The following is a 72,089-nucleotide window of genomic DNA, read 5'->3' as shown; positions in this document are numbered from 1 at the left end:
TGGGGAGGGGCTGTTCACCCCGTGGTGCCCTTATAATTCTCAACGTTTAACCTACTCACGCCGGCTTGTGCCCGCCCTCACAGTCGGCCATATTTTTGCGGAATACACCACGCCGCCGTTGACCCTGGACATTGACCGAGCAACCCAACGTTCCTACCAGCTCCCTCCGCAGGAATGTGTTATGGGAGGAAACAGAAGTGTATTGCACTTAAACTCCATACAGATTGTCGTCAACCGACTTGCTGTACTGCCTACCATAGACACCTGGTGCGTAGCAGATGGGGTTTGCCACTGAACCACGATGCATGGGTTCACCAAAGCGCCCCTTTTTCAATAGCTGTGGATTATTGGCATATGCCACCGCATCTGCCACCAGTCCACACGTGTTGTTTTGTTAGCATAATTAGCAACTTCTAAATCAGTCACAATCTTGTTAGCCAATCATTCGTGACGGGGGCGGCGGAGTGCAGCTGACATTTAATTTCAAGAACACAGAAGCATCCCACACGTGTGTAATTTATGGGTAAAAATTGGCCCTGGTTTTAGATATAAATATTTCTGATGATGTGATTTGAAGTTTTCGTGACTGCAAGGATCCATACTCTTTGGTTCTTTCGGTAAAGTCACGTAGATGAAAAATAAAATTATAATAAAAAATAATAAAATGAAAATAACTAACTTAAATCACGACGTTTCGGAGGCAACACCAGCTTCTGTCATCAGGTGGAACAGCTACTCACAACAGTAAATTTTGCGGTGGCTGTTCCACCTGATGACGGAAGCTTGTGTTGCCTCCGAAACGTTGTGATTTAAGGTAGTTATTTTCATTTTATTATATATTATTTTTATTTTTCATCTACGTGACTTTACCAAAAGAACCAAAGAGTATATTTTTGATGATGTGATAAGTTTGACCTTTAACCCGAGGATGTAGCCGTGGGTCGTTAGTCCTTATACAAAATATTTCACGTATTATTACAGAAATTGATGAACAGGCTACATTTCTTCTGAGCAAATATACATTACAGGAGAACTCTTTATGCAAAACCGATTTATCGTGAATCCTATTATTCATGGCAGTTAGTGGGTTTGAAAAAAACCCGTTATCTGCAATCCTATTGTTCCTATTATCAACGATCATCCATGGATTTTCCCACCATGCTTTGCAGATCTGCTTCCTATTATCTGCAAAAGTTTCGTGAATGACTGGAGTCGCGTGGCATATTCTGGATTCTCATCTTGGATTAACACACGGCCTATGCGGAGGGTGGGGGGGGGATGCGTGACGTCACAGGCACACTGCGTGACGCTACCGCATGCGGGTGACATCACAAATGTGACGTCACCGCTCACTTGCCATGCAAAATATATCCATTATTGCGCCCCCCCCCGCCCCCCAAAATACAAAAGTCTATTTTTATACTTTTTGCATTGTGTACAGTCTGAAAGCTACCCACATGCCAAATTTCAAGTTTGTTGCATGTTGGCAAGTATGATAAACATTTCAAACAGACACACACATTCACAAATTTCCCTTTTATTTATAGATTACTAGCTGTACTACCCGGCTTCGCCCGGGACTTGTATCCACCACGGCCGGCCGCCTTTGTCTCCCCAGTGGCGATGTTAATACGCTACAGCAGTTACTCGTTTGAGGCAGAGTCGACCTAGGGGAGGTTCAAATAATCGTCACCGGTGGTGGCCGTGAGCGGGAATGGAACTGGGTTCGCCGGGTTGGTAGCGCAGCGTAGCGTTAAGCACTACACCCACCGCTCCTCACACACCACACACGCACAGACACACACACAGACACACGCAGACACACACAGACAGAGACACACACACAGACATCACGCTAACCACTACACTACCGCTCCCCACACACCACACACGCACACACACAGACACACACTCAGACACACACACAGACACACACACACAGACACAGGCAGCACGCTAAGCACTACACTACCGTTCCCCCTACACAACACACTTTATGCGCGTCCATAGGTACACATACACGCGCTTGCTGCAGACACACACGACTTTCAGGGTGCGTACTGCAGTAAACGACTAAAATAATAAAGCGGCAATGATGCGCGAGGAACGCCTTAGACCTGCAACACATTTGTGTAATGCGAGCGTAAACACACAAACACATACACAATACACACACACATGCAGACACACACATAACACACATACATACACACACATACATACACAGAAACACATACACAGAAACACACACACATACATACACACAAACAGATACACACACGTACATAGACACATGCATACAGACACGCAGACATACACATAAACACATACAAAAAAACCCACATACATACACACAAACACATACAGACACATACATACACACATACATACATACAGACACACAGACATACACATAAACACATACACACATACACATGACCCGGCTTCGCCCGGGACTTGGATCCACGATGCCCGGCCGCCTTTGTCTCCCCAGTGACGATGTTCACACACGACAGCAGTTACGCGTTTGAGGCTGAGTGGACCTAGGGGAGGGCCAGGTCCGTTTCAAATAATCGTCTGCGGTGGTGGGCGTGAGTTGGAATCGAACTGGGGTCGCTCAACCAGCTTATTGACTATTTGTACAAAGAACATATAAAGAATCGATTATAATAACCAGGCTACAGTCCACATTATAGACTGCCAGTACACGCAGTCAGCTTCATAAGCAGGCTAGAGTGTACATGATAGAGTGGCAGTACGCTCACCGAGTTTAATAAGCAGGCTACAGTGTACATGATAGACTGGCAGTACGCTGACCCAGCTTAATGACTATTTGTACAGTGAACATTTAAGTAATCGATGTTTGGCGCGTTGGGTTTAAAAGTAATATTAATTGCACACATTGTGGTGGGGGTGGAGTGAAGAGTAGGAAAAACTTTAATGAATTTACCTCAGAGTGGCGTGGTGGGTGTCGAGGCCTTGTAGCGTGCAGAGCCTCCGGCCTGGCCTAAATTGCCCACCCGGCAGAGGCAGGGTACGGGTGGCGTGCCTTCCCCCCCCTTCAGCGCTCCAACAATACTGTGTAATGGCTATTATTTAATTATTTACGGAGCCTATGAAAGTGGCGAAGGCGTGGCTAGCCGTTGGCAGGGGCAACCGCCGTCCAATGAAACTGCAGCCCTTGGCGAAGCCGTGGCTAGCCGTTGCCAGGTCCAATGAAAGCGGCGAAGGCGTCGCTATCCGTTGCCAGGGGCAACCGCCGTCCAATGAAAGTGCGTATGGTCCGAAATCCACACACACACACACAGACAGACAGACATGCACGATTTTATATATATAGATTTGCAAACAAAAAATTCCCGCGGATGGGCGGAAAAACAATTTCGCGTAAAACAGAATTGGCGATTGGTCCGCCACGTCACCATGAATGAAAGGAATTCTCCTGTATGGCTTGCACGGAACTGGCAGACCCCACCATGGAAACACTGCAGAATATTTCAGAGCTGCATCCTTGAGTTAAGATCCATATCAACTGCGCTGCAAGTTAAGCACGATTGGCTACCTACGATTTGAAAGAAGTTCAACATACATACATAATTGCCTGGAACATTATGCTGTGCAAACAGGAACCCCCCCCCCACACCCCCTTGAATTACATGACAGTGTTTGTTTGGAAGTGGTGATTAAATCAGTTTTGTTGAGTGTGGGAATGCAAACTGAGCGTTGCTTGGGCTGCGTGAATGCATAGCAAGTGACTCACTCAGCTTGGGATGGATTTCTAGCACGGGGCCTTCCAGGCACTCGACAACTTCCAGGCCCAGTGGGCAGCCCCCGGGGCCACGTTTCAGGCTGACTAAAAGTCCCAATGCTACTACTGACACAAAGAACTTACTACAAGGGTCGAGGTCTGGGAACGCAAATAAGCCGCATGGAAATCATCGGTGTCAGCCGTGGTCGATCCACAGCTGGAGGAAGGCCTCCCCAAACCGTTGTGATGCCCCACCGTCTCGCAATGGAATCATAATCATACTGACATTTATAACGCGACAGATTTTGTAGTCAAGTCAACAACTCAGAGGGGCCGTCCATAAATGACGTCACGCACCTAGGGAAGGGGGGGGGTCAGACATTTGTGACGAGGGGGGGGGGGGGGTTTGAGAAATGTGACGTCACATCAAAATGCGTAACTTTAAATAAATATAGAATTGTGATAACAACACCACATTAAATACGCACTACAATAACAATAGTTTAAAGCGATTTTAAGCATGTTTTATTTTCAAAATGGAAATATGGTTTTGGGGGGGGGGGGGCAGAGCTTTGTGACGTCATATTTGAGGGGGGGGGGGTCAAAAATTGTCCAAAATCGCGTGACGTCATTTTTGGGCGGCCCCAGAGGCGTGGAGCCCGGCTCAAGACTGCTTCGGAAAGCCTGACCCAACATAGCTAAGGGGCCTTTAGACGCTTCTTAAAAGTCAGAGTGCATTTGATGTTGCGGATGTGCAAATGTATAGAGAAGAGAGTTCCACACCGAGGGTGGGGGGAGGGGGCAGCAGAGAACCGACGTGAGGCTGAAACAGTTCGAAACGGACAAGTAACAGAGGTCGGAAGACCTGCGATTCCTGAACCGCGTGCGGATCTTTAAGGACCTGGTCCATGACGCCATCCACCTGCAATGCGGCTCTTTATATATATAGATTTATTTTTATAGTACCGAATTCGAAAAAAAAAATTGTCTGTTCTTGTTATTTTGGTTGCCGATATCTTGACCGAGGGGCCTGCATGCGAGATTGTTTAATCGCTCCATCTCCTCGGTAGAAGCCCCCTTGAAAGTGTTCTATTCATCTTCTTTGTTCTTTCGGTAAAGTCACGTAGAATGGAAATAATAAAAAATATAATAACATAATAAAATAAAATTTATTTTATTATGTTTTTATTCCATTCTACGTGATGACTTTACCGAAAGAACCAAGAAGATGAATCCCTGCATTCACGAAAGCTTTAAATTGTTCTATTCATGTGTGGATATTCTATGGTTCTTTCGGTAAAGTCGCGTAGATAGAAAGAATAATAACAATCAAAAAATAAAAATAAAGTTAATAATAATAATAATAATACAAATATCACGACGTTTCGATTGCAACACAAAGCGGTCGTCATCAGGAACTGGGAGGTTATAGCCTCTGATGACGACCGCTTGTGTTGCGATCGAAACGTCGTAATATTTCTATTATTTTATTCACTTTATTTAGATTTTTATTTTTGTTATTTTATTGTTATTATTTTTTCTATCTACGTGACTTTACCGAAAGAACCATAGAATATTAAAGTCAAAATTCACGTGTGGAGTTTGCGGGGGGGGAGGGTGCACTGCCCTCTCCCAAGCTGGGCACCTTTATTAATTTATTTTCAGTAGTTTTCAATTAAGATTCAAAAAAATATTCGCACCCGCGATTCATAATGTGAGGGACAAAGCGAACCCGTGCCCCCCCCCCCCCCAAATATAGAAGTCAAACTCCGCCTCTGGTTCTATTCCTCAGTTGCCACTCTGTCGTTATCGTTCGATAATTTTCTTTAAAGTTTGAATAACGTCACCTTCTCTACGCTTGCGAAACGTGCACCCCCCTAATGGAACATCTTCACCGGTTAGAAACATTTAGGCTGGCCTGCTAACGATCCATCCTGGGTTTAACCATATATATGTGTGTGTGCGTCTAAGTCGATGTGTTTCTATGTGTGTGGGTCAATGTCTGTGTGTAAGTCCATGTGTGTGTGTCTGCCTTTTTCGCCCCAGCAACGCCGGGTACTTACCGCTAGTCGTTCAATAATTTTCTTTAAAGTTTGAATGACGTCATTAACCTGCGTATGTTTTCTCATCAATGTGCTCCTCCACCTGCCTATCAAAGCAATTGCAAGTACACACGTATAAATGTAACATTCAAACATAGAATATCAGTGGTCTGGCACATCCGTCTGGCTCGCTGATAGCTAGATGCCTGCTTTATTCACATGTGGCTAGCTGGATCATTTACAACTCAGTATCTTGGCAGTGCTGTCCTCGGTGCTCTTACACGTACATTGAGGCACCTCTGCAATTAACAGGTGTCCTCTATCAACCCAATAGGGTCACCTTTTTTTAAAAGACTGGGGGCATAATTGTAGAGGAGGCACGTCACAATTTTAAACGCACTTTAATGAAATATTAAACGATAACAAACTAAAATAATTATGAACGAGAAGCTGTATGATGTTGTCCGTCGTGAATTCTGCTCTCTCACCCCGCATGTATTCGATGAAAGCTTGCGGTGCCCGTTGCTTAATTTGACTCCTTTTTGGCCATTTTGTCCGGTCCCCTTAAATGATTGCAGAAAGTTTACATCTCAAATGACAGTACTTCACTCTAATAATACGAGAGGGTTGAGCTTTCAGTATTGGGGAGGGAGGAGGTTACCAGTGGTGGCACAAGCCTATTGGGAACCCTCAGCGAAAAAGTGTTGTTGGGTGCATCAGCTGACTAAAAACGTGATGTGCTGCACAAGCTATGTGAGCATTCCATAACAAGTTGAGTGAAATCACTCAGCTAATACGACTCGTAGCAATTACATTCACTATTTTTGTATTAACAACAATAATTTAAATGTATAAACCGCCCGTAAATAAGTGTTCTCAGGGTGCTATGCATGGAAAGGTGGAAATGATTAACATCAACCAAGGAAAGAAGCGATAAAGACGTTTGAAAATAAATAAAGAGAGAAAGCCATTTTAAACGGATACATTTTAGTTTCGGAAGTCCCCTGAACTCGAAGGGCCAAGGGGTTCCAGAGTTTAGGTGCCACAATTGCAAACGCACCATCACCCCAAGTGTGTAACCTCGACCGTGGGACGGTGAGCAATGGATAATCTGAGGATCTTAATGGTTTTGATGGAATATTCGTGGCTGAAGGAAGTTATGAATGTAGGGAGGAGCAAGTCCATTTATGGCCTTGAATACCTGTAAGATAGTCTCTAAATCAATGCGGGTACAGACTGGGAGCCAGGTGTAATGTGCTCCTTAAAAGGTGTACCTGTTTTACACCCTGGCGGCCGCATTTTAAACATTAGAATTACGAGGCATTTAATTGTTATCATTCATTTGAGCACCTGAATTCACCCTTGAGCTAATTGGGACCGCCCAAGCCTTCGCTTCGTAACCCTGTACCCAGCGCCTCCAAGTGAAACTGGCCCCCATTGTGAGAGGCGTGTTGGTGCCATCGGCTTCAGGGAGGTTCGTGCGCTGTTTGCCTCGAGATTAATGTTTCACGTTCACACGCACGTGTGCGCTTCGAACCCGGCGACCCGAGTTTGTATTCCAGCTCATGGCCAACACCAGTGACGATTCTCTGAACCGGTTCTGGGGCTCCCCTAGGTCAAGTCAGCCTCAAATCATTGCCGGATTAAGCTAGTGCGGGACCTAAGGGACCCTAAATAAATAAACACATTAATATTAAAACACACATTTTTAACTTGCAGGGTAAAGTCATTGTATTTTTTTCATCTGCTATACAGCCAGATAATACGACAAATCTCCAACCTTAAATACCCAGTCGTTCATAAAAGTTGAAGGCAGTATAGTACTATAGCAATAGAGCAAGTGCAGAATCATTGAACCGAAATTGATAGCTTGACATATTTCGCGCGGGGCCCTTTAAAATTCGGGACCCGTAGCTACATATATGTAGTAGCTACATATATGTAGTAGCTACATATATGTAGTAGCTACATATATGTAGTAGCTACATATATGTAGTAGCTACATATATGTAGCTACTTTGCTACTAGGATAATCCGGCACTGCCTCAATTGAGTACCTAGTGCGGTGTGTAAACATCGCCACGAGGGAGACAAAGGCGTTCGGGCGTGGTGCTGGCCACCCACCCCCTCGTATGCCGTCCCGGCCTTCGTAGGTGCTCGCTAACAGCACTTGCCCCAACAGTCCGTTGCAGGCCATACGGGGAGCTTTGTCTCTGTGTGTGGCCACGCCATGTATAGCGCACACGTGTGCCTCGCGCTGTGTCACCAATTTGCATCGCGTTTGCATGAGAGCTCGTGAGCACGTGTTCCCCGTGCTCCCCGCGGCTTCTTCATGTCGCACCACCTGCCGGGGAGGTCCCCCTGTAGCTACGTCCGGCAGGTGTGGCTAGAAGGGGGCTCAAGATGCGACTGAAGCCTCAGCCCAGCACCCTCCACCTCCATCAGTTAAAAGCTCAGCACCGCCGCCCACGTGTCCTTCTTTTAAATTGCTAGCATAAATTTGATTGACGACGTTTAAAGTGATTGCTTGTTAAACAATGGAAGTGATATTCTTATTCTTGGTTCTTTCGGTAAAGTCACGTAGAAGGGAAATAATAAAATAATAGAAATAAAAACATAATAAATACAATTCTCACGACGTTTTGGCCAGAACGCAAGCAGCTGTCCTCAGGTGAAGGGACAGAGCTGTCGGAAAGACAGCGTCCTAATGAACACTGCTAAGCTTGGCAGCGTATTTGGGAAGTGAAGTGTTGCTCATCTCAAGCCATGGGTAGACACATTCCATCTTCCCGTGGCAGCGGCGAGTCCCATGCATCGGACAACTGCTGTTCTGTACTTTTGACTCTTTCCACAAAGTGCCCCCCCCATTTCATACACTCGCGGAGGGATGATAGGCTGAGTAACCCCCCAAACTGTCCGCTAAACAGTGCATGGCGAGAAAGGGCTGGACAACGTGCAGAAAAATATGCAAAAAGCTTCGGGGTGAGATCTCGAGCAGATCGCACGATAGACAACATCGTAAAGCGTTTTACTGTATCAAGGCGAAATATGTCGGGGGTCTCTGGCGTGCTGGGAGAAGTGAAACTTGACCGGTAGTAGCCACGGCGATGGATGTGGTGTATACTGGATGTGATGTGCCGGGTGGAAAAAAACGAAACCTTTCACGGGTTGCAAACCCAAGCAGACCGTGACTGGAATTAAGTCCGAGCACGTCGTAATCTCGTTCACACAGCTCCTCCGTCAACCACTCTGTTTTTGTACTTATCCCTCTAAATCAAGTCACACAACGCGGTCACCTTCAAGAACACGTGTACCGCGCCCATGTCTGTGTGTGTGTGTGTGCGTCCACAGTGTCTGCGCTATGTATATGAGTAGCTGTGTGTACTTGGTGTGCCCGTGTGTTCACCGTGTCTGCAGTAGTGGCCCAGTGTTTACGTGTATAGACAGTCCCTCGATGTGCCTTGGTGTATCTGCGTGTGGATGGACACTATGGTCCGAATCTGTCCTTCTCAATACTTGTGTGGTCACTATATTCCTTCGCTTACCTGTGGTGTATATGGATACTCTCTCTCTCTGTTCATGTGTGTGTACACTTCGATTTGCAGGGCTTAATTTCAGCCGGAGGACAGTCAAAATATTGTGGGTTATGCACTTACGTCCCTGTATACCAACCACTGTGTCTGCACTCTGTTCCTCTACGTCTGTATGTCCCTCTATGTTCCTGTGGATGTACACGATGTTCTTGTCCTGTGCGTATATCCCTGAGTTCCTGTGGGTGGACGTTACATCCTGCCCGTATCTGCGTCCCTGTGTCGCCGTATGTTCACTACGCACCCCTCTATGTACACTAGCTATGCGTAAGTATTTACACGACTGCCTCCCTCTCTGTGTTAAGTCTCCACACGCGGGGCCACCACGCGCCACACCCCTGTGCTGGTGTCGTAATCACCATCATCATCACCACCACCCATATTCAATCCACTGCTGGATGAAGGCCTCCCCAAGTCGTCGCTGTCTCTCCATGTCTTGCGGTGCCATAACCTGCTAGCACACGAGCTAATTCAAGTGCCCTACCTGTTCCATTCCTCGGCTTGCCACTCCGACATTATTCTTGACCACTGGTCGTCATCATCCCCTTGAGCGACGTGTCCTGCCCAATCCCACTTCACGTTTCGTAACATGTTGCATTGTGTTCAGCTTGCGTGGGTTCTCTCATCCACGCGTTCCTATTTCTGTCTCTAAGCGTACATTGCGAGAATGTATTTCTACATAATTCTCTGGGAACTTTTCGGGCTTAAAAAGAAAAACGTCTTCGTTATTGTCCACGTTGTTGATGCACTCGCCACAGCAGGAAATGCGCATTGATAACCCCGTATTCGTTAGACACATTGGTATTTTGGTATGTGGAGAGAAACGTTGGACACTAAGTACGTGTACTTTGAACTTCTTTCGCACCGTATGTAACCAACCGTGTTAATCGGAGGTGCGGGGGAAGGACAACAACCTAAACACATGCCGAACAAGATACGGGAAAACAGCGAAAACATCCTCAGTAGTAGGTAATACAGGTCAGTATATACAAACTCAACGGATTCGTCAACAACATTGCCCTTTAAAGGGAAACGATAATAGACGACGTTTTAGCCAATGTCCCTTATTCTGCTATGAGTGTTGATGAATACGGTGAAAGTGTTACGGGGAAAATGTGTTTATAGTGTTTTTTATTTATTTGATACCAGTAGCAAATTCAGTATCACACATCGTTCGCGGTAGCTTGTTAATTGGTGATATTGCTGTTTTCTCAATCAAGCATGGGCTGAGTGGAGGAATTGTGTCTCCCTGACACGATCAACAGGCGGACGCGCACATCTAAATGGAAACAACAAAGGCACAAGAGCCGCTTCAAGTCGTGAGATTGTGGCCATCCAACCCAAAGCCATGGCCCACACGCATCGTAAAACCACCGTAGTCTGCACTCCGTTCACGGAGGAAGAACAGCAAAAGTCCACGAACTCTTAACTTCCGAAAGCCCTCTCGTCGCATTCAGCAGACCGTCGACGATTGACATCGACCTCTTGACCTCGTCGCTGACATCCTCGGTAAGAACCAGTATATATACAAATACTGTTTCTTGGAATTTCTCTCACTTGATACAGCTAGTCGTGCTGTGACGGTTCCATCTGAATACGGAAGCTTGTGTTGCCTCCGAAACGTCGTGATTTTTATTTTATTTTTATTTTACTTTTATTAATTTAATTTTTTACCTACGTGACTTTACCGGAAAAAACCTAAGAATAAGAACAGGAGCGTGAGCTCGCAATCATCGCCGTGCGTGTACACGGCTCGTCCCTTTGTGGGAGTCGGGGGCCTGGGGGGAGGATGGGGGCGGGATGCAGGTGCAAGAAGACTTCTGCCCGCGTCCGCATCCAAAGCCGCTGCCACTTTGCATGAAGTACAGGTGCGGCGAGCCAAAGTGTCGAGTCAGCGCAGCGCGGCCGCAGTGCACACGCGGGCACCGAGTCACGCAGCCACCGAGTCACACAGCCACCAACACGCGGCCACCAACACGCAGCCACCAACACGCGTGAGAAGTGGCGAGCTGCAATAACAACCACGACTGCACACGAGCTCCAACAGCACATGAGCTTCACCACCATCACCGCCGCCGCCAAACGAGCTTCAACATCACCGCCACCACCACCACACTAGCCGAGTTCTATGTTTAAGGAGTGTTTTGCATGTGGTCGAATTTTAAACTTTAGTTTATGAAAATGAATCTGAGAACTTTATAATGGGTTTCAAATTCTGTTGAACAAATCGAGATCAAATGCAGTACTCAAGTGTGGTGAATTTGATATTCTCAGCCCAAATGACATTCCGCGTTTGTTTTTTAATATTAAGTTGGCCTTTTTCAGAAAGTAGGGCTTTTTTTGCTCTTAAGAGGCAAATTAGTCACGGGCACAGCTAAAGAGCAAGGCCGAGAGAACGTGGTGAGATAAACCCTGAAAACTACTTTTGTTATCACGAAAGTACTTTTCAGGGTCGATCACAAAAGTATCTTTCAGGGTCTATCTCACCACGTTCTCTCGACCTTGCTTGTGATAACAAAAGTACTGTGATGACTGTGATAACAAAACACATATCTGTGATGTCACTTCTGGGTCATTCTTCCATGCACTGCTGCTGTGGGAAGTTCAAGTAATAGGAAGTGTGTTTAAGAGAAAACTTAAATCGTATTTTTTAAACTATTAATCAGCGCCTGAACAGCGAATTGATGCGGACTGCACGAAATAATGTCCTACTCAATGTAAACTCTTACTGACATTTTAACCCTTCAAGCAAACATACGTCGCAGATTTCGATTTAAAGCTTTCGTGACTGCAGGGATTCATCTTCTTGGTAAAGTCTGTCGGAAAGACAGCGTCTGTCTTTCCGACAGACCTGTTCTTCACCTGAGGACGGCTGCTTGCGTTGTGGCCGAAACGTCGTGATAATTATTTAATTATGTTTTATTTTTATTATTTTATTATTTCCCTTCTACGTGATGACTTTACCGAAAGAACCAAGAAGATACGTCGCAGAGTTCTACACCAGGCTCTGTGGCGTCTTGTGATAAATGTGTTGCACATGAGCTGGGGTTGTGAGGGTTAAACACAGGCGAAGGTGCCATTGCTGACTCATTCTCAATGTCTCATTATTTTCTCATTTTATAAATGGCAAATTTCCCCATCCCCCAGGAAGAAATAATTAAATTCAGTTTAATTTTTTTGTATTTGCCCATTACCCTGGAGGGCATGTCACAACGCGTGATGGCATTTCACGGGGTGGGGCCACAGCCGGCCGGATGCACACGCCTCTGTGTCACCCCCCGCAACCGCGTGGCGCGTTCCGTGCCACACGCGTGCTTGCGTGCGTGGATGTGTGGGTGTGTGTACGTGTTTGGGGAGTGGTAGTGTAAGTGGTTAGTGCACTGAGCCAAGAATCCGGTTCTCCGAGTTCGATTCCAGGCCACGGATAACATCATTTGGCAGCCGATATCTGGATTAGTCTACGTGCCCTCTTCACAAAGCAGAACCGACCAATATACGGAGACAAAAGTCAAGTACGGTACGGTCCATCAAATCCCATGACTGATTCAGCGTAGGCAGACCTTCACCCAATAGTAGGTTGACAGAGGGCTGTAAATTATTACTGTACAGTACTTCAATTTCCCTCCCACATGAAGCCACACACTCACGAACTGGAATTGTTCAAACATCCCAATGCAGGACCCTCCTGAAAGGTCTTGAGACTCGGTGAGGTTTTCTTGGATAAATGAAGGTCACGAGTTTCAATCATGAGTCATTAACAATTTGAATAGGCAAAAACTGAAAAGTATGTCAAAAAGCACGGAGAGGTACCGCTTGGAATTACATTGATGGACAGGGTGATTATCTCGGTCTTCTCTGGGTTGACTCGGTCTTGCACGAGTACCTGGTGCAGTGTGTGAACATACGTGACTTTACCGAAAGCACCAAATAATAATTCCTGCAGTCACGAAAGCTCCAAAATTAAGATTGTGTGAACATAAACACTGGAGAGACAAAGGCGGCCAGCCGTGGTTTTGGACACACCACCTCTTATCTTGTTCCGGCCCTCATAGATATTATCTAACAGCACTTGCCTCAACAGCCTGTATAGGTTATGTGAGTGGGATTATTTGCTCGATCGTGTGTGCGTGTATGCAGGTGCGCTTCATGAGTGTGCAAGGGAGTGGCGTGGAATTGTGATAAAAGAAAACTAAGGTTTGATCCCTGGCGACTGACCAAATGGTGCACACTCGAGGCGACTTGGACATAGGACCTGGGCCTGCATCTCTGCCTTAGGTTGGCACAGCTTGAAAATAAGCACGTGATGTGGTGTTGTGGTGGATGTCAGCACAAGTGAGACACACATGCGACAGAGTATGTGTGGCACTGACCATGTGACCTCACCGAGTTTTGCCAACCTTGACAGGTGCTCGCTTGCAGCAGTCGTTCCAAAAGTCTGTGGTGTTAAACAGGCATCTTGTTGATGTATGTGGAGCCGTCGTACACCCGGTCTCGTCAGCTAAGAGTGCAGTGAGCCAGGACTGTGCTTGGATGGGTGACCACCATGCACAACAAGTTGTTATAGGCTGCAAGGATACGTGATGGGCAGATTAGGGCAGTGCAACACAATCCTTTGTGCATTGTACTTATTATATGCTCCCATTTCTATGTCTCCTACTGTCATCAACCCCCACTGACCAGCACGGTGAAGTTTGATAAAATGACCCCTCATGACCCATAAGGCGTGGGGAGGCCCTCATCCAGCAGTGGATCGACACAAAACTGTGCATCTACATCAGCAAGTGGTCTTGTAGGGCCCAAAGACGGTACTAATGACTGTGCCTTCAGTCAAATTCCAAAAGTGACTTTTGCCTTAACTTGGAGATTACAACGTTTTAGCAGAAACCTTTGGCTGTGATGCTCCCTGTTGGGCACAAGTGGAATTAGTTCTATAGCTCGGGCCAACAACAGTCGTTAAGTTGTAAACCGTTACCATTTGAATTACAATTACAAAAGCTCTTCCCAAAAAAATCAACAAACAGCGCTATCAAATGGAGCCGACACGTTTCTTGCATGGAGAAAGTTCATTATGAGTGGTCAGGGAAGGAGACCATTTGGGAGGGAATTCCAAAGTGGAGGAGTGCGAGGGCAAGAAGCAAGACATTAGTGTGGATATATCGTTAAGTACAGCCGGCGCCGCCTGTTTGCCTAAATCAGTGGTTCCAAACCTTTACTGCAGTCTTGCACCCCCCAGAAAGGGCATCTCACACCCCAAGGGGGTCCAGCGTACACCCCAGGTGAAGAACCACCGGCCTCAAAACACACGCCACCCCTCCTGGATCACAGCAGCCTCAACTCCACGCCACAAATACAAATGAAGGCGAGAGATGGAAGAGTGAGTCTGGACTGCGGCCGATGTCGAAAATAAACAGCGACCCTACGAACATATTCTTAGGTTTTTTTTCGGTAAAGTCACGTAGGTAAAAAATTGAAATGAATTAAAGTAAAATAAAAATAAAATAAAAATCACGACGTTTCGGAGGCAACACAAGCTTCCGTCTTCAGGTGAAACCGTCACAGCACGATTGCTCTATCAAGATACAGCCTAAATCAGTGTATCAAGATACAGCAATCGTGCTGCGACGGTTCCACCTGAAGACGGAAGCTTGTGTTGCCTCCGAAACGTAGTGATTTTTTATTTTATTTTACTTTTATTAATTTTAATTTTTTACCTACGTGACTTTACCTAAAAAACCTAAGAATATGAATCCTTGCAGTCACGAAAGCTTCAAATCTAGAATTAGACCCTACGAACATCGAACCTCCCGGTGTCAACCTTCCACGCCGACAACGGTCGACCATCAACCGAATCGGGACCGGGCCACGTGGCTGATGCGATGACCCGATGATGCCACAAACGGCGCATCGAAGATTCCCTGCCTGCGAAGTGTGGCCACGAATGACGAAACGTCGACGGGCATCGTAAACACTACGACTCCGCTGCCGGCGCTGATGTCTTCAGTCATTTAAAAATTAACCCGTAAAAACAAAGTTTTCACTATAAATCCTTTATATGCGTGGCATCGGGGCGGCTCGAATCCTCTCGTCCTCTGGCTTGAGATGGCTGCCACCTATGGGTCAGATGATTGTCTGCCAGCATTAAGCAATTGGTAATTAAATATAAAAAAAAAATTCCCTAAACAGTGTAAAATTTTGGAAAATTTTTTTATCACGAAAATGCATTGTCACGCACAACGAGTCTGTGTGCAAAATGTCAGCTCGATTGGATCACGGGAAGTGGGTTAAAAAACGACCGAAAGATTTGCACGGTCCTAAGCAAGCAAGTGAACTTAATATAAAGGATTTAAAAAGAGGAATGGGCGAAATCCACCCTGCTTCTGAACAGACTATTGAGTGGATATTCATAACTCGCCTTTTTCCCATCCAAGGACGGGTGTATTGCAGTAAATCTGAAACTTAAGCAAGCCAAAAGCAGACCGCGACGTGATTTTCATTGCATCCATTCGTGTGCAATTTGTGAGGGCGCGGTGACACAGACCTATTTCATTTTAAGGTTATAATCCCTTATTTATCATGACGTCCTTTTTACTTTGATGTCTCAACAGCGTTACGGAGATCGCGTGACGTGAGGGTTCTACAGTCTGCATTATATACTGCCAGTACGCTTACTCAGCTTAATAACCATTGCTACAGTCTACATTATAGACTACCAGTACGTTCACCGAGCTTAAAAACCAGGCTACAATCTACATCATAGACTTCCAGTACACTCACACAGCTTAATAACCATTGCTAGTCTACATTATAGACTGCCAGTACACTCACTCTGATTAAGAACCAGGCTACAGTCTACATTAGTGTTTTTATTATTATTTCTATTCACTTTATTTATTCTTCTTATTTTTCTATCTACGTGACTTTACCGAAAGAACCAAAGAATATTAATTCCTGCAGTCACGAAAGTTAAGTCAAAATTCTTGGCTCATTATAGTAGGTAATAATAATGGTGGGGGGGGGGGTCCATTTGGAGGACGTCGCCTGCTCATAATTATTAATGAGGGGGGCTGTTCGATGTGGAGTGACGTCACTTGCTCATGATTATTAGTGAGGGGGGAGTATTTCATATTGAGTGACGTCACCCGCTCATTATTATTGAGGGATGTCCATTTGGAGGACGTCACCTGCTCATGAATATTAATGAGGGGGGCTGGTCGATGTGGAGTGACGTCACGAGCGTTAAGCACAGACATTCCTGGATGATTATAATAGTTATATGGTAACAATTTTGATTGTGGTTAGCCCTTTGTTCATGCACTGCTGGGTGAAGGCCATTGTTTGGCCATACTGTGCTTCACCACGATGGTGTCAGTTTGCGGTTGGATTGGGTGTTTGGTGACCAGGACCGGTTAAAAAACATCCTCAAGATATTCACCAAGTAAATGTGCAACGTTGGGCCCAACGTCGTCACGTGGTTGCCCCAGAGTTGGCTCAACGTTCCATGTTTTTTTTTGCTGCATTTGCCAATGCGTTTCTGCAACTTTGCACCTCTGGGGTTAAAATCCGTAAATTATGAGAAAACCCCCATATCATAACAGCATAATCACCCGCGCTGAAAACCCATGTGTCAAACAAGATGGAAAATGCGTCAAAAGGACAGAGTCTTTGAGCATTATGCAAAACAATTGCATTGTGGCACTTCAGGAAATAGCGATGATTTGTTTGCATATGTACAAAGATGTTTAATACACATGCGTGTTGTCTTGTTTGAAGCCTCTGGAGTTGCAACGGTATTGGCCAAAAGGGAGAGTAGATAGTAAGTCAACGTTTTGAAAGGCTTGCCATCTTTCACCCACCTCTGCGGATCTCAGGCTTTGATTGCTTTTACAGGTTTTGTTTAACATAGATCACGACGGTGGTTTTAACTGAATTAAACATTGCTGTACGGCATGGTATTCCCGCTGTTCATCACAGCACTTGGCTAAACGGAGTTAACCTAAATTTTCATTTAAAGCTTTCGTGACTGCAGGGATTCATATTCTTGGTTCTTTTGGTAAAGTCACGTAGAAGGGAAAAAATAAAATAAAAAAATAAAAATATAAAACAATAAAAATTCTCACGTTTAGACTGCAACGCTAGCAATCATCATCATGTGTGATGATCATCATCAGGTGTGATGACGATTGCTTGTGTTGCAGTCGTAACGTCGTGATAATTTTTATTGTTTTATTTTTTGTATTTTTATTTATTATTTTATTATTTCCCTTCTACGTGACTTTACCGAAAGAACCAAGAATATGAGTTAACCTAATTGTTACATGTGAATACATATAAAACGCATTTACCCACAGAAGCCTCATCGAGTCTCAATGCTCTCGGGAGGGTCCTGCATTGAGATATTCGGCCACTTTCTATTCACGTGCGTTTGGATTCCCTTCCAAAAACGAGAGTCTGCTACGCCTCACACACGCGGGATGGGGCGACACATTCGGCACTGTCACCTCCTGTCCACCTCGCCGCCCGCTCAGCCTACAACACCTGGCAAGCCACGGGCTGGTGATGCATCCATCACCGAATAACTCAGCTCAATTCTATTGCCGAGATTCAGCAGGAGGCATTCCTGTGGTTGTGCTGCCCTCTGCCGTTGGTCCTGTGGCTCTGTCACAGCGGACGGTGGGGGCATTAAAACATTTCTGCTAAGTGCGGCACTGTATAATGAACAACAGGACAGAGGAAACATTGAAAGGCTAGCACAAATGTAGAGTAAAATGGGGACGTGACGTCAGGTGTGCCATTCAGTGCGATGACGTCACGTCTCCGAGAGTACTTAAGGGATACCCCGTGACGAAAGCGGGGTCACTGTGGGAACGGGACGAGTAAGCAGGGTGAAGAGGGAACCAGGGGTAGAGAGAGGGATCGAATAGTGAGTCTGGGGAGAAGCCGGTGGTAGCCGTAGAGGTGCTTCTCTCTCCGGTCGGTGGAGTCGGCAGAGTCCCCGATCCGACACGAGAGAGACTGGAGCTAGCCGGCAGGGACCCGGACTCAGAGTAGGACCCCTAGCCCCTGGGAGTTGTGCGCCCTGCTGTGTAGTATTGAAAAGCTTTAATAAACCCTGGCGGAAGCCCTTAAATTACCTCCGTCTCCGAGTACGTCCGTTGGAACTTCTCTACGCAAGAATGAGAACTTAACCCATATATTTATCCTTGCAAATTGTGAATTTGCGCATGTCTTTTATTTAAACTTCAAATGTCAGCGAACCATGGGCGATTTCAAAACGTAGAACTTCTTAATGCCCGTCATCTGGTTGAGTAATTGGAAAAAAGGCATCGCGTACCTGGGGGCATGAATGCCTTTAAATACATACAAACACATATACACACTGAAACACAACGTGATTGTAAACTCGTTTAATAATAAAAAAAACATTATTCTTTTCGCAACAGGTCCACATTTTAAAACATCAGAGCTGTACTTTAAAACCCGACAGAAGCATGTACAATTGGAGGTAAATGCTTCCATTCACTTGACATAACATTTGGCAAGTACTCCTAGTCAAGAGTGTTATGTTAATGTACAACCATTTCGTGGGATGGTCACGGGAAGGCCTTTTGTGCGATTAATAAGGCCGTGCCCGCTACGTAATTGGTTCATCTGCATGCACAAGATGAAGAAGACACACGTGCCGTACAGAATCACGGGAAAACACGCGCACAACACCTTGTGCGCCTAAAAATGCGCTCCCTTGATTAGAGGTCATTCCACCAGCTGTTACATGAGCAAGTTAACGAAGAGCTGCACCCATTACCACCTACACCCAGAGCAGCCCTCCATACACACTGTGGCGGCGAGGCGTGCAGCCGGGTTGAACGTGGCTTCACGAAATCCGGTCACTGATGACAAGGCTGCCAAGGGCAATTGCCGAGCTGAGCATTGTCGAGTGTTGTTTTGAGAGTTCAACTATGAAACTATAACATTTGTTTTTATTTTACAAGGTAACGCCCATTGAGCTATATAGCTATTTTTAGGAAGTGACATGGCCACACATAATAGCTCAATGAAGTGGCTTATGTGGAGATTTATAGCAGCCAAATACGCTGAACGTATGTTTCTAAATGTGGAGGGGAAAACCGGAGGACCCGGAGAAAAATCCACGCGACCACGGGGAAGATCACACAGACTCCAAATATACAACAGGCGCCAGGGTTTGGATTGAATCCACGACCTCCTGCATATCAGGACGAGGGAGTTAACATCTTGCCATCGTGGTGTCTCGCATCAATGATCACAGCTCCAAAGAACTACAGAGCTGAACCCTCTCCAGCATTTACAGTGGCTGTAAACTGGGCCTAAAAGCAGCAACTTTAAAATAGCGGAGTGACAACAACGAAACACGGGTTTTGTCCCACGCCTTCATCAAAATGTGGGATGTTTGGTCAGCTCATGATTGCCTCCTCCTTGCACAGACACTGACTGTACTATGCACACATCCTTTCCATACCAACTGTGCCCTAGCGGAGTGACCCAGAGTGGCATGATCTGTACGAGTTGGAATCTAGGCAAGGTTGGAGAGGTGAGTCAAGGTTAGGATTGATTCAGATGTAAGCAATACAAATGAAAATCGTACTTGAATATTGCAGTTAAAAGTTTGGATAGTATGGTAAAACAAATGGTATAATATTAAATAATATGTAACTATACAAGGAGGTGGCTGGGTAAATCAAGGATCACAGCACTCAGCCAGTCCTGCAGATTTGAAGTGCGCTTCAAAGTGGCCAGCCACGAAAGTGCCTGGGGTTTCCAATGCTTGTGAATGTAATGGTACAAAATTTCAGAACAACCCTTCAGCAAACCTTGACTAGATTTTGCCCTGCAAAGGTGCACTCCCCTTCGGGTGAGTTCGTAGGCCGCAGCGGTGTAGCAGGAAGGATGCTTGGAGGAGCTAATTATGGTGGAACCTTGTTATAACTTTTCCACTTTGAGAATGTTTACATATTTAACATCCTATTTTAAAGCCTTCAAAAGTCATCTGTCTCATTGCTCTACATTTTCTAACATTCGATTTGGCGGGTCCCCTTAAAAACGTCGTAGCGAGGTTTCGCTGTACTTTGTTCCTGCAATAACGCACGACACATTTATCAATGCAACATGCTCATGGAACTGTATGATTCGAAATTAGAAACACCTCTAAATAAGCCACAAGGGTCCTGGCCTAATCGTACACATTCCAAACATTAAATTCCACAAGTCTGCAGCCGTGCACATTATCTGGCCTTCTTCAAGTCAATAAAGACCGCTGCCGAAACACAAAATAAAAATAAATCTGTAGTGCAAACACGTGCCGAGTTTAAACAAGCGTTTGATTAAAATTGATCTTTTTTTCCTTTAAAAACAGCAACCCAAAGACACAAAATGGTAAAACACACATTTGACAAAATACATGACTGTACGCACTCCAGGGGTAAATGAAAATCACTGGCAAGCCAGTCCAATAAATGAGGGTGTGCCTTGTATTATGAGGTGACGTTTTGTAAGAGCAAATGGTATTGCATTGCGCATTTGTGTTGTACCTTATTAATTAGTTATATTGAAAATAGCTCATGCATTATAATGCAAGCTGCATCCAAACTGCAATGAGTGAGTGCTCCATTATTTCATGGGCACTAGGCCACGGATGTGTGAAGGGAAATACTGAATACTAAATTATTTTTTTAACGTGAAAATTATTTCATTTCAATAGACGCAGCAATTATTAGCATAACCTCATTAATAAAACGCCTTTTGACATCCCAGAGCCTGAATAATGTGCTGACGGAAACTCTTTTCAGATTTTACAGTATAAAAATGGCCAAACAGGCACAGTATAATAGCAATCTGGCCACTCTCTAACGAAAAATCTACAAAAAATGCCTTTCTGCCAACACAAACTAGGCCTCTAGTCTCAAAGTGCTTCAGCCAGCTGAGGGCGCTGCTCACTTTAGTTAAATTTGCCGGAGAAATAACCAGGGGACAATGGCAGGAATCGAACCACCGACACCATGAAAAAGGCTCCGTGGTGACAGCGCATTCACTGCTGGCAAAACAGATACTTAACAGAGTGCGAGATATCACATAAAAATAGTCAGTTGTATAGGTAATCTGTTTCTGCTGAATTTCATTGAACACGTTCTTAGTTAACGGAGCGTCTGCACAGCCAAAGGTATCAGACAGACGCACCTAACGAGAAAGATACAAAAATAAAACGGTCGGCACGAGAGGGTAACCGCAACCGGCCTGTCTGAGGTAAAGGTTACTAGAGTCGTAGCAACGTCACAACGCGCAAACAAAAAAAACACCACGATCCCTCCCGCTCCATGGCACGACCAAACGCGCGTTGCCAGAAACTCCGTCCCCCACCGTCGCGTCACTCGCCGGAGATCGGCTCTCGGCAACGTGGGGGCCCTCATCGTTATGGAGCGCGTCGCAGCACGGTGGGCCTTGCGCCCCGGCGCAACGCAACGCTCGGGCCCTATGCCGCGGTGGCCCGGGCGTTGTACGAACGCGCTTGGCAAACAATTAGTGGTCATTAGCGTAAGAGTCGTCTTTTCTTCATGTTTGAGAAGCCATCGGAACATTAGGACAACAACGGGACATTGGCGTGGAGGGGCTGTCGCCCCCCCCCACCCTGCTACACTGGGGGAAAATTTAAAACAAGTGGGAAGGTGTAGAGGCACAGCTGGCCAGACGGTGGGCTGCAGATACTGTCGACAGCAGCCCAATTGGAAGAGGTGGCTTGTTAATTTATATCCAATTATTAAATCTGGTCAGGACTGTCGTGAATATGGTCCTGTGAGACGAGCAGCCAATCGTGCGAGCATGAGACTGCTAGAGTCACACATAAAGGCTGGGTTGTAAGAGGTTTGCTATAATATAGAATCCAGATGGCAAATTGAGGTTTAGAAGGAATAAAACAAATGCAATTTGTAGAAGTGAAACAAGCATAAGATGCAAATATGTTGTCCTAATATTTTTTGTTAGCTTTTTCGAGTCCCACGTTTGTGAGAAAATAGTGAATAGTCTCTTAAAATGAATAATAACTTGAATCCCTCAATAAAAGTTATTGGAATTATTGGTACACATTTTAAAACATTACTGCGGATGTTTAAATTAATATTTTTGTCACAGATCAGCAATTCATCACTTGATGAATTTAAGTTGGACAACTCAAGTAAAAAATCCTATAAACTAGTTCTGCTAATACTCAGCACAGGATTTGAATCAACTGTGCATTGGACCTCGCAGCAAATTTTCATCGTAGTTCATAGGTCAAGTTTACATTTAAAATAAATTTTAAAATATGGCTGCGTGGTAAATAACATATAATACAGTTTTTTTTGTTTATTCTGATGAGAACTGATTGTATTGCAATCAATAAACGAATGTTTGTACATAAAAACAACCTATGTTTCTTGAACATCTTTTCGAGTGGGATTAGTTTGTTAAACCTACGTGCCAATGTTTCTATGTTTGACAATTTAATTGTAATAAAACTTGTCTACATAAAGTATTTAGAAAAATAGTACTGCTATGTTTAAGGCGCTTTTGGTGTGAGAGGCTCTGAGTTTGTTCAGGACAAAGCCTGCATAACTAGGCCCAAGTAAATAAAAGTCTTCCACAATATAAATTTTGCTTCCAGTAATTAAAACAAAAAATGTGGTCTTGTTTTGGTGTTAAGACAAAATATATGTGTAACTGCTATTAAAAATAGTAATAAGTGAGCTTATGTTTAAATGTTTTTATGAGGTAATGGCATTCCAGAATTTCTAATTACATTTTTGCTAGACCAAATAGACCACAAACTCCAAGTGTTCATCGCATTGCGATGGCCCAGGAAAGAATATTTTTGGTTGTCTGGCACTTTAAATCTTTCATAGTGTGGCTTCCCATACAATTTTCCTAAACTAAAAACAATACAAATTATACTTTTTTCCCACTTACTGTTGCTGCCAAACAACACTGCCCCCCCCCCAAGCTAATGGTCTACAGACTACCGCCGTGTTTCCTCAGCCTCCGAAGGTCAGAGGACACTTTAATACAATGCAGTGGCTCGCAACTCAATCTGTTGTGCTGGTGTGCATGGGGACGGAGGGGACTGGTAAACACGAAGAGCCGGGCCAAGGATGATGCTCATCGAGGTTTGGCATTTGTAATCGCTGATCTAAGGCACTTGTTACAATTTTTATTTCATAACCATTTAAGTACAATTTTGTAAATACAGCGCTTGAATGTTACATTTTTCTATTATTTACGACTTTTAAAAAATACATTGGCCTAAACGCCTGGTGTTCTGTATTGTGTCATTTACTCCCACTCCCTCCCAGACCCCTCTCTTTCCCCCAGCACCACCACCAGCCTCCCTAAAAACCCAGCCCTCCCTAATAAAAGCCAGAGAGTTCTTGTACTCCCCAGCACTCTCTCTCGACATGAGACCCCCACCCCACCCCCCACCCCCCTTCTTGCAGGAGTCTGTGAGGGACGGTCATACGAAAATACATGGGGCGTGCTTCTTAGGACCGTGCTCACTGCTTGGTTGTGCTGGAGACGGCCGATCTCATTCGATTTTGGCGCGTGGCGGTGGCGGCACCGGCAACCGTGGTGCCGACGGCACCCCACAGCTACAGCCGTTGGAGCAGTTGTTGTTGAGCGGCTTCTGGTGTGGCGTGACGTCATTCCCGGAGCCCGCGCTCCCCCTGGGGCTGCTCCGTCGGCTCGGCAGCAGGAACACGGCCATCAGCGACAGCAAATGGAAGTGGAAGTACATGGAGCTACGGGCGCACACGGCGGTGGGGGTACAACGGAGGAGCTGTCGGTTACCGGCCACAGGGTGGGCACTCACGAGGCCAGCACCGCGAACGACTCTAATCCAAGGTCAAAGGCAATGGCCGATCGCTCAAAAATCTGTAGCTACGGCATGGCCGCCTCCGATTAGCATGGTTGGCTACGTACGGTGCCAAAGAAGTTCAACATACGTACATACATACACGATGGCTTACTTTTTGATGAAATGTAATTTTACTTATTTTAACAGTTGTGTGCCTCTCACTGGAAATGCAATGTTGACTTTGCTTAGTGTTTAACTGGATGTGTGTTGAGCAAGTGCATCAACTGCTGGACCCACCCAGAATCCACTTAATTGGCCTTGTTGTATCGGATCGATCGGCCATGCCATGCTAATCCACTGTTTCAGCATTGCGGTGAAGGATTGATCAATTCGGCCGCAGGGATGTTCTGCTTAAACATTAGAGTGCTCTGCAGTTTCGGGCTGGGCCTGGAGGAGCAGGACTTACGAGTGCCAGTTACCGATAAAGCGTCCAACCGTAAGTTGCGTGCGCGGGCAGACGCTAGTGTTTGTGGATCATCGGTGGACGCCACTTAGCCAAACTCCTGGGTGTTTAAATCAGCTTGCCTGCACTAAACGATCACGATTGATAGAGATGGCAGCTAAGCAAAATGGACATTAAAAGTTTCAACTACAGACCTGGGCCAGGTGACCGTGGAAGGTCGTGGAATATTTGCAAGTTGCGTTGCCCGAGCGGAGCTGTGAATGTGGACAGCTACAAACTGTGACCCATATTGCGGAGGACTGCCCTCTGACCAGGCTGCTCAGGAGGACTGAGAGCACTGAGCACTGCACACGGAGATGTGGCGGCCTGGCTCGGCCGAGAAGGCACACGTTCGAAGAAAAAAAAATAGGTACATATTACATTTCCCACATCTGGCTGCTGACCTGTAGAATTGCAGCGTGGGCTCAGTGGCGAGCAGCACGAACGGCGCCACCGTGTAGGCGATGCCCATCTGCGTGGAGGCCCACGTGACCACGTCGTACGCCACCTTGAGGCCTCGTGAGCCCAGGAATAGGTGCCGGAAGTTGTACCGCACCTGCACGCACCGCACCGCACCGCACGCATCGCACCGCACGCATCGCACCGCACGCATCGCACCGCACGCATCGCACCGCACGCACCGCACCGCACGCATCGCACCGCACGCATCGCACCGCACGCATCGCACCGCACGCATCGCACCGCACGCACCGCACCGCACGCATCGCACCGCACGCATCGCACCGCACGCATCGCACCGCACGCATCGCACCGCACGCACCGCACCGCACGCACCGCACCGCACGCATCGCACCGCACGCATCGCACCGCACGCATCGCACCGCACGCATCGCACCGCACGCATCGCACCGCACGCATCGCACCGCACGCACCGCACCGCACGCAAGAGCGCTCAGTCAATTTGATGTGGCGAGCGAAAGGTGTTACAAGGTGTGGTGGCTCATGGCTGCCGTCGGGTAATATAAAGACAACGGGTGATGGATTACGTGGATTTGTAAAACTACTAAACCCACTGGGCTGCAAGGTGACCCAACATATGGTAAGGTGAGAAATTGGGCCGTGATTCCCGCTTGTTGAGGGCGATGAGTGTTAATCCCCTCATATAGGCGGTGGGACTTCTGGTAATTATTTATTCAGGGATGCATCAAAACATCTCAAATTTCCTGAGTGCCCTGCATTCAAATGCAATTCCATTCAAATTCAATTCTATTAACGACGTTTTCGCTTGTGGTAGAACAGTGGAGTAAGTGGACAAAAACTTAATGCATATTAAAGAATACTACGAAGGTTTTTGCACAGATATATTCAAAGATTGGTGTACTGCCATCGTGTCCTGAACACCTCGCAGAATCACAACCTTCCCATTTCCTCCTCCCTAGAGCACAAAGCTTATCAACGAATTGGCCAAACATCCAAAATGCAGTACGCTCCTGAACAAAAGTCTTGAGACTCGAACAGCCATTGCTTTTTAAATACCCCCATTCCAATTTGTTGACAACCACGAACCAATGCGCCCTTCTAGCTTTGGATTTTGCTCAGTCACCCATGACACACCCTCACTGCTCTGGAAGCTCGTACACCCACCCACCTTGGAACTCTCTCTCTCGTGTCAGGTCTGAACCTCGCGATACCTTGGGAGCCTTTAACGTTTTGTGTGCAATGTAAATCTGACTTACGTTTTTTTCTCTTTTTTTAAATTCCCTGCCTTTCATTATTCACTTTTCAGGATGTAACAGCCACTGGGTTTGGAAAATAAACACATACAGTGGAATTATAGGCAGTGCATAATTATTTACACAGACGTGTAAACCAGTGTTTCGATTAAGTGGCTTGCATAAAGAGATTTGGCAACAAGCCATTGATCGGATATAGCAATTACTTAGTTATATATTCATCAAGTAAGGTATCATTTGAAATATCTACCCAGTAAAGCCTGATCGAGTCTCAAGACTATTTTTAAATGGATATGTTTTGGTGTGAGTGGCCATTTCCGTATAACGTTTTGGGAATTAAAGGAAATCGTAGGTGGAGACCTATAACGGAGTAGTCATGTCATCCAAATACTTTCTTTACTGCCTCATACAGGATTCCACGTTGGCCTGCAGCTGAAGAGCTATCTCACATGCACGACTGTTCCACCCCCGCATGATCCAACAACAGACAGACAATTGCCTCAACAACCAGCAAGAGGAAAAGATTACAACTTCCCCTTGACGACAATTGTTGAGTACTCACATGGTTCAAATGCAGACCACGCACACTGCTACATTGCACCTTGGTGTGTGTATGCGAGACGCTGCGGCAGAGCACTTCAGGTGGCACTACTAAGTTCACGATCTCAGAAAAGTCGCAAAAATAACTCATCGTATTCAATGGGGTTGTTTTGTTGTTCACTTAATGTGGCTTATTACAGATTATATTTTTGTATTAAATAAAAATTATTGACATGCAATGAACACACCTTGCACGACGTGTAAAAGGAGCACCCCCCTACAGGTATTATTCAGGCAACTTCAGAAGACATTCTGGGGCATCTCCTTGCAGGGCAAGATGACTCACTGCACGGCAGGCGCAGTGGTAATATTGAATGATGATGGTGACGATGAGGACCGTTGCTTTTGACTCATCGTGGTGAACTACACAATCGAAGGTTGCCCAAATGGAATGTCTTTGTTTCATGACAACGTGAAACCTACAGTATAATTGGAACACAAGAGAGAGAGAAATGAAGAAAAAAAAGATAAATAAATGGGGGTGAGAAGTTTGAGACGTGTGAGGAGTTTTTGCTGGGGGGGGGGAGAGGGGTAAATGGGGGGGGAGGGCCTCACCGCTCGAGCTGCCATGGTCATGGGGATGCCGGTGAGGAAGGTGAAGTAGTATCCGGGGTAGACTCCATGCCACACGGCCGACAGCACGAACGTCGCCACCGTTCGGTGTTGTGCAGCTCGCTCGTAGCACACCCTGCCGGCACGTGGAGAGGTCGGATAGGGTCAGAGATTACACGGGTTGTATGAACGTGGTGGGGGGGGGGTCATAGAGGGGTCAGAGGTCATATGGAAGGGGTCACGTGGAGGTTAAAGGTCACAATAGTCTCACAACTGATCAAGTTGCAATATTAAGTCGTGTAGCTGTGTGGCTTGGGGCAAAAAAAATACGATTTGAATTTTTTAAACGCCCCACCTCTGGCTGATAAATAAGTACCACTTTGTGGGAAGTCAACAGTATTCATTATACGGAGAGACTTGTCCCCACGACATGAATGTGGAGTTGCTATGATTGGGTCAAGACTGCCAATGCAGGTGGGAGTGCTGTCCAATGCTTGGTTGTGCATGGAGATACTTCACCTGGAACGTTTTCTCAATCTATCTCGCGACATGGGTTAAATACGTGGAAAGCAAACGCACAATGTGAACTCACCGTTTCAGCCAAAGTGCAGTCTGTATGTTCCAGTTATCGATGAACATTTTGAAGCTGGTTGCTGTCTGTAGCGACAAAACAAACATACATTTTCCAATCGTAAAAACACAATGCACTAAGCTTGTGCGTTAAACATTACAAAACTATATATTGCACCCAGTTTTTTGAGACACTACTTTAAACAGGAGTAACTTTCGTGGCAAAGAAAAAAACTAACTCGCAGAGGTAAAGGAAATTTTTCATTTTATGAAAAATTTCGAACAACTGTTATGCCTTTCTGTACAACCTGTTTCTACATGTTTAAAAGGAGGCAGATTTCAAAAGAACATGAGGTCCCTTCTTAGAGGTTCCCCACATCTGGGACCCTGGGCTTAGTGCCACCTTGCAAACTGCTTGAAATACAAAAAAAAAATCTCAACTATTTTTATTTTACCAGTTAAGGCCCACTGAGCTATATAGCTCTTTATCAGAAGCGACCTGGCCACAAATGATAGCTCAACAAAGTGGCTTATCTCATGGAAATGTATGGCAGCCAAATACTCTAAACACATTTTGTTTCTAAATGTGGAGGGAAAAACCAGAGGACCCGGAGAAAAATCCACGCGCCCAAGGGGAGAAGTGTAAACTCCAAATATGCAGGCTTAATGGTCGGATCGAACCCACGACCTCCTGTATACCAGGCGAGGTAGTTAACATCTCACCACCGTGACGCCCCATGCCCCTCAACCAATAGGGGGCGCAGCTCCTAACTCTCTCACTTGTTAGTCACTTCCCACCCCCTCCGTTCCCAGCCCTCTTCTAATTACTAAAAGAAAATAACGGCCTTCCCCTTGATATTCCAATGGTAGGCTTTGTCATCATGCTTCATATTTATCTTTAGCCCAAATTTGTATCATTCTCTAACCAATCTTGATTTGAAGCTTTCGTGACTGCAAGAATCCATACTCTTTGGTTCTTTTGGTAAAGTCACGTAGGTAAAAAATAAAATAATCACGACGTTTCGGACGCAACACAAGCGTTCGTCATCAGGTGGGAAAGCGTGGTCTGCTGCTGAGGCAGACGGTTTTAAAACCAGTTATTCAACTATCGCCTGTAGTTAATTTCCAATGGTGATTGATAACGATTGTCATCGGCGGCGAATCTGCGGTGGTTGGGTTGATACTCATTCTCCATTTAGATCTATGCCTTTTACTCATACCTCTCATCCAAGTTTGAGAAAATGTCTCGTGATATCGCTGTGAATATCCTGAATAAGAGTGTCTCTTTACCGGACGCTGCTCCCTTGTTATAGCTTAGTTTGTGAGGGACGAGATAACAGTGTAAGTTTCCACTTCATGAAATTCCAATTCATACTAAGCCAGGCATAATGGTAAATTACTATTAATTAATATTTCCTAGAATCTATTTGACAGTAAGTACAACAAAGTTAGTGTAACAATAGGCCATTCTTATTGGAGGTACACGACTAGAAAACACAATGGAGTATAAACTGTGGCCTTTTCTTTAGGTGGACTGAGATCAAATTTTATTAAAAATAAATAGGTGAGCCAGTGAAGGTTGGGGTGCTGTTGAAAATGTTATTTAATCAAGAGCAGTATATAAATGCATTGAAAGAGGGACGTTTTAAATTTACTGCGTATTTCTAGATATTGTATTAGGAACAGAATCAAGGGACAAAAGTTGACAAACGCATAAAGAAACGAAGATACATGCTTGGAATTACTATGATAGACAGAAAGATGAGCAAATGGAATAGAGAACAAATGCTAGAGACGTGGAATTCTGAGGAAAGGAAAGTGAGGTCAGGGAGGACACGTCGCGATGAGGGATGACGCCAAGGGGACAAGACTGGGAAGGGAGTGGTGGCCAAAGGCGGAACATGTCTGAGAGGACGACCACCACGGAGGTGGAGCAATGAGGTGTAGCGAGTGTACGAGAGCAAGTTGGATCGCAAGACCATGAGAGATGTATGTTGAACTTCTTCCGCATCATAGGTAGCCAACCGCGCTAATTGGAGGTGCGAGGTAAGGACAACAAAATAAACACAAAAAGCAGTTCTAAAGAAATTAGTTGTTAATCTACATTTAAAAGTGCAAAACTCCAGTGACTTCCTTATTAAGAGATGGTGATCATAGCGGCTCGCAGATATAGCTTGGTTAGCGAGTTGTCCTCGCGTGCACGCTCATTGCACGACTTGCGCAAGGGCTCGTCGTACCTCGATGTTCCAGATGTTTAGATTAGACACCAGGTCCCACTTGCTGCGGCCGTTTTTGTCGTAACCGTTGAAGCCAAAACCTGCCGCGTTGTTGATCGCATCCGCTGCCGAAGACACACAGAGCGCACGAGACGCGCGGGGTGTGAAGCAACAGCACTAGCGGCAGGCAGGGTGGCCGTGCGCACAGCTAAATGAATATCCACAGTCTAGAACTTTAATGAAATGGCGGCGCGCGCTGTCGTCAACTCGACTGAGACGACTATAAACACCGACTAAAGTGGAACATCTTACCGGTGAGCTGAAACTAAAATAACTGACGCGTTAAAACTCTTGTGCACGTGACAACTAAATATGTTTGGTGCTGGACGTTGGTGGATGGTCTTACGGCAGACATTCTGGCCAGATAATTACATGGCCTAACGCCAAAAATCCATATTAAATGAACACCGAGCCCACTGCTTCACACTCACCCAGAGTCCAGGCGAAGTAGTACTTGGGCCGCCCACCCTGGCAGGACACGTAGAGGTAGCAGAGGCGTGCGTGCAACGGCGCCGAGGCGATGAAAGCCTCGTCGGCGTTGAGCGACACGGGGAAGGCCTTGGAGAGTGTTAGGTAGAAGACGAGCGAGAGCAGCACCATCAGCAGCTTGGATGTCACGGCCGCCTGCTCACACACAAAGATAGACAAAAATCCCCCATATAGCCTTAATGGACTGATAGGGCGAGTGCTGTTAGCGAGTAGCACCTATGAATGCGAGGAGGTGGGTGGCCAACACCATGCCCGACCGCCTTTGTTTTCCCCAGTGGTGAGTACCAGGTACTCATTTGAGGCTAAGTCGACCTAGGGGAGGCCCAGAATCGCGCACACGCGCACACACACGCGCGCATGCACATAAAGACCCCAACCTTCCGTTGAGATTCGCAGACTCACAGCGGCACGTGCTGCTCGTAAGCAAATATAAGAACCAGCATAATGCACCAAGGGGGTGATGGGAAATAAGGTGGAAGGAAATGCGATTGAGGTAATGGCAGCTGAGGTGGGGGGGGGGGTGCTGTTGAAGGGAATGGGGCAGACGAGGGAAGTGGTAGTGCCCGGGGGTAGAAGTGAGACTGGATAGAAATTGAGGAAATGGCAGTTAAATGGTGTGGCAGTTAACGGGATGACAGTTGAGAGGGCAGCAGCTAGATGGGTTGGCAGTTGTGGGGGTGGCGGTTGCGGGGGTGGGAAGGCTGGGCAGGTTCAAGGACAGTGTCGACATTCAGTGGCAGTGGCTGGGAAACATCTGAAGGGGACAACAGGAAGAGAAGGGCGCCGTGGAAAAGGGTGGAGGTTGAAGAGGGTGGCGGCAATTGAAGGGGGCGGCAGTTCAAGGGGGGCAGTAGTAGATGGGGGGGCGGCAGTTGAAGGGGGGGCGGCAGTTCAAAGGGGGTGGCAGTTGAAAGGGGGTGGCAGTTGAAAGGGGGTGGCAGTTGAAGCGGGCGGCAGTGGCAGTTGAAGGGGGGGCGGCAGGTGAAAGGGGGTGGCAGTTGAAGGGGGCGGCAGTTGAAGGGGGTGGCTGTTGAAGGGGGTGGCAGTTGAAGAGGGTGGCAGTTGAAGGGGGTGGCAGTTGAAGGGGGGGCGGCAGTGGCAGTTGAAGGGGGCGGCAGTGGCAGTTGAATGGGGGCGGCAGTGACAGGGGCTGGTGGGTGGGACATGCAGGTGCGCACCGCGGGCGATGGCTCATGTAGGGGGCCGTTCTCCCGGCCGCACACGCCACTGCGCTCCCACCCCTTGTAATGGCTGCCCTCAATGAAGGCCGTGTAGTCCTTAAAGGAGCTGCTGGGCCCTGCGAGGATGCTCAGGAAGTTCAGGTTGAAGCTGAGAAACTGCAGCAGAGTCGGCAGTCTCCTGCGAGAAAAAGAAAAAAAACCGAGCTGTGTTATTCTACGTTCTACAGACAGTCTCAGGCACTGCAGGGGAACCTTCCAAAGCGCATTTCTGTGGGGAAACATGCAAATGTATGTTAAAATGTATTTGGGACACGATTATCACGGTTGGCTATGTACGGTGCGAAAGAAATTCAACGTACATACAAGTACTCGCATTCTAACAGACGTACACCAATCACATCGGCATGCAGAAAAAACCCCATTAAATAAAAAACAACATTTAAAAGTATTTTATTGCCAATTTTCAGAAATAGACGATACATATCTGGGAATGTGTGTCGGTAAGCCTTGTAGAAATATTTGTAGCGACTGGTTTTGTGATAAAAAGCGAGGGGGTTCTGAAATGGACCAATCGTCCAATCTGTAAATGATAAGAAAAACATCGTAACCATGGTAATAGCGCAGGCTGGAAAGCCGTGAATTTTAAACAACACGCAAAAACGTGTAAAAAAAACACCTGGCCTTTTATGTTTATGCAAAACCCCATCAACAATACTTAATTAATAATTAACGAGGACCATAACGTACATCTTCAGGAAATGCTGGTGGCTTTTGCATAATGCACAGAGGCGGTGTGCTTTTCTTACACATTTTTGCGTGTTGCTTGAAACTTATCAGATGGACCAACGGGTGGATATAATATTTCAAGGGCGCAGAAATAAGTGGCCGGTGGTCTTCTCTTAAAGATATGTGCACGACACACACAATCAAGTACAGATGCCGCACAACGTGTTTGTGCATATGCACATATTCACGAGGCAAGGCAGTGAAGCAGGCTTCACACATCCTTCAGTTGCTCCATAACCCTTTGTAGAGAATCTATGAGTAGGCTGGAAAAGCCGAGTAACCGAACGTAGCCAAATCAGAGCAACACTGCGGTTCATTATCTCCTTTGAATTTGCATGCAGGAATACCAACGTGTGCACGCCCACGCGTGTGGATTCGTGAGCACTCGTGTCTGTATGTGCGTGCGTTATGGTCTCACCTTGAGGCCAATCTCCGCTGTTCCACCGTAAGATCTTGGTCTTCTTTAATCATGCCTGGTGGCACGCACGCACGCATGCACGCACACACACACAAATCCTGTGAGCAGGCACTAACCAAGGCCAGGTGCTCATTGTAGTCTGGGTGGACCTAAGGGAAAGGCAGACCAGGTTCAGATTCCAATTGCCATTGATGAGGACAGTGAGGAATTGACCCTGGCTCACATGGATTGGAGGCTATTGCTTAAACCATTGTACCACTAATCCAAACGGAAACAAAGAAACAATGACACACACACAATGATGAAAATACAATCAAGCACACACACAGAGAAATGCAAAGACAAATGCACAAAGGTACAGAGACACACAAGCGCATACACACACACTGAGGCCAATTACCTTTTAGTGAACCTGGTTAGACCATTTTGGAACGTGTTATTCGCGAGCACCCATAATGGTCATCATTTCGTACAGGGGTGTGGGTGAGGCCTACCATCAGGCCCGGCCTTTCTTGCCTGGTGTTGAAAAACCTGGCTGCATGTTTTCATTTAAATCTCAGTGAATTGCCATCGACACACGTACAGAGTGGGAGGGGAGGCGCTGCCTGACATGCTGGGCACGACAGCCCCGCTGTGCACTCCACGGCTGCCGAGCACTTGCGTGCAATGACACGCAGGCGCACGTGTGGCGCGTGTGTCGAGGGGTACGGTCAGTAACCCCGGTCTACGTCGGACGATGCGTTCCCGAAACGTGCGACGATGAACATCGGAATGACGTAAGTCAAAGCAAAACGTAGTCCGCACGCAACGAGAGCGAAAACGAACACAACGGAGGGTACTGTGCAGCTGTGTGTTAGTGCACACGCCTTCATCCTGGACGTACCGACAACGTTATATTAATTTACTAAATGACTACAAATATTGTACCAAACACAAGTGTATAACAGTAAACTTTAACACAAATTATACAGAGTACAATAAGATACAGTGCACAATAAAACAAATCACCAAAAATGCAGCACATACATAATATATTCTACTCTACAGGAAAGTACAATTCTTTATGTGCGACACAAAGTAGTTTACGTACAGGGTAGGTGGAAGCAAAGGCTGAGAGGCGACCGATACGAGAAAGGATGAATGATGATGCTGTCAGTGACGTGAGTGTGGGCCGAGGCACCGCAAATTGGGAAGTGGTGTTCACAAAATGACGACGTATTTGCTAAACGACGTCAAAGGGGTAAGTCGGGGTGTTGCTGCATTCACTTTGGGAGATTCCCATCTGATATGCCAGGGATTTCTCAACTACAAAAAAAATACTCAATAAGGAAGCGAGGCAAACATTCTGAGTGTAAAGAAAACGTCTTTGAGACTCTGTGAAGTATTCACGGGTGAAGACAAAAAATGGAGCCGACATTTTCTTTCTCCATTTTCCACAATTTCATTCAAATTGTGTTCCCGGCATTGTGTTCCCGGCATTGTGTCTTAAAAGAGACGTTTCGATTCTGAACTCTGGCAGAGCAGTGTTACAGAACAGCCTGCAGAAGATAATATAATAATGTTTAGTTTTACAGAGCGCCATTCGTGCAAATCTCATCTCACAATCGCAGAGGAATCACAGCTGGAAGGTGAACCAGCGCCAACAATTGCCGAAGTTTTCTGCCTTCTCGACAGACCTGTTCTCCACCTGAAGACGGCTGCTTGCGTTGTGGCCGAAACGTCGTGAGAATTATTTTTATTATGTTTTATTTTTATTATTTTATTATTTTCCTTCTACGTGACTTTACCGAAAGAACCAAGAAGATCAATTAATTACTGTTTATACGTGTGGGGGGAAACTACAGCAACCGAAGAAAACCCACCCGTGCGAGGGGGCAACGTAGTATCCCATACAGAAAGCAGCAGAAGATATTTGTCCACACTTTGCTGTACCGCCGTCTCCTGGCAAGCCAGGGTATGGCACCTCGACGCCCATGGGAAGCGAGTTTCACAACATCCGTGCGATCCACCGACACTCGTCTCCACGAGTTTCCATTACAGGCCATGTGCGTAGCGACCATTGCCTAGCGGTGGTGACGGTGACTATGCTATTTCCCGTGACACGCGCACAAGGCGCGCTGCAATTTCCCGCTTGTGTCCTGCTCGCATGTACAGTAGAACCTCTGGTCACGACCATAATTCGTTCCATAACTTTGGTCGCAACCCGATTTGGTCGTGACTCGAACCTAATTTCCCCATTGGATTGTATGTAAATATGATTAATCCGTTCCAGACTCCTACGAACTGTATATACATATTGTTTTTTAAAGATTTTTAAGCACAAAAATAGTTAATTATGCCACAGAATTCACAGTGTAATAGTAAACTAAATGTAAACACATTGAATAACACTGAGAAAACCTGAACAACGGAGAAAACTAACATTGGCGCGTCAAGGTTTAGAATCGTTCAACAAGATGATTGTTTCGTCTGCTACATAAGTTGGTCGATTCTGAGAGAGAGAGAATATTCGTACGAGCAATTCATGTTTCTATTGAAAGTAAGTTAACGGTAATATTTGGGTACAGTATTGTTTTTGGAAGCATTCACCGTAATATCGTATGAACGTTTACTTCACCGCATCATCGTATAAATGATGCGAGAAGAGATTAACGGGTTTTAATGTTAGCGATTTTCGTACTAGGAATTTTATTTAACAAAAGTTATATACATAACTGTAAACAAACAACAAGAAATTTGGCGCTTACAAAAAAATGGCGCGGAAGGGGAAATCGGCCGCGGCCGTGTTTGATCGCCACCCGAGTTTGTGTTCGTGACCAAATTCAAAATTTTTGTGAATTTTTTGGTCGGAACCCGATTTGGTCGTGGTCAGAAGCGTTCGTGACCAGAGGTTCTACTGTACATATGTTGAACTTATTTCGCATCATACATAGCCAACCGTGCTAACAGAAGGCGCAGGGGAAGGACAACAAAACTAAGTACAAAAAGCATTTTTAAAGAAATAAAATATTCTTGAGAATAAAATTCTCGAATAATTTTTTAAAAGAAATGCTCCAGAGATTCTCATTGGATGGCAATTAAATTGAAAGTATATTTTTTTTATTCTGGAACTTATGCAAAAGTAAGTGAGAATCCAAATTTCACGTTATATTTGTTTCTCTGCAGTTCATGAGTTAAGTGGCGGAAATAATCAACGAACTTACTGCTCTTGAAAACTCTGCTTAATCAAGGATAGCTGCCTGGGTTCGAACACAGAATCTCAGCAGTGCCGGATCACTGCTGTAAACAGGGCTGACCTTTAAACTTACCATCATGAATCTCAAAAGCCAGGCTTGTTATCTTCTGTGTCATCACCATCATGGGGCTGAAGGACAAGCAGAGGTGAGGGGAAGAGTCAGAGAGGACATTATAAAAAGACGACATCGTTATGAAGGATGGGAGGTGTAAAAAGTGTCCACAACATCCATATTCTACACTATGGGGACCTCATTTGCCAGTAAAAATATGATAATTGGTTCTTTACGCATTAGTGCGCCTTTTGGCGTCATCTGGTCCAACCCATATGAGACTAGGCTCGAAGGAAAGCTGTCTCGGGTGTGGACCAATCAACTTCAAGGACAGTGCACATTATCAGAGTTATGTTCTTTTGTTTGTATTATGACTGCAGGTATTGCGGTCTATGCAAACATGACTCCTTGCAAAAAGGTGTCAGTTTTGTTGCCAGATAGAAGGGTAAAGAACCAATTAACATCCATATTCTATTTTTTTACAGCAGCCACACAATAATGCAAATATATTGTCCACCAGGCCACATATTTTAGTTGTCATGTACTTGTGGCCATATTATGCCATATGTTGACGTCACATGTCATTGTGATGTCAACATCCGTACATGTGCTCACTAATATTCACCTCCTACCTCCAGGTCTCTCATCTCTCTATGTCACTTCTATCACACTCGCCTGCATGTCTCGTATACGGCTCTCCCATCTCTAACTATTGTCTTTGTACCTTTCACCTCAATAATCTGTATCAAATTTGTCTTGGCGGCCCATAAATTGGCAGGCCATTGCTGGCTTACGGACTGCTGTTTAACCACCCTGCTCAGGAATAACGTTAGAAAAGCAACTGCTGATATGCCGAGGTAACATTTAGATCTCGTGGGCACATAAGGCCACACGAACTGAAATAGCAATTTTGTGAAAACTGGCTCAGTGGTTAGCGTGTGCTGCTGTTAAAGGCACAACTTAATTTCACAGCGTGAATATCATAAAGTAACCAAATTAAATAATAACATACACGGAAGACTTTTAGAAAAGGCGTAAAGGAAAAGATTAACGCAAACATATAGAAGATAAAAAGTTGCCCTTCTTCGAACATGGGAGGTACAGATGAGAATACAGGAAGGCCATTCTGTGCTGTGTGTGCAGTACAGGAGAGGGAGTGACCTCCCATTGTGTCAAGATTGATCGAATACGGAGACACAAGGCTGTATTTGTTGATGAGGACAAGGCAGGGAGGATGAGAAGGGAGCCAAGATAACAGAAGCAAAAACCACCACAGATACATTTCTGATTCATCGTTAGCAAGTAGAGCCAAGCATATATTTTGGAAGCTCCAGTGGGATCAAGCGATTGATTTGCCGCTGAATGAAAATCCAGCGACAAAGAAGAAATTAGCGAGTTCCAAGTCTGAGTCCAAGATGCACCAACGCGCGGGTGCATACAAAGACAAAGACCCCCCATATATCCTAAACAGACTGTAGAGAAAAGTGCTGTTAGCAAGCACCAATGAAGGCCGGAACAGGACACGAGGGGGTGGGTGACCAGCACTACGTCCGGCGGCCTTTCTTTCCCTAGTAGCGATGTTTACACTTCACCTTAGGTACTCATTTGAGGCTAAATCACCCTCGAGGAGGCCCAGCACCAGTTCAAATACTCGTCACTGATGTTGGCCGTGAGCGAAAATCTGACTCGGGTCGCCGGGTTCGCAGCGCGCTAACCGCGACACTACCGCTCCGCCCAAAAGCCCGCACGCACACACCCACCCACCCACACGCACGCACGCACACACACGCATGAACTTGTCCGAATGTAACGACCGTCATGCCCGTGGAGGCGGCAGTACAAGGCACATTATCTATCATCTCGGACGCCTGCGAGCGTACCGGCCGCTGCCAGCCACACCTTCGCAGGGGTCAACAGTGCGTCATCGCACGTCGGCTAACCAGTCGCTGTGCGGGTAACATGACATCATGGCGCAACCCAACCCGCGAGGCAGATGTGTGGTGTCGGGAGGGATGTGGAGAGATAGGAATCATGAGGATAGTGGTCCAAAGAGTGGTGTAGGGATGGCACCGAGTCAGATCGTGCCTCGTTAGAATTTAATCTTGCCAATGTTTGAAGGATCATTCTTGTGGCACCACCATACTTAAATATGGCAACAAAACGTCCACGCTTATGTGTTTACTAAATATCTATGGCACAGCACAGGGCAATACCATCTCATTTTAGTAAACCGCCGTGCAGTCATTATTATCATCATCATCACAATGATTATCATCATGATTATCATCATGATAATCATTAATGACCTTTCTATAGTGCCTTTTTCATATTGCTATGGAATACCATTGGCATCAAGGTAGGCTCCATTAAACTAGGTATGTTTCCAAATTGGCCTTCAGAGTGCTGTCATACTGCCAACGAGCATCATTCCCCAACGCAGGAAAATTCTGGATGTGAGGACGCGCGCCGCCAAAAGACCTCTCTCATTGCTGCACTCGCGACGTTTGATTGATCACCACGAATCCATTTGGACCTGCGAGACTCACCCAGAGAAGTCGGTGGAGAACACCCCCGAGGTGAAAACGTAGACTCGGCTGATTTGGCACACGGTCAGGTAGCCCATCGCAAAGATGAAGGTGTATCTACTGATGCACAGACACACGCACCATGGGCCGAGGTTAGCATTAGCAACGCAGAGATTTACCGTATTCTGTGGATTTCAGGAAATGCTCTTGACCCATGCAATTAAGGAAATAGACAGTGGTATATTTTATAATCCGGAAGCTATGTTTGTGTGTACGACCAGATTTGCGTAACTTTATAGACACTGGATACAGGTTTTTCATGCATCAATTAATCATTGTCATCATCAGCCATGGCTAATCCACTGCTGGATGAAGGCTTCCCAAAGCCACTGACCATCTCTCACATTCTTACGATGTAATAATTCACTGAGCACCAGCGCACGAGCAGATTTCTCACTGGTCCATCAACTCATTAGACGTCCTCTCAGAAGCAGTCGATTCCTTTAGCTGCCAATCCGTTGTTATTCTTGACCAACGTATCAATTCGTCGTTGAGAACAAATTCTTAGGCTCGCGATGCGTGCAACTGAATCGCGCAGGAGAGAATACATTCTTGCATAAAGTCCACATTTAGGTTAAGCGGTGCGTACAAAATTGTACACATAAGATAGAAATCTATTCAGGACCAGTCCCTGTCATAGTAATGAGGAATTTCCACCACTGGATTAGGAATGGCGATAGTGGTGGGACCTCGCTGGGCAGGTTTGAGCATGACAACACATTGCCAATGGACTGAACTGAGTTTGTGCGTGCACGTGTGCGAGTTTATGCATATTCCGGGGAGCGGTCGTGGAGCGGTTAGCGCGCTGGGCTACGAACGCGGCAACTCGATTTCGATTCCTGCTCACGGTCAACACCAGCCTCAAATAGGTACCTCGTTCGGTATGTAAACATCGCCACTCGGGAGACGAAGGCGGTTGGGCATGGTACGGATCACCCACACCGACATGTTCCGTGCTGGCGCTGATAGGTGCTGCTCGCTAAGAGCACTTGCCCCAACAGTCTGTTAAGGGTGTCCGGGAGTCTTTGTCTTTGTTTATACATACGCTTAGCAATGTGTACGCATGCATTGCCACGTGTTTCCCTAGTGACAGACCACAAGAGGCAATCGTGTAGGGGACGTGAGGACGACAGGGTGTGGCGTTTGTGGAGGCAGTGGCATTCATTGGCATTAGAAATCGTCGGAAGCGCCAGCTTGTGCCAACTGAACTGCATCTCTCCCTCTCCTGACACACAGCGAGACGTTTACTCGCTGAAATACAACTCGAGGGTTGGCCCTGGCAGTCAGATCTGGCACAAGGTCTGTGCCGAGGTCGGTCTGCAACGTGCTGCTGCTCTGCTTTTGGAAAACACGTGTATTTTGTTTGGGCCAAAACGCATGGTGGGGGTTACCCAATGCTAGGCACCGTTTCTAATCGCTACAAGTCTAACTCTAAAAAAAACCCCTTAGTCCTCTTAATGGCCTTGAACTCACCTTGGCACTAACCCTCGTCAGAAAAAAAGCATTACTTGTAAATCTAAAAACCCCAGGAAAATCTATGGCCCTATCATTATGATACTGGAGCACTATTACTAAGACGGCTAGCTCTTTTGTCATCGCCTTTTTTTCTAATTTAGCACAGAGCAACGACTTGGAAGGAAATATGAAGCCATTTTGTGAATTCCCTGCGAGAACAGGACCTCCCCGTCACAACTGGCAGTGTTTGACCATACCTCACCGTTTAACACGTAGGCTTTCGCGACCAATGTTATTCATAATCAACGTTTTTGGGTTTAGATCGCATTTATTTATAAATGTGTCGTAACCCTCCACCACCCGACACGGCCAATCAGTAAAAATGTGTCACGTTGACAAAGACAAATAGTTCACTGCTTTAGCCCACCGGTGTGTTGAAGCCACAACATTTACAATTTGAGTACGACGTTTCGCAGGCACAGACTACAAACCTGCTTTGCATTGCAGATCTCATGAGATCGGAGGCATTTCCGGGCGACGAGGCCGTAGGCAATTTTTATTTGTTACAGATGGAAACAAACGTGCGTGGCGATCTGGCACTTCCGAGGATTTCCAGGCAGCCACCAGCAACGGCAAACCCGGTGTGAGATGGTGAACGTGATTACATTATTTATCAGGCTCTGGGCAGCATGGTGCGAGGGGTGAGATTGTGGTGGGGGCGGGGTAGTGGGGTGGCTGTCCCCCACTGTTCGGCGAGCATACTTGTGCACGTTGCGGGTGTCCACGAGGACGATGATGGCGTAGCTGGCGATCACCTGCACGAAGAAGTGAGCCGCGTACCTGTGCACGCCGCACAAGAGAGACACAGAATGTTCAGGCAGGTGCTGTGAGACGGCATAGCACGCGAAGAGGCGGTGATGCGGGTATCGTGGCTGGCCACCTTTGTTTCCCCAGTGCTGACGATTACGTATGTATGTGGAACGTCTTTCGCACCGTACATAGCCTAGCGTGTTAAGCGGAGGTATGGGGGGAGGACAACAAACTGCACCACTTAAATCTTAGTCGACTTATGGGAGGACCAGGACCAGTTCTGACATACATCGCCACTGATGTGAGCCGTGGTCAGGAATCGCTTACAGCTTCTTCAATCAATGGTAGAACACGCAGGTATATTTATGCAGCCCCTATATGCAACTCCATGTCAAGGTCCTGCATGGAAACAGTGAACAGTTGAACGAAGGAAAATCTTGAGCCTGGACTTTAGCATGGAGTCGACAGCATTGATGGCGGTTCACATCTCAACTATTATGAATGTGATGCATGCTGAAAATATTTTTTACCAGACCCTGCTAGATATAAAGGGGAAACGAATATTTGCACAAGACACAAACACGCTGAAATTAAAGGCAATTGAATTAAAACAATCTAAAAAATATTTGCACCCCTTCTGTCCGCATTATTCAATTTCAAAACCGCAAGCGGCATAAATGGCACCGCTCAGTCACAGCAGGGCTTGGCAGCCGACGTCCCTGAAAGCCGTAACGCAGCAACGCAACCCTGTGGGTGCGCGCGCGGCACGGGAGATAATGGCACGAGCATCACAACCAAGCAGGCTGCCAAAAGGCGCAGCAGTTGGGGGAAGAATTCTAAAAGCACGGAGCGAACGAGTGAGCGAGCGAGAGAGCGGGGAAAGATGGGGGCGGCAGGGGGTGCGGGGAGGGGGGGTGGCAGGAAGCGTCGCTGCGCGGTTCGGAAACCGCACGCAAGGCCTTGCCGATGCTGGGCTCCTTCAGAGGAAATCCTTTAGAGGGGGCGGGGGGCAGAGACGACCCCTATGATTGGCTCGCAACTCCTGGGGTTCCAACGGGGTTCCCCTTCCCATCATCCTGGCCACAGCTCCTGCCAGACTTGAGCGCGCACACATCCTGCCCTAAAATACCATTGCCGCTTTTTTTTTTTGCACTGAAATCATGTGTCCCTTTGTCTGGGCGGAAAGGAGGCCAATGATGTTCATTATTAAGTTCTCCAAAGGAGAGTTTGTTAATGTGGTTTGCACAGCAGCAACAGTAGCCGTTAATGTTACTGTAATGAAAATATTTGCAAGTTATAGTTCAAGTTGTTTTGCTTTACGCACTCGCTTGCTCAGCTCATTCACTCAAGCACTCCCATAATCGCAGTTAAGGGCCCCGAAATGGCCTTTCACTTACTTATTGGTACAACCTGATAACCTAGAGACATGAGTGAGTTATCATACTCTTGACTTATACTGGACAAAAGAAAACTGGTAGCACTAATGTTTTTCCCCCCATCTGAGATGGTACAAATGTCTTCTGTATTTGGAGTTTGCACATTCTTCTCCCCGTGGTCACGTGGATTTTCCTCCAGATTCTCCAGTTTTGCCCTCCACAATTTAAAACGTGTTTTGATTATTTAGCTGCTGCTATAAATTCCCACGTGTGATGATAATAGCTACTGCGATGAGCCATCTGAAAAAAATCTCAGTGGGCTTTACCTGGTAAATAAAATAGTTCAGTTTAGTTTTATTGACTATTACTTTGTCCACAGCTTCACTCACCCATCCACCCATACATTCACTCATCCACTGACACACACGTTGACTCAACAATTCAAACACTGACTTCATGACCCACCCATTCACTTACTCAAATTCACACACTCAATGATCTGCCCATCCACTTAACTCATCCATTCACACATTCCATTCCCCATTCAATCACTGCCTCACTTACCCACCCACCCACCCCTGGCTTCACCCACCCACCAACTCAACACCCAGTCACCCACCCACTCACCTACTCAACACACACCCACCCACTCACTCATCCCCTACCGACTTCCCACCCAATCTTACTTCCCACCTAGGGTGCCATGGTGGCGGGATGTTAATTACCTCGCCTGGTATACAGGACGTCGTGGGTTCAATCCCGACCCTGATGCCTGCTGTATATTTGGAGTTTGCGTGTCTCTCTCCCCGTGGTCACGTGGATTTTTCTCTGGGTCTTCCGGTTTTCCCCTCCACATTTAGAAACACGTGTTTAGAGTATTTGGCTGCTGTAATTTTCCACGTGATCATAAGTCACTTCGTTGAGTTATCATTTGTGGCCAGGTCGCTTCTAAAAAAGAGCTACATAGCTCAGTAAGTTTTAGCTGGTAAAATAAAAAAAAAGATTTTAGTTTCTCAAACACTGCCCCAGTCCATCCACCCACCCCATTTCACTCGCCTCACTCATCCAACCTCCCCCCCCCACCGCTCTGTCACTCACCAGCCAAAGCAGAAGATAGCGAAGTACGATCCGAGTAGCGTGGCCAGGCCGTGCCGCACACGTTCGCTCGCCGCCCTCGGGTGCAGGTAGAGGCGGAAGAAGAACGCCATCGCCAGTGCCAGCAGCTGGCACATCACGAAGTTCACCTGCGCGAGGGGACGTACCGTGGCGCGCGGTTAGCTCGGCGTTATGCTCACCGCTGCAACTCATTGGGAGCCCTTTGTCAATTCCCTTTTGCTGCGTGAAGGCCGCTCTCTCCCCGCGCTCTGTCGGGTCATGGAGGCTGTTGGAAGTTCGTTCACCGCACTGGTCAGTGGGGGTTGGCTGCCCAGAGCCTGGGTGCAAAAGTAAAAATTTGCCCCAGGCCTTTCACAAAAGACGGTGCCACAACAGGCCTGTCTTATTTATTTATTACCTCTAAATATGGTGGCATCACGTGAGATGGTGGCCGAGTACTTCAGCCCGGGGCCTCAAGGTATGTCTGTGGCCCAGGGGGAAGCCAGGGCCCGCTTTGGATGTCACTCACAACTGACGTTAGCCGTGACAGGGACATTAGCTCAGGCAAATGGGTTCATAGCACGGCGCGCTGATCACTGCACCATCACTCAAAAGTTGAAGAATCTTGAGAACTCACCCCGCACCTCTGACTAGCACGGTTGGCTATGTACGGTCTGAAAGAAGTTCAGCCATACACGCATTGACATGCGACGTGAGGACAGCACCGCAGCGATCCTGCGTTCAGATCTGAGTTTGCGGAACGCGTTAGTAAACCGGCCCGTCAGGTTTAGGGAGCCGACGGGTCTCAGCGCCGTCACCTATGACTACGTTCTGTGAAGTCTCTGAGGGCAGGGTGATGGAATCGCTGGCAGCTGCATAGTTTCCGAATGGAAACGCGTTTGTCTCATGACGCCGACAGCACACCGGGAAGAAAGTTTTGGGGGATGAAAAAAAACACATTCCTGTGGAGGGGAGTTGGTAGGAACGTTGGGTTGCTCGGTCAATGGCCAGGGTCAACGGCGGCGTGGTGTATTCCGCAAATATGGCCGACTGTGAGGGCAGGCACAAGCCAGCATAAGTAGGTTAAACGTTGAGTTTTATAAGGGCACCACGGGGTGACCAGCCCCTTCCCACCCAGCCCCACCCCTGCCACCCCCCACCCAGCCCCATTCTCCCCACCCAGCCCCTCCCCACCCAGCTCTTCCCCACCCTCCCCTCTCCACCCAGCCCCACCCCGCCCATTTTTGGATGCACGACGGACGGACACAATAATCCCCTGTGGGCTGGTGTAACCAGGAGGTTCCTACCAGTAAAACAGTGCTTATCTCCACTGGCAGTCGAGAGCCAGTGGTGGAAAATCCACATTCCTATGACAGGGATAATTATTTTCAATAGCATATATATATATATACACCAGCGTCAAAGTCTATCGCCAGTATACGACATGCAGTGTTGACAGGGTTCAACTTAAAGAGGGGATGGAAAAGGATACACGTGGTAACACACACACAACAAAAAATACACATACATTGAGTAACAATGTTCATTTAAAAAAATCACATGTGAAATTTGTTATGATTGTTTCTTCGACAAGGAACATGTTGGAGAGGTGACTTATGTGGTAAATAAGTTTCGCAAATATTTCCAATCAGCGAATGTGCCAGGAAATTATCATTATACACGGAGGAAAAACGAGTGTCGTTTCACCAGTGCTTCGCTCAACAAAGGTAGGAATGTGTCTTACTTGTCTCATAAAGCACGGAGTTCCCATGCTCACAAATACATCGAGTGGAAGGGCATAATTTTTATCAATGGATTTAAGCCAGCAGTAGGAAATTCCACATTCCCATGGTGGCGACCAGTCTCGCCACAGGTCAAACACCGTGACACAGTCTCCCCAAGTGGCGTCCATGTCACTAGGTCAGGTAAGATAACGAGAAACCACGCTGAGTTTTACAATTCTCCATTTAGATTTGAATAAAAGTTGTAGAGAAAATGAATAATAATCAATGTCCTACTTTTAAAAATGTATACCGATTTGACATTGTGGTGACGGTGATAATAGTGGTTGTGGTTATCATGATTTTTGTAGCAGTAGTGATAACATCTGATGGCGGTGATAGCGATGGTAGCAAAGGTAGGTGGTGGTGGTGATGATGGGGCGTAGTGGACCTCGGCTGAGAATCAAAGTCACGACCTCATAAGTGTGCGAGTCCTGATGCTCGACAAACCAAGTTATAACTCGAAAAAAATCACCGTGGTTAAATTTTTTTCACGTAAAAAAACATCGTGACTCAATTCATCTACATTGCTCTGCCAAAGAAATAACTAAATACGTCCACTCCAAAAATACATCTGCCAGCTGCCAAGACAACAAATCAATTAAGACAAATCCACACATTATTTCATTTCTGCTTCAAGCTACCCGTCCACCCGGAAAAACGTGTCTGCGTGGTTGCTGTGTGTTCTTTTAAACACGGGCGATTTGCGGGTAACAGAATGTAACCTCGCTCACGTCATGGCACGCACCCCCAGGGGCCGGACGAGAGACTCCACGCACGCACCCACGCTGGCGTCACTGCCATCGGCAGTCGCGGTGGGGGGGGGGGGTCTCTTAGCACAGGTCGGTTCGACACGACCTGCTCCTCGCCCAGCCCCGTAGCGTGGGGGTGGTGGTGGTGGTGGTCGGAGGGGACGAGCTCCCCCAACACAGTGTTGGTGTACGGTGCTTTTTCTGCAATATTTTGCTGTCTTTTCTTGGATTTTCTGTTTGCACTTAGTCACTTTAAGATGTTTTCTTGTTCATGTTTTTGTTTTTGTTTGTTGCGGTTGCACCCGATTCAAGAGCCGAATGGCTCACAGGGCTATACCTAATAAATGAAACTTTAAACTTGAAAACCCCGCTAATGAAAGTTTATCGCCCTTCTAAATTCTTATGGATGTACCTATGATGGAACGTAGCCAACCGTGCTAATCGAATCGCACCCATTGCTCGCGTGCGCCGACTTGATCTGTGGCAGTAACTCTCTTGTGAATGTGCAAGTCTTCACCTAACGACGACGGTGATATACCAGCCTTCCACACTTGCTGGAAGGGACTGCACAAAAATCGTAGCCTTTCCCCACACACACACCTACAAGGGGGTGGATGACAGTGAGAGGAGATTTCTGTACGGCAGGCAAAGGCAGATTGTATGAAAGTTTGTTTCACAATGTGTCGTGCCACCAACTCCAGCCCCATCCTTGCTGTGCGTTTAAACGATCACGCTACAGGATGGGCACCTGTGCGGCAGCGATGGGGTGCCATGGTGCAGAGATGTTAACTACCTCGCCCGGTCTACAGGAGGCCGTGGGTTCGATCCCAACCCTGACGCCGGCTGCATATTTGGAGTTTGCATGTTCTCCCCCGTGGTCGCGTGGACTTTTCTCCGGGTCCTCTGATTTCTCTCTCCACATTTGAAAACGTGCGTTTAGAGTATTTGGCTGCTATACTTGTCCACGTGATAAAACCACTTCGCTGAGCTACCCATGTGTGGCCAGGTCGCTTGTGAAAAAACAAGCTACATAGCTCAGTGGGCCTTAACTGGTAAAATAAAAAAAAATAGTTTTTAAATAGAATTTGGTTACCCCACCGGCCGGATTCCCTGCTCGCGATGCCAGCAACAAACAGCAAGCAGCCAGGGGCTGGAGGTGGGGTGGGGTGGCTGCAGGAAGACGCAATGCGGGGCTGCAATGTAAGACGGGGCGCGTTTCAAGGCCAACCGTGGCCAAATGCACTGCCAATGCCGCCCATTGAAGGATAAATAACGCTGCTGCTGCTTCTGCTGCGATGGCCCCATGGCGCTACTGAATGAGGGGAAAAAGGTCCCGTGCACACATTCCCGGCGGGCACGGCGACGATGCAGCTCTCCCACCCTCGCCTGTGACTCGGGATCTTGACTCGATTCAGGATCGTGAATCAATTCAACACTCAAGTGGGATTTCTCATGGTTTCATCTTGCTTTCTACTGTTCTGAAAAAGAACACTGTCCTCAAAATATTTTTTTTCACAAATGCTCTTTTCCATGTGTACATTTTTTTTCACGCACATTTGCATAAATGTAACATCGTATATAACTTGCATATTATTTGCATACGTTGTATGGAATAGATCCTGACTTGCCATGATTCGATGCATGTACCATGAATGCAAGGAGAGATTTTATAGGAGGAATTAATGGATAATTACATGCCAGAACACACGTACACATGTTGGACTCGCGTGCGCACACACAGAGTTGGATATGAACCCTCTTCAGTCTGGCTGAGCTGCAGTAGTGTTGCTAATGAGCGCCTATCAAGTGGGGTTTGTATTCCCTACATTTACAAAGACAAAAATCACCCCTATAGCCTTAGCAGACTATTGGGGCAAGTGCTGTTAGTGAGCACTGAAGAAGGCCTGCATGGCACACGAGGGGGTGGGTGGTCAGAACCACGCCCAGCCGCCTTTGTCTCCCCAGTGGCGATGTTTTAACACCACACCAGGTAGTCATTTGAGGCTGAGTCGACCTAGGGGAGGCCCAGCACCGGCTCAGATAATCGTCACTGGTGTTGGCCGTGAGCGGGAATTGAACTCGCGTTGCCGGGTTCGTAGCGCACCACGCTAACTGCTACACTCTGGGGGAGGTCCCCTATAGAGTCACAAACACATAAACGCACACCGGAACGCGTGTTGCAAGCATAGTCAGAGTTGGCATCCCTCCTTTTAAGTGTAGGATTCAATTGCTGTGAGCAAATGCTTGGTGGCGGCGGTGTGGTCAGGGCCACGCCCGGACGCATTGTACAGCGTGCTAACGTGGTCAAATCACAACGTGATCTCATCTTGGGCCGAGATGAATCACGTAGGGATGGACACGCAGCGATTGCCGCATAGAGATGGGACGCACACAAACGGACAGACAGAAAGGCACACACACAGACAAAGACACACTTCAGCAGCACACGATGGTAACGCACAGATGGACAAACAAGGTCACACGCACGGATGGACATGGACTCACACTGATGGACAAAAAGACAAAGATCCCCCGTATAGCCTTAACAGACTGTTGGGGCAGGGGCAGCGAGCACATATGAAGGCCGGGTCGGCACACGAGGGGTGGGTGGCCAGCACCACGCTCGGCCGCCTTTGTCTTCCTCATGGCAATCTTTACAGATCGCACCAGTTACTAATTTTATGCCGAGTCGACCTAGGGGCGGCACACGACCAGGTTCAGATAATCATCACAGGTGTTGGCCGTGAGCGGGAATCGAACTCGGGTGGCCGGGTTCGTAGCACAGCGCGCTAACCGCTGCACCACCGCTCTCCACTTCTGATGGGACACACACACACACAGGACTCACACAGATGCAGACTCGCTGCTCGTGCACAGAGACCAAGGAACACGTCACGCCGGCACTGTCTCTGCTGTTCGCTCGACTGGGTCTCCCGCTCACAACCTTCACAGCAGCCCCCCCCCCCCACCTCCCATACACACATTCCTAGCGAGCTTGACATCCCCAGCCGCCGGCAGACACACAACTCATGTGGCCACGTATTACTCTGCTGCAGCATTCTCATCGCATATGTGTGTGTGTGTGCTCTCTCACACACACACACATACGCACGCACCAACAGAGACAAAGATCCCCCCGTATAGCCTTAACAGACTGTAGGGGCAAGTGCTGTTAGCGAGCACCTATAAAGGCCGGCACGGCACACGAAGGGGTGGGTGGCCAGCACCACGCCCGGCCGCCTTTGTCTCCCCGGTGGCGATGTTTACACACCGCACCAGGTACACATTTAAGGCTGATTCGACCTAGGGGAGGCCCAGGACCGGTTCAGATAATCGTCACTGGGTGTTGGCCGTGAGCGGGAATCGAACCCGGGTCGCCAGGTTCGTAGCGCAGCGCGCTAACCGCTGCACCACCGCTCCCCATACCAACAGAGACACACACAGACTGCCCGGGCAGTGCGCTGTTGCGGCTTGTAGAGACCGGAGAGTGTGAACTTGAACTTGCTACAGGCGATTCCTTCTCACAAAGGATGCAGTAAATTATGGCCGGAGGTCAAAGCTCAAGCTTTGCCTGTGGCTCCAACGCAAGGCCAATAAACCGGCTTGCAGCTGTCCCTATATTTACAAAGCAAAGGCTGAATGAGCGTCGAGAATTTGTGTTGTAGTAGGGAGGGCTCCTACACGAAGGGGCATTTTGCCAGTTCCGTTGGAGCGTTTCGCACGCGGAATGGACCGTGTTTTTTTTTCTTGCATTCGGATGGGTAAACGCACACAGATATACACAGACGGCGCAGCAAACCACCCACTCAATGTACCGCCACCCAGACCAGAGGTCGCAAACGGGTTTTGATTCCTTACCCGTACCCGGCCGCACTAGTGTCGCAAATGGGTACCCGTACCCGGCTGGGTACGGGTAGCCGGGTATCGGGTAGGGTACGGGTATCGGGTACCCGGTTGCGACCTCTGACCCAGACCCATCAGAACGTGAGACCCCCTCCTCCGCCAATTCATTCTCCTGATACAGCGGTGGAAGTTCTTTTTTCAATTCCACCGCCCCAGCCCTGCCGCCAAACCCAGCACTATGAATAGGAACGCTGCAGTCGATGGGGCACATGTCGAGACGGCTAGACAGCAAGAAGAGGGCAAGCTATTTCCCACAGGGGCATCTTGAGGCCCTTGCCACCGGCGGTGGTGGAAGGAGGCAATCGCAGCTGCTGCCGCTTTACCTTATTTAAGGTGCCATCCTGACCAATTCCAACCCAGCAATGCCCCCTCGCCCAGGAGTTGTAACACAAGTTTGGATCGAAAGAGGCGGAGGAGAGGCATCTGGAAACAACACCAGGCTGGGCAAGGCCAACTGGCAGCCACTGATACACGCACGTGTTCAACATAAACAGTCGTATGCCACAGACTCGAGAGGGAGCAAATCCGCTTTGTGAAAACTTCCACTGTAAGCGTGCAAATACACCAAGACAAAGATCCCCCGTGTAGCCTTAACAGACTGTTGGGCAATTGCTGTTAGCGAGCACCTATGAAGGCTGGCACGGCACACGAGGGGGTGGGTGGCCAGCACCACGCCCGGCCGCCTTTGTCTCCCTAGTGGCGATGTTTACACGCCGCGCCAGGGACCTTGGGGAGACCCAGGACCGGTTCAGACAACCACCACCACCCCCTCGCCCTCCCCTCCAAAATGACGATGCGACTCCCAAAGCCTTCCATCACAGATACTTGGAGTCGATTGTTCCGAAGTGAACGAACGCCAGGTGGGAAAGGCCCTGGGCATCTTGCCAAGCGAAGGCGGCACTACCGTGCTAATGGCACAACTGCCCTTCCCTCCACCACCAACTGCGGCCAGGGGGAAGCATAAAGGATTATGATTGACAAGTTAAAAGCTTTGGGGCGAGGATTCGGCGCTGCCGATTTCTAAATAAAGGAGTTAACGTACGTGCACGTGGCCGTGTGTGCTGTACGCGTGTGCATGCTCGACTCGCTGTCTGGTAAAGTGGACATTTACAGAATTAAACTCGTGTTATTTTATTATTGTAAGCGAGTGTTTGTGTTACGTTTAACATCATTTAATATTTTGATTTAAAGCTTTCGTGCATGCAGGGATTCATATTCTTGGTTATTTCGGTAGAGTCACGTAGAAGGGACATAATAAAATAATAAAAATATAAAACAATTTCCCTTCTACGTGACTTTACCGAAAGAACCAAGAATATAATTTAATATGATAGAGAAACGTAGGTGCTCTGCCTAGGGGTGGAAATTATATGTATGTTGAACGTCTTTCGCACCGTACGTAGCCAAGCACGCTGATCAGAGGTGCGGCAATTGCTTTAGAGACAAATCCCCCAATGGTTTGTCAGCGAATGAATACGACACGAGGCGAAATGCAGAGTATGATTAGGCAGCCGTGCTTTGATCCACGGCTCTCATTTCAACAGGTTTCAGCCAAACCCCCGTGCGCACGCCATCTAAAACGACATGCTGGTGTGAAATTGTTGTGTTGATAGGATTCACGCTTTGTTTTGCAGAGCGAGATGAAGATTATGTTGCTCAGAAACAGCTTGCGCTGTTGTGTGCTCAGCTAGAAGTAAATACGACGCTTTAGGTGGAAGGTTTTATGCATGGTGAACTTCTTTCACACCGTACGTAGTCAACTGTGCTAATCGAAGGTTCTCTCAGGAGGCCAGGGGATGGTAATGTTCACCCGGGAGCACCGATCCCAGGCTGCCAAGATGTTGGATTTGAATCCGCAAGCTCAAGCAAGATGACATCGTTTTAATTGTCTCAACACATACAGATGTGTCAACGGTTAATTTGAAGTTTCCTAACTAGGAAGGATTATTTGGTGGATAGGGTCATAGTGAATGCTCGCTCCTCAGCAGAGGTTATCAGTCCGTACCAGTTGGTTGCAAAATAAATCCCCCCCCCCTTGAAGGAAAACTGCAAGAGTGTTGTGCAACCACTTCCTACTGGCGTGGAAAAGATCTCCACAGGCAAAACCGTCTCACCGTGCGTACACGGCAACATAACAAATAGGATGCATTTGATTAAAAGACAAAAATAACAACACATTCCCAGAAATATTTATATCAGTGTTGTATTTTGTAATCAAAACAACAAATTAGGAATTTCGGGGCACAATTCCTATAACATGCGGTGGCTATCAATTCATTTGATCAGACAGCCATCAAGATGACGACAGCAGTGGCTGTCGTTTTCTTGCTGGATGTCAATATGCAGCCTGTCCTATCGTTGCTTGCAGGTGACAACCACTCCATGTACACTCTACAATGACTGTGAGCCACGTCGTATCCGCTCCGGTGCCGAGAGAAGGCCCGCAAGGCGGCGGTGGTTGGTTTTCCAGAGCCATCGTTAAGTTATTTTAAAGATCCACAAAGCCTCCTGCGCCACAACGCAGCCACAGTGGGCTAACAGCCAAGCAGTGTTATTTAATTTAGTCAGCATTTTTATTTAGTTCAGTCAATGTCTTAGTCCAGTCGACGCCGATAACCTCTGGAAATGTAGTCGAGTCTTAGTCTGTGGATTCCAATTAAACGATGCTCTTAGTCGAGTCAACTGGAGCAGTCACAATGTGGGTGCGAGTGACGCTCAATATTTATTCCCCAACATTATGAGGTCAGCCAATCAGTAGAGTCGGTAACATATTTTTTAGATTTACATATACGCCGGTTACCATTGCTGGGTCTTCCTCAGCGGACTGCTGTCGATAATCATAACGATACTGAATTATCTTAAGTCTAAGCCGCCATTCAGAAGAGTTTATTTTGTCTCGTCAAAGTTGTTCGCGCTTTGGTATTTAGTGGACAGATGTCATCGTTGTGTCTGATGGGTGTCTCCTTCAAAGTCATCGTTGACTAAAATAACAAAAAACTTTACGAATATATTTGTTTTCTCCTTGGTTCTTTCGGTAAAGTCACGTAGAAGGGAAATACTAAAATAATAAAAATAAAACATAATAAAATAATTCTCACGACGTTTCGGCCACAACGCAAGCAGCCGTCCTCAGGTGAAGAACAGGTCTGTCGGAAAGACATGGACTCCGAAAGCACGTCTGTCTTGTGGCCGAAACGTCGTGAGAATTATTTTATTATGTTTTATTATTTTATTATTTCCCTTCTACGTGACTTTACCGAAAGAACCAAGAAGATGAATCCCTGCAGTCACGAAAGCTTTAAATCGAAATTTCATATATTTGTTGTTCATTTCGCAAGTGTGCACAGCGTCGGCGTAGCGCACTCCCCACGCCGACACCCAGCCACGTGCACCGACGAGAGCGGGTTTCTATAACGGCCACATACAGGTACAGGTGCCGTCTGGAACAACGCGAAGGCAAATGAACAACGTACACGTCCTTACAGCACCTTTTCTGTGGCTGAGCGAGAGTCCGGTGACACTTGAGTGTGCACAAGCATTGCCAAGCCGTGGGAAGACAGGATTACCTCGCAAGATTTGAAATTCAACTCTGGTCCTCGAGACAAAACTGGTTTTGGCGTCGGGAACAAAATGGTATTTTTTGTTTGAGTCCGCAATAAGGCTCGTGTAGGTCAGCCAAAAAGTATTCCCTTGATGCGTATTACTCATTTGTCTGTCCTCTCAAGGTTGGCAAAGGGAATATTTCAGAGTTTTGAAGAATGTAAATAAGTGTCTTTTTTAATCTACTTCGAATGATTTTTCATATTTACGGTCAAGTTGCGATGAGAACAAGAACATTCCATTCGATACTTGTGCAGCTAGCAGATAGACCACCCTTGTGACGGAGAACATTTAAAACTATAAACTAAACCTATAAACTATTTTTTATTTTACCAGGTAAGGCCCACTCAGCTATATAACTCTTTTTCAAAAACTTTGACAAGGTATTGCTGGGTAAAATACAAAAACGCTATTCTTTGATGATTAGGTCGTCAAATTGTCACACAAACATGCATCAATTCCCCAAATTAAATACATTCTTATTTTGCACGATAAATGCATTGAAGTTTGTAAGAATTTAGAACATAAAAAAATGTATGCAAATTTTACGAGTAATGCCTATGACCAAGTCACACGGAATGCACCCGATCTCGTCAGATTTTAGAAAGCTAAGCAGGTTTGAGCCTGCGCAATGCTTGGTCAGGTGACCACTACGGAGCTACGTGGTGGTCGGCAGAGGCGAGTGCAGAAAGAAATCCATTGTTGCGCTGTGCTCCCCCGCCGACTGTGCTCTCTCTCACGATCCCAACCCCCACGTGGCCAGAGTGGTGAAGTATGATCGAGTGACCCTCAAGACCTGCAATCCATCATCGACTGGCTAAAGAGGCGTGCGTCTGCCCGCACTGTTGCAATTACTCCCCCGGGCCACTGATGTGCACGAATCAGCATGGGTAGGAGGGGGGGCGGGTGTGCATGTTGCCGATGTGAGCGAGCGAGCGTGCCAACTGCAAGCTGGGGGTACAGAGACGAGCCACGGCAGTGAAAAGATGCTCGTGGTTGGGTGACCAAAAGAATTGCTAAAGCAATGTCGCAAAAGGTGTCCACACGCCTCGTGTTTACAAACCGTGCCATGGCATTGGTAATTGGCGAGTTGAGTCGTATATAAAAGTGCTGATCAAATGCGCCGTCTCTGCAAGATACTCCACGCCTGGTAGCCTAGCAACTGGTTTGATTGCAACAAGCGATCGATGGCTCAACATTCATCGGTTACCAAAACCACCAAACATTACGTTGGGGAGCGCAATATTAATGTTTGTATAATTAGCAATGGATTTAAGGGTCGAATGAGTGTGCGCGTTACGCAGCGACTAGCCACTCTTTCCGTGACTTTTTAACTACTGTACGAGATAGTTATTACTTCGTTGTTTTTATATAGGCAGTGTACAAAGCATGAGTGATGAAAGGGAACAAAGCGCAATGATTAGTAAAGCGTTTAAATGTGGTAACGCGTTCTCCATGAAGAGACATTTTTTTTTAAACAGGCAAAACAGACGTTTCCTTTGTGCCGCGTGAGCGTATGAAATTGGCCATCTGACACTGACGTGCACGACTTTAGGAAATTGGAATAGTGTTAAAAAAAGACGCGAACGACACTGCGATTTTGCAAGGGGGTTTCGTGCATAAAAGAAACCACACGCGAGAGTGCCGTGTGGAGCAGAGCTAACGCTAAGGAGCAGCTCATGACAACGCTGCTCATCATCGTCGCTCAATCCACTGCTGGATTAAGACCTCTCCAAAACATCTCCCTCTCTCGGGCACCCAAAGCAGTACTAATCCATAGGCCACCGGCTTCACAGCCGATTTCATAGCTCCATCTCCCCGACGGAGCGCCTCGTGGGGGAATTTTCCGTCGTTTGGATGCCGCTGTTGTTAGTGTTGACCACCGATGTAAATTTCTTTCAGAGGTGTCCTGTCTAAGCTCATTTACTTATCTGAGCAGTCTAACTTACGTATGCTCTCCAATGCTTCTCGTGTCAATGTTTCTACTCCAAATGTCACAGCAGGCACATGGGTATGCTGCTCTGCATGATTGAGCTTTTCCAAAGCACTCCAACCTGGTCTTATCCACCTGCTAGAAACATTTGAAGGGAGATAAATAAATACATTTAAAGTTGTGTTATGAGATGTGCATGCCACGTTTCCCAAAGCCAGCCCAGTTGCGTGGGCCTGAGTGGGGACATTGGTGGATGACATCACCCACGGAAGGAGTGTGGTTGGGAGAGGGGCATGTGGAGCCTGGCTTGACCTTTGTTAACATTATAAAAGAAATATGTCACAACGGCGGCCAAAAATAACCCAACGACCCGCAACACACAGAAGCAATAAAGTTTTGCGATGGCCAAGAAAAATGTCAGTGACATTTGTGGACTGAATGTCATCCATACTGCTTAACATCCACTGGTGGGTGAAGTAAGCATTTGCACTGCGAATCAATTGCCCAGATCCACGATCAGTTTGCTGTATGTGAGCAGCAGTTTGAAGGCTATTGGCCCCCACTTGACAAACACGCATTAACGGGACAGTGTTTGCAGGGCAGCGCTGTTTAAATAATACAAGGCCAGGTATTGCTGGCCAGTCAGCGATATGAGGTCACGGCTATTTTTTGTTGTTGCTGCCGTGATAAGCACACGCCTTCTCTTACCATCGGGTGGTGGCCTTCAGTTTTCCCAAAAGTAACTTGGTCTCAGCTCATCCATACTTGCCCTCGGCGATTTGACAAATCGTCATCACTCAGGGGGTGCCATGGTGGCGAGATGTTATCTCCCTGGCCTGGTATACAGGAGGTCGTGGGTTTGATCCCGACCCTGACAATGCCTGTATATTTGGAGTTTGCATGTTCTCACCGTGGTCGCATGGATTTTCTACGGGTCCTTTGGGTTTTTCCCTCCACATTTAAAAACATGCGTTTAGATTAATTGGCAGCTGTACATTTAAACATGATGTAAGCCACTTCGATGAGCTGTCATTTGTGGCTAGGTGGCTTCTGAAAAAGAGCTCAAATCTCATTGGGCTTTAACTGGTAAAATACAAATTGTTGAGTTTAGTTTTAGATAAAAAAATGGATTTCATTTTGTTCCATTTGTACTCTTCACATTTAAGCCAAAAGGTACACTGGTGTACAATTTGTATATATCGTAAATGATTTATTATCAGACCGGCAAAACGATGCTTGTATTATACTTAAAATTAATCATCTGAAAGATAAATTGATTAATTTGTATGTACAGTACAAGGTAGTCCAGCAGACAGAATGCTGGTCAATTCCTGCAGCCACCTATTAATGACAAGGAATTAAGAAAGGTGAGAGAGTTTTCTGCTGAGTCAGAATCCACAATGAATCATGATCACGACCTGTGTTGTGCAAGGAGAAAGTGAGTAACCATGGATATGCAGTAAAAGCTATGAAAGGATGTTTCCCCATTGGAATGCAGTATTTGGTAATGTAACAAATTCTAGATTTGAAGCTTTCGTGACTGCAAGGATTCATACTCTTTGGTTTTTTCGGTAAAGTCACGTAAGGTAAAACAATTAATAAAATAAAATAAATGAAAACAACTAAATTAAATCACGACGTTTCGGAGGCAACACAAGCCTCCCTCATCAGGTGTAAAAAGGCTTGTGTTGCCTCCGAGACGTCGTGATTTAATTTAGTTGTTTTCATTTATTTTATTAATTGTTTTACCTACGTGACTTTACCGAAAAACCCAAAGAGAATGTAACAAATGTCCGATTCAGGCTGTTAAACGAACAATCACTTTGTAAAAGCTGGCCTGCGTTTGTTAACCCCTCCCCCCACCCCCAAGTGCTGTGGCTAACATTTCCTGAGCAATAGTAAAACAATTTACGTCCAAAGTGATTCGCCCTCGTACATTTTTTTGGAACACCCGATATAGGGCTGCCCTGTGGGGGGGGGGGGGTGGGGGGGGGTAGAATTTCGAAGGAGAGAAGCCCAACTCCCTCCGCCGCCACCGCCGTCACTGCCGCACTGTGGGTGCGTTTCCAGTGTGGCCTCAAAATACTGGCCTAATACAGGCGTGGGTTTCCCCCGGTGTATCCGTTCCCTTTAACCGGCAACCGATCATTTCCATTAAGAACGTTTGGCTAACTTACGATTTGCAAGGTACATTTTTTTATATCATTATTGATTTTTGAAACTATATAGAGTGTAGAAAGCAACGTTAAATTGAAAGTAACGCAAATAAACGAATGCAACTGACAAATATCACAAGCCAATTCTGGAACGCAATCCAATGGATCCAATGCGGTGCCAACCTGAGACTGCCCGTCACGTTTTGGGCAGCATGGGGGGTAACGCAGCTAAGAAAGTCAGCTTTGCTTTGCACGGTATTGAATCTTTGAGCTTTGGCGAGTATTATTCTTTTGCGTTTCGGAATTATTTTACAATGTTTGGGGGGGGGGGGGTCCCAAAAAACTGCCACAATAAGCAGGACACGGCATATCCGTTTTCGGCGCTTCCACAGCTGTGTCGGGGACACTTTATGAGTGATGTTGCACGTAAAGATGATCAAAAGGTGATCTCTTATGACAATAAACATCGTACGAGCTGGATAAAGGTCATCGGAAACATCAAATGAATGGTTGTGCTCTTAAATTATTTTATTAGCTGGGTTTACAATGCTATTAACATTCTTGAGTGAACCTTGTCCGATTATTTTTTTTATTGTTGGCAGTACTTGGACCATAGTTAATTCTGTCAAAAACACCCTTTGCATTGATACATTCAAAATAAAACATACTTTAAACATATTACAATGTATCACAACTGTGTGCAACAGTCTAAAAGAGTTTCGAACAGGGCAGCCAAATCTGTTCTTACTTGGGTACTGGCTCACTCACTCTTTTTTTTGATTGGCCGAAGTATTTCACACTGCTGACAGAAGCCACTGAGATTCAAGCAATCCATCAATCAGTGCATATTGCCCACGATGAAAATGATAATCAAAAGCGACAACGCACCAATGCGCTGAGAGGTTTTTAATCAGAGCGTATTACCTGTCATGAAACCGTGGATCAGAAACGCGCACATCGACAAATAAAAGAGAATAGCTGAAAAAGTATACAAATAAGTATGGAGAGGTTGCTGTTGGGAAGATCAGAATGGACACTCAAAAGACACTCAAATTTCAGATGACATACAATCATCACGTATTTCCCTTACCTCCGGATAAGCACGGTTGGCTACGTACAGCGTGAAAGAAGTTCAACACATGCACATGCATACAGACGGTCCAGAAAAACAAGCGAGCTTCGGCAGGACAAGTCGCTAGAAGGAATAATGGCCAATGGTCAATCCTGGTGATGGAGTGGCATCCTAAGGAAAAGCCCAAGAAAAGGAGTGATGAGATCAGCTTGTGTGCAGCCGGTCACCATCAGTTATGGGACCAGACCTGAAGAGGCCTTCATCCGGCGGTAGACAGAGGATAGCTGCTGCTGCTGCTGATGATGATTACTTGAAGGTAAATATTACATTTGGAATTTAGACTGCAACACACAATGGCCTACTGTAGAGAATTAATGTCATCAGGTCTTTGGCATCCACTTTGCAAGAGACAGCATGCTTTCATAATCTGGTATAAATTACTAGGCAGGAGTAAAACGTCTGAGTTTGTGCAAACTGGCTCAGTATTGAGACTGATGTCCACTATGTTACTCAGTGTATACTCACTAGGCCAGACAAGACAAAGATATCCTGTAAAGTCTATACAGACTGTTGTGGGGCAAGCGCTGTTAGCGTGCACCTATGAAGGCCGGCATGGCACTCGAAGGGGTGGGTGGCCAGCACCACGCCTGACCACCTTTGTCTCCTCAATGGCGATGTTTACACACAGCACCAGATACTCATTTAAGGCACAGTCGACCCAGGGTAGGCCAAGGACCAGTTCAGATAATTGTCACTGGTGTTGGCCTTGAGCGGGAATCGAACTCGGGTCGCCGGGTTCATAGCGCAGCGCGCTAACTGCTATATTACTTGGCCAGAGCACATGCATACGCACAGAAAAACAATATCCTTTGTGGAGTCACGCCGACAGTTGGGACATGTGCTGCGAGCCAGCACCCATTCCAGCTAACACAACACACGAGAGGACTGCGTGGCGAACGCCGGGCACTACCACCAGTGCCGGCTGACGTTTACACATTGGACCAGGAACTAATGTAATAATAAAGTCGTCCCATGTGAAGTTACACAAAAACACAATGCAGCCACTTCAAGTTAGAACTGAAATTTACATTCTAAAAGGAAATTTCGATGAGAAATGCCACCTTTTAAAATTTCAGAGCAACCAACACAGAAGCTAAAGAATAAAAAAAAAATAGGCAAAGCATGCTGCTACAATGCAGACCTTTGCGATGGCTTTAATGTCTAGAAAGCTGTCCAGAGTATGTCACCGACCCCCTAGGGCCGAGACGCACCTATTACGAGGTTGGACGAGAGACGTGTAATACCGTACGCCACCCGGCCCAGGCATGTGCATCACCATGGCCACAAAAAACCCCACACATATCCACAAACGCGCGCACACACACACACACTCCATGAACAACAGCATGGCTCACGGGGTGAATGAATTGTGTTTGGCCATTCATAATGGCGACGACCGCGATGGCCAGGTGGCTCAGGAGGGGATGGTGTCCCGCGTGCCTGAGCTCTGAGCCAGCAATTGTGCGGCCATTAGTTTGAATACTCGGCACCGCCCCAAAACTATGCCAGTTTCGCAAGAGTCTTAAAGTCTCAGAGCTGTGTGTCGGTAACACGGTTCAGATGTAATGCTGGTAAAGGGTGCAGCCCTGGAAATGTTCACTCACGCCACCGCTGGTTGAAGGGCCTCCACTAGAGGGAGTTATAGAGAGCCCATCTAGATTGTATTTGGCCTATTCTTCCACACGAGCCAGTGGCCTTGGAAGCAGTGGGGAGTAAAAACCCACACTTTTACCCCACCACACCCATGGGCTGTGGTGTGCCCATCTATGGTGCCAGGTGGACAGAGTTGCAGTGGGGATAAAGAAACTTGCACCGCAGTTTGCCTTTCAACTGCTGCTCCGAGAGATCGAGACCCAAACCGGCGACCTCTGAATTTCCAGTCCAGCATTGCAAACCATTACACTGCGGTGGCAGCATCGGTAGGGATGTAATTACTGCAAGTGGAAAAATAACAGAAGGGGAAAAAATAATATTTTAAGAAAAATTCTACCGACGGATTGTGGCAGGGCCTCCCCACTGGGGAGGACAGGAGAGGGCACATTCCAGTGTGAATTCCGGAGCAATTAGAATGCCGACGTCAGACGAGACAGTGCAAATAGACATAACCTGCCTGAGCTCAAATAAAAAAAATTACCGTTCACGCAGGTGTGAAAGACACAGAGGCTGCAGCGAGAAGGCAACTCTGTGTGTGCGCGCTTTTCTACGCGGAGCAACCGTGCCGTGGTTAGTGCTCACGGCCAAAATGAGTGACGAATATTTTGAATTGTTCCTGGACCTCCCCGAGGTTGATTCAGCCCTAAATGAGTAACAGGTGTGGGGTATAAATGTCGGCACTAGAGAGACAAAGGTGACCGGGCATGGCTGGCTATACCACCCTCTTAATAGGTGCTCGCGAACAGCACTTGGCCATAAAGTCTATACGGCAGCTACATGGGGAATCTTGGTCTTAATATGCATTTCCATAGAGGGATGGCATACGGGTTTACTGCACTGCGCTGTGATCTTGGTGACCTACATTCGATTCCGTGACATTGCCAACTGAGTGGTAGAAATCGTTTTCTAGACTTTACCCAGGTCAGGTTCTGTTGAGCAGATAGACTGCTCCAGGCAATGGCTGCTGCTGTGTGCTACACTTACTTGAATAGGTGCTAACTAAACTGGACATGAACCCAAAGCCTAGCTCGCATTGAAAGGGGAGACGTTTGTCCTCGAGCATGCACATCAGTGTGCGTGTGTGTACACATGCAGCAGTCTTGTGACCATGCATTCATTAAAATAGATTATACTCGGTTATTAATAGTATACGTATTTGCAATCTGTATCTTTTCGCTACGATGAGGCTAATGGGGTAAACAAAACATTGCAAATAAGCTCGAAAACAGAGACAGTACAAACGAAACAGGAACATTGTAATACGAAATATAATTCCTAAATCACATTATTACACGGCTGAAGCAGGGTGAATCCTTAAATACTTAATGCTCGGCATGACGGCTTCAGGGAAAATGAGGATAAGGGCCAGTGTGGTGTTCACCACGAGGGCAATAGACAGGTGTGACTTTGTATTTTACCACCGCACCTGACGACAGCGGGACATTCACGCACAAATGCGCTCGCTCTTCAAACGTCAGCGCTTGTTTCAAACGCACCTCAACAAAACGACCTTTCCGTGCAGCCCTGCCCTGAAGGGGAATGACCCCCTCCCAGCAGCACCACCCTTTGAGCCGATTGATCTCACGAATCCAGCTGGCTGGACTTGCCGCTGGCACGCCCTGCAGTATTCAACTAGCGACGATTTTTTTGGGGGTATTTATTTTGTCAGGTAAGGCCCCCTATTAGAGCTATTTTTCAGAACTGATCTGGCTGTCACAAACGATAGTTCAACGAAGTCGGTTATGACGTGGACATTTATAGCAGCCAAATATTCGAAATTCCTGTTCCTGAATGTGGAGGGAATTTGGAGAAAAATCCACGCGACCACAGGGAGAACATGCAAACTCCAAATCAACGAATGTCAGGGTCGGGATCGAACCCACAATCTCTTGTATACCAGACAAGGTAGTTAACATCTCGCCACCGTGGTACCCAAACGGACAAGTGGAAAACGCACTGCGTCCTGAGCGTGCCCGTACTCCGCTGATGGGACTAAAAAAAAGTAATAAAACGGAAGCAGTCCTTATAGGGCTGCTTCGTGACATTATTTATTAAGGACAACCATCTCCTCATATTCACGTTCATTGGGTATCACTTTAAATATTGAGGTTTTTGTTTTACCGAATTCGAACAAAATTACTCTTCTTGTTATTTTGGTTGCCGACCTCTGGTCTAGACGCTGCTGCTGCTGCAACAAACGCTGCAGGTCTGGAAGGCCTGCGGGGCTATGCACAAAACATATTAATGGAATTTGTACCTGGTGGAACGAAACCCCTCGTCTTTTATTTACTCTTTTATCACCACAATTAACCATTATGGTGTGTTGTAAACTTTATAACACCTGAATAGGCCACGAAGAGTACATGGGGAGTGGTTCTTGCTGGTGACATCAGAAACCATGCAACATTTAATAACCCACACTCAACTTATTTGACTCGTTACAAAGTTGAAAGTCGTCAGAATTTGGGCCACTGAACAAATGCAGTCAGTCAACATTGTGTATGGACATGCAAATGTCGATGAACTCTGATAATTTGCATGTGATAATGCATCAAACGATCAATGAAAAGATAATTTTTGTATACACTCATGTCTAATAATGCAAGTGGAAGGCATTAATTTAATGATTTATGCAAGTTAAACGTTTATATGCTGTTACATTTAGGCGATGCAGAAAATACAAGAAAACAAACGGGACTGCTCAAGGAAAGATACAAGAGGCAGAACAAATAATAAACACTACAGACCAAAGACTGTTAAACATGCATGCACTAAGACACGAGCGCACGTGCGGGAAAAAAAACTTACTACGTGAACAGAATCGCGGCCCCGGATTGTGACAATTCAATGAATTTCTGAGATGGCGAATCGTGAAACGTAACCAATCAGGGACAGAGCCGGCACGATGCCCTGGTAATCTGTGGGTTGACGTAGATGCTCATTTTAGGCTTAGGCCAATTTTGCAGATGCAGGTGCAGATTCAGTTATCACAGTAAATGCAATTTCCAGAGGGGTGTGTGTATATATATGTATAGCCAGGAGCTGAGCCCAGGTGATTTAACGGGGCGTGATAATCACAAGCAATGTAACAATTCACACCCACGGTGATTTGATGAATCGCCACCATTGAGGCTGCACGATAAGCTTTCTGTGAGCGTAAACATTTTAATTGACCGATCGATACATTTATTGGTACACGCGTCATAACCAACTCTCCACCACTCTCTCATTTTTACCCGTTCGGTTTTATTTGCTCCATTCGCTGAATGTTAACAGCACATCAATTTGCAAGAGTTCTACATAAACTATTCTCACAAGGACTACTGAACACACGAGTTGATTTAAACTGACAAATCGGTGCATCGTCACGTTCATAATGAGACATAAAAAACATATATGCCTTGTATGAGTATTTATTATTCAATTGGTGCAAACTTTTCTGGATGGGTTTCAGAGTCTAACTGCCAAATGCGAAATGCAATACTGCCCTCCTAAAACACATACTATGTTGATGTGACTTTCCATTAACCAGATTAAATTTCCATGAAAAGTGTATTTGTTTTAAATACAGGGAAGATTTCAATTCCAAAATACGTAGCCAGCTGGGTGAAATTCTACAGCAGGGTCAAATAAGTGAAATTTTGTTTCTACAACGGAATAACAGCGTATTGATTTCCATAGTAACAAAAAAACCCGCCACTTCCTGCATCAATGGAAAAGTGCAATATACTCAGTGAGCCATGACTCATGGTATTGCCCCATCAGCCCACAACAGCCGACACTCATGGTCACAGGGCTCGGCAAAATGTGGCTCCGAAGCCCCCCCCCCCACGCGTGTCTCTTCATAAGGGCCGCTTTGGGACGTTATCTATGAAGGAATGCCGTCTAGTATTTACCGACATGCATTGCGGCTCTCGAAATATTGAGTTTTTTTTTTACCGAATTGGTTCGCGTATTAAATGCGACGTTTAAAAAAAGACAAAAGTGCATGGGGGGAAAGCTCGATAAGAAACATCTCTGGCGGAACGAGCTTCAGTGCGCAACACGGACACACCCAAAAATAAAAGGGGAGCGTAACACAATGCGAACTACGTCACCAATGTATCTCAGGGTCAAGGCTTAAGAAAATGTGTCCAAAAAAAACGGTGAGAACCTCTTGCTCTTGATATTCGTAGGAAGAAGCCCAGAATCAACGTGGCAGCAACGGCCATTAGCGAGAAAGTGGCAGTGAAAATCAGCCAGGTTCAGTGCTAGCCATGTGTGGCAACGCATCGATTGATTAATTTTGTTAATGAGGCTCACGATACGTGTATTGAATTGCGCGCAATTACTGTTGCATTTCGATTTAAAGCTTTCGTGACTGCAGGGATTCATCTTCTTGGTTCTTTCGGTAAAGTCTCGTAGAATGGAAATAATAAAATAATAAAAATAAAACAATAAAATCATTCTCACGACTCTGTCTTGTCGACAGACCTGCTCTCCACCTGAGGACGGCTGCTTGCGTTGTGGCCGAAACGTCGTGAGAATGATTTTATGTTTTATTTTTATTATTTTATTATTTCCATTCTACGTGACTTTACTGAAAGAACCAAGAAGATGAATTCCTGTTGCGTTAAGTTTCCGCGGTTGTGCTATATAGCTCTCTGGCGAGTTTTCATAAAGAGTCTTCCTCCCCAGCACTTCAGGAACTTCAGAAGGAACATGGAGGCGAAACGTCGGACATTATACCAAACCAACCTGCAGTACAACCGATATAAATCACATTTGAGAATTAATTACCAGTTACTATACAAATGTAAAGTGTGTGGTAATGTTACGTCTAGGACTCTAGGCGAATGGGACGAATGAGAGATGATAACAACGAGATGAAACAAGGGATTCGCTAATCCAGTCATCACCAAGAATCGTGAAACTGAATTTACTAAAGGAGTAAACAATGCAGAACAGGTAAATCGGCAGTCGGCTTATCCACTCCGGAGCCAGTATCGATCCAGTTAATTTGCACGAGGATGTTTTTGTAATGTAGATGGGGTAAAGACATTGCAAGACCCACTGAAAACTCCAGCTACTGTGCACCTCAGTATCATATCCCACGATTTCAAATAAAAAAAATGACCCACATTGAGAGCAAATAAAAAAATCAGTAAGTCAATAAATAACACGAATTTAAATACCAGCATGCATTCAGATTTCTTTGTCAATTGAATAACAGCGCTAAAAAAGGCCACGACGTGAATAACGACGATGATGAAGTTCTACAAACACACAATGTCACAAATTGTGCTGCCGATTTCAGCCGTTTTGCCACGGATTTTCAAAACAATTTGTTTGCACTGCATTTGTTATATCACAAACTGCTCGCAACAGGGGCACGTGACCTTAATGGGCTACACCCAGTTGATTTATAAACAGAGGAAATGATTGCTTGTTGGATGCTGCTGCATGCTCTGGGGCGGCTTCATCTAGGAGCCCAATGATCTGTTACTGCTGGAGGCTAAATTAACTATTTCTATTTAATTTTACCAGTTAAGGACCACTGAGCTATATAGCTTTTTTTAGAAGCGACATGGTAACAATTGATAACTCAACGAAGAAGCTTATCATGTGGAAATGTATAGCAACCAAATACTCTCAATGTATGTTTCTAAATGTCGAGGGAAAAACGGAGGACCTGGATAAAAATCCATGCGACCGAGGGGAGAACATGCAAACTCCAAATATACAGGCGTTAGGATTGGGATCAAACGCATGACCTCTTGCATACCAGGCGAGGTAGTTAACAGACTTAGAAATGAAGGTCACACAAATGGTGGCTGACGAGTGATCTATTACGAGCTGTGGCCAACGCTGGTTTAGTCCCTGCTCCTATCTGGTAAGTTCTGGTGGGAATTCACCAAAGTGTCACATCTGGTATAAATATAACATTACAGAACCTCCAAATACTGTACAGAATAATGTAGTAATAGAGCTCAATGTATAACCAGGTAAGAGCCCACAGAGACCTGTGTGCCTGTGTTATTGGCATTTTCTTTATTTGACTGGTATCTAATTAATGTAGCACAAAAAAAATTCACATGTTTCTACGTAGCTGCATTTACTCGTGCGCCCCTTGGCAATTGGACCGCGACTCTCAAAGGTACCCTCACTTGGGGTTAAACACGCGGCATTGATTAATTGACGCCGAAGATTTTTAACGATCTCCCAACAGATTCCGGCAAGCCCTTTGGTGCACGAGCGGGGCAAGTGGCAACATTGCAGTGCTTAGGGGCCCCCTCATCACCGTCAAACAAGGCTGTGGAGTAGCACGGCTGAGAAATTGGTGGGAGCGGTGCTTGCGGTCTTTTGGTGGCTTTGTGGCGGCGGTGGTGGTGGGTTTGAGATCGATCGGTAGAGTGGGGGAATTGGGAGGGTGTGGAGTTTTTTTTTTGGGGGGGGGGGTGTGGAGGGTAGCGACAGAGGTCGCAAACGGGTTTTGATTCCTTACCCGTACCCGGCCGCACCAGGGTCGCAAACGTGTACCCGTACGGGTACCCGGTTGCAACCTCTGGGCAGCGGTAGTGGCTACTTTGTTTGTTGCCTCTGGGAGCCTCACGGTATTCCGGTTACATACCCAAACATCGAGACGCGCCCCCGACTGGCCCGGACGGCTTTGCAATCACGTCAGGCACGCGGTGCGGTGTGCGGTGGGGAATCCACGTCGCTCTATTTTGGTGACGTTGGCAGGGCTCACCTTGGAACAGGGAGTGTCCCTGCTACAAGACGAGATGGTTAGGGGGCATAAAGGAGGAAAGGGATTATCGCCGAACCCCATGTGCTCGTCTCTCCGTTGCTGTTAGCAGACACCAACAACACAAAATACAGGCCCCCTTTTATAACCCTTACTCACCATGACTGATGCAAATAACGAGTGTTCAATAACGCTACGTGTCGCCAGTGCTAAAGCGAGCATGTACTCCTGTTGTGGTTTATACTTTTCTGTTGGTAGGGCCGTAACATCACGCCATGTATCCAGTTATCTGGTAGAGAATATGGTAGTTTCGATTCTGTGCATATACTGGCCTCGGACTAATCGTGCTGTCATTTATACGATTAAAAAACCACTACAGATATGACATAAAACACAATCGTAACGATACCAACCGCACTTGAAATACAAGAGACGGAAGTGAAGATACCACAGTTCATGTAAAAGTTTCACGTGTGGAAAACAATTCGCGAGGAAATGCAACCATAGCGATGGACAAACCACACGAGGCCAAATGCAGATTTAGAAAGTTTTAAGTTTCCTGAATTCTCCCGCGCAAAAAAAACCCACACACATCTCGTTATTACGTTCTTGCTATCATTTAGCAGGGTGACATTCCATCAGTTGAGAACCAATGTGGAGATAAACGACATCGACAAGAGATGGCCAATTGTGCAGCTTAGACTCAAGCAGAGCTTAGAGATCTACAAACTCAGCCACTGAGGTTGTCAATTGAAGTAAAAATAACCAGGTCACGGTGAACAATAGCACATATTTGACATTCTACCAGCGATTAATGGCATGCGTGTGCACGCACACCCATTGTTGTTGTCGCTTTACTGCTGAATGTGGGTGTGCAGGTTGGTGAAGGCGCTACACAACACTCACATAACTGGCATAACATACTCACACAATACTTTAAAAAAAAGGTGTCGAACATTACATTTTAGGTGAAGTAGAAATGTGTGGGAAAATTACCAGGGCTCTAGGCGTATTTTAAAACACGGAAAGAGCAATGTGGATTTTACCTGCCCGGTTGGCTATGTACGGCGCGAAAAAAGGTCAACATACATACACTTAATTCAGTTTAACACGTAGTTCTTTCGCGACCAATATCATCCATAATAGAGGTTTTCTGGGCTAGATTGTGTAAATATATAAGTGTGTCGTTAAAAACCGCATAATGCGCATGCATAATGACTCTGTAATCCCCCCCACCACGTGGCGCAAGAGCGCAGAAGCGTGGTCACCACATTCACAAATCTGGCTGTCGCCTGATGATGCTAGTCGTAATTACTGGCGAAACGTCGTACTCGGATTGTACATGTCGTGGCTTGGCTCTCCAACATACTGGTTAGCGCTGAACTAGTGACGAATTGGCACGTTCTGTTTACGTGACAACCCTTACTAGTTGGCTGTGTCGGGTGGTGGCGGGTTTTGACGACACATTTATATATTTACGCGATCCAACCCAAAAAAAACCTCTATTATGGATACATTTAAGTATCCTCGCTTCTCACCTGAAGACTATCGGCCAAATATAAATATGCGTTCCTATAGATCCCATTCGTCGATATGCCACTCGGCCAGTAGTCGAGTGTGGGCTGGTTGTGTTACTCTGATGCTCAAGAGCACTCGGCAGCAGTGAGGCAGACGACACACACACAGATTACTGGGAAACTCCTAAAACTCCAAAAGGAAACTACCAAAGCACACCGGCGTTCTGCGCATGGACACTGAAAACCCACCGCCGGCAAGAGCTGGACATTGTGTTCCACCGGAATATCGCTCAAGTTTGAAAATAATAATACAAAGCATGCGGTCTCTCCGACAGAAACTGTGTCTGAAGCCCAATATGTGACACACGGGTGTCACAAACCGACCACAATAAGACAATCAACCTGTACAGAGGTAATTTTTACACGGCAGGATCATGAGAAAGTGATGGCTCGTGGCAGCTTTAAAACTATTTAATTTATAAACTATTTATTATTTTACCAGGTAAGGTCCACTGAGCTACATAGCTCTTTTTCAGAAGCGACTTGGTGGCCACAAATGATATCCCAACGAAGTGGATGACCATGTGGATATTTCTAGCAGCCAAATACTCTAAACGCATGTTCATTCTAAACGTGGAGGGAAAAAAACCGGAGGCTCTGGAGAAAAGTCGACGGGACCGAGGGGAGAGAGAGAGAGAAACCCCGCAAACTCCAAATATACAGCAGGCGTCAGGTTCTGGAGCAAACCCACCACCACCTTCTGTAGACCAGGCGAGGGAGTTAATATCTCACCACCGTGGTGCCCATTCATTCAGCAGTGGATTGAGCACGGTTGAGGGTGATGACATAGATACACCACTTAAGCAGCTGTCCATGTGTAACCAGTGTTTAAGCTACTGTGTGCCAATAGGTGTGAATGAAAAAAACACCGACAGTACCCAGATTTCAACACGGTTGGACATATTGAGAGTGTTTCTCAATTGATGTAAAGGACAGGCAATTTACAAACGAGAGCCTGGCGCTCTCAGTGAAGTCATCAATATTAATGATACTCAGCATCACAATCTTATCGATCATATTCATCACGTTCATTAGCGTCATAACATCAGGATCAACACTCAAATCATTCGTGATCGTCATCATCGCAGTCATCGACACCATCACCACATTCATAATAATCACTCAGCATCATCATCACATTTAATTGATAATCTCAAACGCCATCACATTCCTCATCCCACGATCACTACTCATTCAGATTCGTCATAATCAATGTCCTGATCATAATATTCACCATCACCACTATGGCCGTGTTGATGGTGCAGATGATGATACATGCACGTGTTAGTAATGGTGTTGAGGATGGTTGTGATTATATTACTTCCATCATGATTTAGACGGCAATGGTTATAACGATGAATATAAGTGACATGAGTGATTATAGATGATCAAGGTGATGATATTAATGACCACGATTGTGACGCTTTTTAGATTGTATCGATGAATGACCGTGGTAATGCCTGTAACATCAATGATTGCTACGACATTTATGATGATATATCGACTATGAAGAAGCGTGTAGCGATGATTCACGCGTAAGGCGGTGGTGATGACTACGATGAGTGAAGATGATGATGATTTTTGTCAGTGAAGAATAATTGCGATGCACATTTGACGGCGACTGACGGAATTCAACGATGGCAATGCTGCTCACCGCTGCGATCACAGCGTTGCCCCCCCTACCGCACCTGGTCGATGGGCATGTTGAGTTTGTTGCTTAAAGGCAGCAACACGGTGGAGCCCGTAGTGGGCAGAGGCGCGTCCATAGCGTGGCTGGCTCCCGTCCACTCCTCGTCTTCCCACCTCCTCCTACTCCTCTTTGTCCCTCTCCTCCTCCTCCCTTCTCGTCGTAGTGAGCTGCAGCGGTGCTCGGGAGAGAGTGTGGCGTGTGGTGCTGCGGGAGGAGGAGGAGGGGGGGGCGTGTGAGCTTCCCAACACGCAAACACCGCCAGCACCCCCGGCCACGACACGCTTGCTTGCCCGCCCTTCCTGTTGCTTGCTGCTGCCCGCGTGCGTGGGGTGGGCGTGGCGATGGAGCGATGTCTGTGACGTGGCGACGCAGCTCCGCCTGCAGGGGGCACCAACGGAAGGGGGCATCTACAATGTTTCTCTCTTTGTGCCGATATGTGTCCTCTCTCTGTGTGTCCTCGTGATGTATGTCTCCTTGTATGTATGTCTATAGTTTTCTAGTTAGATTTTTGTTGCTATTTCTTTTATGCCTGATGATTGCTTGTGTTGCAATCGAAACGTCGTAATATGCTATTATTTAATGTATTATTTTATCTTTAGACGTGACTTAACCGAAAGAACCAAAGAATAATTCCTGCAGTCACGAAAGCTCCAAAATGAAGATTGGCATCTACAATGGTTTGGCACGTCGAGAGAGAGAGGGCCGGGTGAGTGGTCGCTCAAGAGAGTGTGGGGGGTGGTGGGGGGGGGGGGGTCCGGTGCCATCGGTGGGCTCGCGGTGGCTGTGATGCAAATAAATGATGACAATGTTTATAGCTGTTTGTTTCGGGCATTAATTAATTTTGTGCTGGTGATTTTTAATGTCAAAATTGAGTTCTGGAAACCACCCTGGTTAAGTTACCCTAACCCTAAGATCTAACAAGGCCGTAATTATAATATATATTGGGGGGGGGGGGGGGTGGGGACACATCCCCACCCCCCCCCCCCAATATTCAAATATGCTCAAAATGTCCCCCCCAATATATAGCTATAATTTTTTTTAAGCTATGCTATGTAAATTAAAATAACTATTTGCTAAACCTTGGCCACAATATCTGGACTTGTCTTCATATAAATCAATGCATAGATTTCTGTTTATATGATTGTGGTTATGGTTGTACTTTATTAATCCCTAATCTCTGCCATTACATTCAATGAAGAAATAAATGGTAAAAAAAAGTTAAAATAGAGCAATGTAATACAATACACTCTTAGACATTATTGTAAAAAAATAATA

The 72,089-nt window shown here is 46.4% G+C and overlaps 1 protein-coding gene across 1 annotated transcript; it reads right to left on the bottom strand.

Moving 5' to 3' along the window:
- Nucleotides 1–18,769: 18,769 nt before the first annotated feature.
- On the bottom strand, nucleotides 18,770–71,108 carry LOC133349244 (lysophospholipid acyltransferase 1-like). The gene is made up of 13 exons (XM_061562570.1): nucleotides 70,813–71,108; nucleotides 43,914–44,059; nucleotides 41,392–41,469; nucleotides 39,136–39,231; nucleotides 36,611–36,666; nucleotides 33,303–33,357; nucleotides 32,096–32,276; nucleotides 30,860–31,052; nucleotides 30,390–30,493; nucleotides 28,175–28,239; nucleotides 27,586–27,718; nucleotides 25,141–25,292; nucleotides 18,770–24,178 (listed from the first exon to the last, which is right to left on the bottom strand). The coding sequence occupies exons 1-13, from the start codon at nucleotides 70,888–70,890 to the stop codon at nucleotides 23,965–23,967; spliced, it is 1,551 nt and encodes a 516-aa protein (XP_061418554.1). The 5' UTR covers nucleotides 70,891–71,108; the 3' UTR covers nucleotides 18,770–23,964.
- Between the last annotated feature and the right edge of the window lie 981 nt (nucleotides 71,109–72,089).

The sequence above is a fragment of the Lethenteron reissneri genome, chromosome 29 (genome assembly GCF_015708825.2).
Source record: "Lethenteron reissneri isolate LAM-NWPU_2019-01 chromosome 29, ASM1570882v1, whole genome shotgun sequence".
NCBI lineage: Eukaryota > Metazoa > Chordata > Hyperoartia > Petromyzontiformes > Petromyzontidae > Lethenteron > Lethenteron reissneri.
The sequence above is the reverse complement of the archived record's forward strand: the minus strand, read 5'-3'. Positions and strand labels throughout refer to the sequence as shown.

Bases quoted from the DNA above. Each gene is read 5' to 3' on its own strand.
- LOC133349244 (XM_061562570.1), bottom strand. From the start codon at position 70,890: ATGGACGCGCCTCTGCCCACTACGGGCTCCACCGTGTTGCTGCCTTTA. The intron at 30,494-30,859 runs GTGAGTGTGAAG...TGTCTTCGGCAG, and splicing joins CTACTTCGCCTGGACTCTGG to CGGATGCGATCAACAACGCG. The intron at 24,179-25,140 runs GTCAGCAGCCAG...GTGCGCCCGTAG, and splicing joins CCCACGCTGCAATTCTACAG to CTCCATGTACTTCCACTTCC.